Genomic DNA, 72089 nt, shown 5'->3' on the forward strand with positions numbered 1-72089 from the left:
AGCTCACAACCCTGCCCACCATCCAGAACCTTAATCGCCCACCCAGGTCTGCGCTGCCATCAGGTCACTGAAGAACAACCAAACTCCTGGACCTGACTCCATCCCTGCTGAGTTCAAAGGAGTTGTTCTGTTCATCATCTGAGATATGGAGACTAGAGAGCATCCCCCAGCATCCCCCATCAATGGAGGGATGCAATCAATGTCACCACATACAACAAGGGAGACAAATCCATCTGCGGCAACAGCAGGGGCATATCCCTCCTTGCAGTTGCTGGCAAAGTCTGCAGACTCATCGTCACCATCACTGAAGACCTGCTACCGGAGTCCTAGTGCGGCTTAAGAAAGAACAGAAGCACGGTGGACATGATCTTCAGCGCACGCCAAATGCAGAAAAAGTGCTGTGAACAGAAACAACACCTGTTCATGGCCTCTGTGGACCTCTCCAAAGCCATCAACATTGTGCACCGACATTGTGCAAGGTTATCCTGCAGTAGGTCTGCCCAGGGAAATTTGTGAACATCCTGCCTCAGTTTCACAAGGGGATGGTGCCAGAGTAACAATTGGTCGTCAGGAATCTAAACTCTTTGGAGTTGGCACTGGTGTGAGGCAAGGGTGTGAGGCAAGGGTGTGTGCTTGGTCCAGGATGGAGTCAGGTGCAGACGTTTGGTTGTGTATCTACACTCATTTTATGGATGTGAAACAGAGACAGTAAAGGTGCATTAAAGCTGGGACCAGAAGACGGAAAAACAGCTTCTGTCTACAGGCCATCAGACTGTTAAATAGTCACAACTAAGCATTTCACTGCACTTGCGATAACATCTGCAAAATATGTGTACGTGACCAATACAATTTGATTTGAACATGGACAGTCTACAGCTGACACAGTCCTTTCACATAAAATGCCTCCAGAACATTTTGAAATTGATCCGACAGGACCGTGTTCTGCACTCAGAGATCCTAAAGAGAACCAGCTGAGATGGCTTGGCCTGTCGCGAAAGATGCTGTACGGACAGCTATAACTGGGCCGTCGCTATGCAGGTGGGCAGAAAAAGCGTCTAAAGGACCAACTGAAGACATCACTAAAGAAGTTGGGGATAAACCGCGCCTCCCTCCAGACTGTTGCTGAGGACCTTCAAGGAGTGCAGTTGGCCGAGGAAAAAAAGGACTGAATGTCGCCTGGTGAAGCGACAGAGAAGAAATAGGACCATGCCTGCACCGGCCTCAACAAGACAGGCCTTTGTGTGCCCTGTCTGTGGCAGAGAATGTGCATTCTGCATCGGATTATACAGTCATCAGCGAACCCACAAGCAGTAGTGGAATTCATCATTGGATACGATGGACTACCTTAATGGTGTGTGTGTGTGTGTGTGTGTGTGTGTGTGTGTGTGTGTGTGTGTGTGTGTGTGTGTGTGTGTGTGTGTGTGTGTGTGTGTGTGTGTGTGTGTGTGTGTGTCCTCCAGATTGCGGGCCTGACAAAAACTAGGGCAAAGCAATTGGCTAGGTACTGCTCTGTTTCAGCTGTCGTGGGCAGCCTAGCTCTTTGTAGGAGGTGCTTCTGTACCCTTGAGTGCCATGCATACAGGGACCTTTGAAATGTTTGGATCCTTTTTTGTCAATTTGATTGGTGTATTCAAATAAATTATTTAAAATGTGCGTGTGTGTGTGTGTGTGTGTGATATTACCTCCCACAGTAGACGGTTTATCTCTGCAGTAATCGAGCAGTGTGCATATGACCCCAACACACACACAGACACACACACACACAGAGAGATCCACCTCACATGGACCAACAGGACAGGAGAAGCCTGTCACTCCGATCAGCCACCAGTCAGTCTCTCCTCTTGCCTGCAAAGGGGGGAACTAAAGCGAGGCAGTTTCCTGTCAAAGAACATATGCCAACCCATCTCCTTCTCCCAGCCAGACTGGTGACATGATCTACTCTCGGGCCCTATGGCCAACATGACTCTCACTGGTCCTCTGCTCGTGGCTCTGGCCATGATCTGTGTATTTTAGGCAGATGACTGACACTGTCACCACGCCTAGAGATGATGCGGTCCCATTGACAAACAGGATGTGATAGTTACACTCTACTATGGCAGTGTGTGTGTGTGTGTGTGTGTGTGTGTGTGTGTGTGTGTGTGTGTGTGTGTGTGTGTGTGTGTGTGTGTGTGTGTGTGTGTGTGTGTGTGTGTGTGTGTGTGTGTGTGTGTGTGTGTGTGTGTGTGTGTGTGTGTGTGTGTGTGTGTGTGTTCAAAGGGCATCGGACGAATGGTTTCACAGAGTGGATCCAAGAGGAAGCAACGGAACCGAACGGATGTAAAGTTTCGAGGCATGGACTGAAACCGTTGATTTAGATTTATGATGTTTTGTGCTCAGTAAACCAAAATGGTTTTACCTGATTTTTCACACCTGAGTGTGGCTGTGGGGGGCCAGTTTACCTCAGCTTAAACCCAATCTCAATCGTTTTAGGTGAAAAAGAAAAACTGATCTGTCCTTAGCTGCCCCATCTATTGCCTTTGTTTCAACGGCTGTCTATACAGAGGTTTGTTGTTTATGTCTTTTGACAATCCACAATTAACAATCTGTACTTTTATTAACATTGTTATGGCAATTATATTCCTTGTATTATGTATGTGGTGTGCGTTATCTACATTTTGTCTGTAAATGAGCCATGAATGGACAGTAATACTATTTGATGTGTTTCATCCTTTGCAGCTGCACTCTTCTCCACCCAATCCTTGGTATTGTGCGCCATCTCCTGATAGAAATTGTACTTACACTATGACTGCGTTTAGCGGTTTAGTGTTGAACTGGGAGGTGGACATGGAAGGCAGGGTTAAGGTTGAGGCTAGGGTTAGGGTTGAACTGGGAGGTGGACATGGAAGGTTGAGTTAGGGTTGAGGCTAGGGTTAGGGTTGAACTGGGAGGTGGACATGGAAGGTGGAGTTAGCGTTGAGGCTAGGGTTAGGGTTGAACTGGGAGGTGGACATGGAAGGTGGAGTTAGGGCTGAGGGTTAGGGTTGAACTGGGAGGTGGACATGGAAGGTGGAGTTAGGGTTGAGAGTAGGGTTAGGGTTGAACTGGGAGGTGGACACGGAAGGTGGAGTTAGGGTTGAGGCTAGGGTTAGGGTTGAACTGGGAGGTGGACATGGAAGGTGGAGTTAGGGTTGAGGCTAGGGTTAGGGTTGAACTGGGAGGTGGACATGGAAGGTGGAGTTAGGATTGAGTCTAGGGTTAGGGTTGAACTGGGAGGTGGACATGGAAGGTGGAGTTAGCGTTGAGTCTAGGGTTAGGGTTGAACTGGGAGGTGGACATGGAAGGTGGAGTTAGGGTTGAGGCTAGGGTTAGGGTTGAACTGGGAGGTGGACATGGAAGGTGGAGTTAGGATTGAGTCTAGGGTTAGGGTTGAACTGGGAGGTGGAGTTAGGGTTGAGGCTAGAGTTAGGGTTGAACTGGGAGGTGGACATGGGTTAACACACTACTCTCTCTTGGATAAGGTCTGACTTATTTGTGGATTTTGATTTTGGATTTTATTTGTGGTTATTGTCTTGCTGGAATATCCACTTGCAGACAGTTTCAGCCTCCTAGAATGGGAAACAAGGTTTTTGGATAAACTGTCCTAGTACTGGGTAAAGTTAATTGTGCCGCTGATCTTAAAAAGGGCCCCAGGACCAGTGGAAGCAAAATATCCCCATAACATCAAAGATCCACCACCATATTTTACAGTGGGTACAGTGCCTTGCAAAATGATTCATTCACAACCTGTAAATTAAATGGATTTTTATTTGGATTTTATGTGATGGACATTCACAAAATAGTCCAAATTGGTGAAGTGAAATGAAAAAAATAACTTGTTTAAATTTATTTTATTTTATGTAAAAACGGAAAAGTAGTGCGTGCATATGTATTCACCCCTCTTTGCTATGAAGCCCCTAAATAAGATCTGGTGCAACCAATTACCTTCAGAAGTCACATAAGTAGTTAAATAAAGTACACCTGTGTGCAATCTAATTGTCGCATGATCTATCACATTATCTCAGTATATATACACCTGTTGTGAAAGGCCCCCAGAGTCTGCAACACCACTAATCAAGGGCCACCACAAAGCAAGTGGCACCATGAAGACCAAGGAGCTCTCCAAACAGGTCAGGGACAAAGTTGTGGAGAAGTACAGATCAGGGTTGGGTTATATAAAACATACGAAACTTTGAATAACCCACGGAGCACCATTAAATCCATGATAAAAAAATGGAAAGCATAACAAAAAACCTGCCAAGAGAGGAATGGATAAACAACATTGTAGTTAGAATATTAACCTACATGACAGAGTGAAAAAAAGAAGCCTGTACAGACTAAAAATATTCCAAAACATGCATCATATTTGCAACAAGGCACTAAAGTAATACTGCAAAAAATGTGGCAAAGAAATGCATTTTTTGTCTTAAATACAAAAGCATTGTGTTTGGGGGAAATCCAACAAAACACATCACTGAATACCACTCTTAATATTTTCAAGCATGGTGGCGGCTGCATCATGTTATTTTATTCGATTGAACCTTTATTTAACTAGGCAAGTCAGTTAAAAACAAATGATTCTTTACAATGATGCCCTCCCTAACCCGGACACCGCTGAGCCAATTGTGCGCCGTCCTATGGGACTCCCGATCACGGCCAGTTGTGATACAGCCTGGGATCGAACCAGGTTCTGTAGTGACGCCTCTAGCCTGAGATGAAGTGCCTTAGACTGCTTCTCCAGTCGGGAGCCCATGTTATGGGTATGCTTGTCATCGGCAAGGACTAGAGAGTTTTTTAGGATAAAATGAAAAGGAATAGAGCTCAGCACAGGCAAAGTCCTTGAGGAAAACCTGGTTCAGTCTGCTTCCAACAGACACATTCAGCAGGACAATAACCTAAAATGTATGGCCAAATATACACTGGAGTTACTTACCAAGATACATTGAATGTTCCTGAGTGGCCAAGATACAGTTTTGACTTAAAATCGTCTTGAGAATCTATGGCAAGACTTGAAAATGGCTGTCTAGCAATGATCAACAACCAACTTGACAGAGCTTGAGGATTTTTTTTATTATAATGGTAAAATATTGTACAATCCAGGTTTGCAAAGCACTTGGAGACTTACCCAGAAAGACTCACAGCAGTAATCACTGCCAAAGGTGATTGTAACATGTATTGACTCAATACTTATCTAATCAAAACATACACATTTTATTTTCCATTCATTTATTTTTGATTTTATTTATTTTTTACTTTGACATTACAGAGAATTATGCGTAAATCATTTACATAGACTTATCAGGTGAAAGGTATGATCCCTTATTGATGTCAATTGTTATATCCACTTGAATTAGTGTAGATGAAGGGGCGGAGACAAGTTAAAGAGGGATTTTTAAGCCTTGAGACATGGATTATATGTGTGCCATTCAGAGGGTGAATGGGCAAAACAAAAGATTTAAGTGCCTTGGAACGGGGTATGGTAGTAGGTGCCAGGCGCACCGGTGTTAGTGTGTCAAGAACTGCAACACTGCTGGGTTTTTCACACTCAACAGTTTCCCGTGTGTATCAAGAATGTTCCACCACCCAAAGGACATCCAGCCAACTTGCCAACTGTGGGAAGCATTGGAGTCAACATGGGTCAGCATCCCTGTGGAACACTTTTTGACACCTTTTAGAGTCCATACCCCGACAAAATGAGGTCGTTCTGAGGGCAAAAGGGGGTGCAACTCAATTTAGGAAGGTGTTCCTAATGTTTTGTACACCTGGATTCTCCTCTCAAAAAAATGTCAAATTCCTTCCATATTGCTTGGTAACACTCACTTTTTACTTTCTAATAAAACAGCTAATTTAGAAATAATAAATGGTGTGAGGGCTTTACTAAGCACTGTTAAACAACTATTTTCATGTTACATAATCACAATCATGTGTGTTTTGTCATAAACATATCACCTCAAAGGCTGATGAAAGGGCCTCAAGGATAACAAAATGACCAAAACCATGCCCATGGAAATATATCAAGTTTTATTTGTACTAACAGGTATTATGCAATATAAATACTTTGAAAATACAACTCCATCATCTAAAGTCCTAAAAGAATATCTGAGCACTTGCCATGAGCAAACATAGCTAGTCTTCGTGAAGCATTCTGTTGAAATACATGTCCCTCTAAAGCACCAACCTTTTCTTTTTAGAAAAGTCTACCGTTTTATCATTCTGACTTCAAATCATAAATTATATATATATTTATTTTTTTACATACGACAATCGATCAAGGTGGATAACTATCATATACAATTCAATAAATAACGTAGTAATAACATCAGATTGGTACTATTTAACATGGATGGCTTTCTTTCCTTGTGGGCAGCTAAAATAACTTTAAAACACTGCAGAAGCCATTTCTAAGATAGAGATACCCAGTGATTCAGCAAAACACCAAAACAAAACACTGCATAAAGGAACTAAACACAGACAGTCCAAGACGGAACCCACAATCCTCCTCAATGAAGAGTAGTCATTTTCATGGAGTCAAACTGCACATCTACCTTCTAAGGGACATTTTCTGTTCTCAAACCTCAAAAGTGGGCTTCTGTTCAAGTTCACAACCACCGGTTGTGTCGATCCAACTATATGCATGAAGCACTGCAAATCTGTAAGTTACATAGTGCTTTTCTTTTCCATTCAGTCTGGATTCATTTTCAGTTCCAACTGGATCAGACGGCCTGGGACGTGGAATTATCTCAACAGAACACCATTTTCGGAGGTGTGAGAAACATGTTCCGCATCGTTGGTGTTCCCTAGCGATGGAATCTATTTCATTTGAACACGGAGAAGCCAGTCTTTCAACGTTGGGATATCAACTTGAGTGGACATAAAGACTTAACGCAACAGAACTAAAATAGAACATGCATACTCCATCTAGGTACTATTCAGAAGCTGTGATGTAGAGGTTAAAAAAAGGTGGTTAAACTGTGAACTCCAGTGGGCGATCGAGATAAGACGATCAACCGCCTATATAAACTATAACGTATGACATTTTTATAACTGAATTGTTTGGATTTTAATGTAGGCCTATAGGGAAGGTAGGACATGGGGAAATATTGAACGATATTTTTTGTTTTTAAATTTGTTTAATAAGATTAGTACAGATTTTCTCAGTACCCCACATAGGGCCCCGGCCCCAAGTGTGGGAAACACTGTACTAACCTCTCTCTGCTTGCGTCCCCTGTTACTGGCCCAACACTATAACCTCGAGGCTACCTGCCGAGGCTACCTGCCAACGTTTACATGCATTTACCCTCCGCTACATCGCAGGTCAGCAGAGTCTAGCATGCTTGTTGTTCATGTAAACATAGCTGGAGATGGCTGGTAAGTCACAAACAGATGCTTCATTATTGTTGCTTAAAGATGGAATAATACGTGGGGGAAACCGCGCCACTGTCCGCCCCACAGCCTTTGTTATAGTTTTAGTTTTTGGGGAAGAAGCAGAGCCTGGGGAGCATCGCACAATGATGTCCGAGGGAAACCTTCTTAGCTGTTGTAATACCACAAACGGACGTGGCTGTTTCACCATTAAGGATTCCAGCTTTAAAGGTAGGTAGTAACTTTGCTATTGTGAGCTGGCTAACCTGACCAATCCAAACCGTTTCTAAATACCACAAAAAAAAGCGTCAAAAGCTCAAATAAACAGATGACTAAAACACTAACACACATTCACAGTAAATACACATACCAATCCGATTACTTCACCATTTTTCTAACAATTCTCTGGAGGGCTATAACATGAAAGTTTCAGTCTGCTTTTTTTATCTGACATGGATTTAAAGGGTTTAAAGGTTACATAAAACATCCTGTGGGATCCTGGGTTCCTGCCCTTTAACAACTGATTTAGGATCAGTTATCTAACCCAACCTGACCTCAATCACCACGAGCTAAACAACGGCACCATCTCTAGATCAGTATACTTTCACCACAGAAACATCTAAGCCAGTGGAGGCTGCTGAGGGGAGGGCGGCTCATAATAATGACTGGAACGGAGCGAACAGAATGGCACCAAACTCATGGAAATCATGTATTTGATGCATTTGATACCATTTCACTTATACTGCTCCAGCCATTACCACGAACCAGTCCGCCCCGATTAAGGTGCCACCAACCTCCTGTGATCTAAGCCCAGTGTGTGATGTAGCAGATGGTTCAGTGCATCGCTACTACCTTCCTGAGAAGTTCTGTCGCTCTGGATGCAGAAATGCCTTAGCCTTTCTGGGTCCGACGTATTGACAGTGCTTGTTGAGTTACAGTGCAGATGGTTGTGAGTTTACACTCCAGTTGGGGAAGAATTTCCACTCTGTCACGTTCACATGTTATGGTAGCTCCTTTAGTCCGGGTGGATTAGTTAGTTAGTTGTAAACAAAGAGTGTCCCTTGAGACAATTGGGCCCCTAAAGTGAAGAGCTCCTGTAGTCATGGCTTGGTTCCTGTGAGAGACTGCAGGCCTTTCATCTTGCAACAGTGCATTTTGGGAAGTCGAGTTTTCAGGGCATGTGACATGTGGAGTTTTCATGTCCCCTTCCTGAGAGAGGCTGTTGAAGTAGCGGAACAGCCGATCACCTGCAGACAGAGACAAGGGGCAAAATGGAGTCAGACCACAGATCACACCAAGACACGTTTGTGTGTGTGCGTGTTGCTGAGTGTCAGTTGTCTTTCTATGAGTGTATTTGTGTGTGTGCAAGTATAACTCCGACTATGTGTTTCTGAATGTGCAAAAATGCCCGTTTGTGCGAGAGTGCGTGAGTTCATCTTTCGGTGTGTGTCAGTGTGTCCTCACGTCTCACGCGTGACAAAGGCAACAGAGGAAGAAGAAGAAAGTAAAGCGAACAGACAGGCAGGTAGAGAGTGTCCAGGAGGGCCTGCATGTGGTCATGATTGGCAGGATGTTGACATGCCATATGGAGACGCACGACTGTTTACCCCGAGGGGGGACGTCAAGATGTTTTTATTTTTTGTTTTCCTGTCAGCTCCTCGTACCAAGCAGAGAAAGAGCCGTCTGACACAGACGCCCAAGTATCACTGCCTCGCCTTTAGTGTTTCAAACACTGATTTCTCTTTTGGATTCTCGGAGCTGGGAGCAGAAAGGAGTGGCGAGAGATTTTTTTAAAGGTCTAAATACCTTTAGTATTTTTTTATTGACAGGATAGCGGGAGCGCAAAGAGAGAAAAACACATATAAAAGAAGCACAGACAGTAAGGAGAGAGATTCTATTTCTATGCATTGAATCCTATCCGATAACTGAAATCCAGATAGATAAATTGGGCCAGGGGGCATTTAGGGGAACATTAACACTCAACCAGACTCTGGCACAGGTGACGAATTATAAGGGGGAGAACGGTCACAGCAAAACAAAACCCAAACAAGGAAAGTACCATACTTGTTTGGAGGCCTCTGTGGAGGAATGGACTTCATTTTCAAAATGTCCGTTGTACTGCAGTATCCCTGTAGAAACAAGAGACATGGCAACACTTTAGAATCCCAAGACTTTCACAACCAAAGAACTGAACCTAATAATACAACAGTCAGTTAAGGTACTGGTTCTATATTTCTAGGGCAATATTCCGTTTGGATGTCAGGGTAATATTGACTTGGAGTGACATGCAGGGGAAAAAGTGAAGGCTGTTCTGCTTGTTCTATTTCTTAGTCTCCCATTGAATTGTGGTCAAATTATAATATACGCTATTTAGCAGACACTTTTATCCAAAGCGACTTACAGTCATGCGTGCATACATTTTACGAATGGGTGGTCCCGGGAATCAAACCCGCCATCTTAGCTTTGCAAGCACCATGTTCTACCAACTGAGCTACAGAGGATCAATGGTCATTGTGCTGGTGGCCAGGCATCTTATTAGCATGCACACACACACCAATGACATACCCATAACTGACGTCTGATTAATAATGTATAAAACATTTCACAGGTCAGTGTCACAAGCAAATGTGTTTGTTCAAAGTTGAAGGACTGCCATCCAAGGATAAAATCATATACAAGGGCAGACATGCATGCAAACACACAAAAAAACACTTCGTAAAGAACTAATGGTTTTTCATCATTAGTGTGTGTGTGCAAATCTGTACTCGCACCAGTCCATTCAGCCTATACTTGCACAAATCCAATGATGTGGAATTTGGGGGAGTGAATGAGTATAGACCAAATCAGAATGTTTATAAACAAAGCTGTCTGGTAGTTCAACACCACTCTCTTGCCTCTATTTTTCTTGGTTGATAGCTAGCTAGATAGTTTGCTTCATTTATGAAGGAAATGCTAGCTAGCTAGCTGACCTACATTGCAGCTGACCTGCTACAGTATGTTACAGTTAGCGAGCCAGCTAGCTCTAATTGCAGTGTTTGATAGGTAGCTAACCTGTTCCATTCATGAAAATAGTGACAACTATCTCACACTATTTTACCTTATCCAATCTTTACACACCGGCACTGTGCAGTGGGGATGTATTATGCAAAAACAGTAGCTGGCTAGTTAGTTCATTGTGTTTTTCTTCCAGATTGTAATTGAACAGAATTAAGTCATATCGTGATAGCGTGGAAAGAATAGGAGTCAGTGTCAAGGGGCTATGGGTCAGATTTGAATCCGCGCAGACACAGCTATACATGTGTGCTGGAAGCGGCGACGCCAACCGCTAGACCACCTCAGCCACAAAGTACAGGGCTCATTAGTACATCTGATGTGCCATTAAGATGGGGGGGTGGAGCTTCCTTCAAGGCAGTGGATGGCAACTTTCGCACCAAATCGTGGTGGTGTGCCTCCGACAGCCCTGACCCACCCCCTGGCAGCCTGGGAAGTAGCGCATAAATTACTGCAAATTAAATTGCCGGGCCTCTTTGATGTGCCCTTGGCCAGCGCTCCCGTGTCACATGTCAGGTGTACTCCTCTCGCTCTTTCTCCATGTCTGTATATCTCTCTCACTAGGTCACTCTTTCACTACCTGTTCTTCCTTCTCTTTCCTCTGTGTCTCTCTCCTTCCCTGTACTTGCTTGCTGAGCTGTCCCCCGCTGTCACTCCAATTGTGTCAGGTCTCTCTGATGTCCTGGCCATGGAATTGACTGTGTGTGTGTGGACTTGCCACCTCTATCATTCTCTCGTTCTCTCTCACACACACACACACACACACACACACACACACACACACACACACACACACACACACACACACACACACACACACACACACACACACACACACACACACACACACACACACACACACACTTATCCTTGTCACACAGCACTGGGTGCCCACTGCCCATCTGTGTCACTGTGATCCATGCATGCACATACTGACACATACACACACACACACACACACACAACCCCAGGACCTACACACAGGTCAACACTAGACAGAGACCTATTCCTTGACTGGTACTATCACCGGCAGAAACATGTCCTTCTGTCGGCCTTGGTAAACATGTTTCCCCAAGCTATTAGCATTCATGCCAAAACACTCATAGAAAAAGAGAAAAGGTGGAGGACAAATATATATATATATTTTTTTTTAAAGGTCACGTTATTAAATGTGACTCAAAGGGCTAAAGAGGACGATGATGATATCTACGACGACAAGCTGCAGGTTAGAGTTGCTACTCTCAAAATGACCTTAGTGTAAAGGACATGGTCAGTTTTGTGAATGTCTGTCTATCTTTCTCTCCCTCTCAGTGTGTCTGTGTACATGCTGAATTATGTAGTGCTGTGGTGAACATTATAAAACCATTTTCACTGCCAGTTAATGGACTACATTACCCAACACTCAATCCCTCCTTACCTTGTGGGTCAAGCCTGGGATCTACAAAGCCCCAGTGCTGGTAGAGAGCTGCCAGCTCGTGGGGGTTGTAGTTCTTCAACAGACCCAGGATGCCCATGTCCATCGGGGTGTCTCTGCTGTCCCCAGCAGTCGACTCCCTCTTCCCGTGGCCGAGGAGGGTGGTGGGTGCCTGGTACCCGCTGCTGCCCTGCGCCCCAAACATGTTTGTGACTGACCAAAGGTCTTGACCTTTCAGGGCTGCAGGTGGATCCCGTGGATGGCTGTGGGGGTGTGGATGGGGCTGGGGGTGGAGGTGAGTTCTGTCTGGGGTAAGATGGGACGCGTGGTCGGCCCTGCCATGGTTCCTGGCGAGAATAAAGCCGAGGCCCTCTTGCGGAAGCAGGCTTCCCTCGGCAGCCGCCCGATAATGTCCGGTTTTGGGGCTGCTTGTCGACTGCTGGGAGAAGCCTTGAATATTGGTTGAGACGGTGGTTGAGACGGTGGTGGTGGCGGCAGGAGCTTTGGGGTGGGCTTTCGTTTTAGATCGGACGCTCTTATTGGCCACCTCCTCCGTATGGGTTGGGCGGCTCGACTTCTTTTTTTGAGGTAGGAGTGACTTCCCACCACCAGGGGGAGACCTTGTGGAGGTACGCGACGCTGACACCATGGCCTGGCTGGTGTTGGGCTGGGAAGTAGCAGTTGTACTGCTTGTGTATGTCTTTGGCCTCTTGGTGCCTCCACCTGACGGTTGTGTGGCGGTGGAACCTGGGGCTTGTGTGCGCTGGGCCCGGGGGACTGAGAGTGCCGGGCAGTCTTTGCCCTCCAGGAAGGGCGGGGGCCCCGTGCGCCGTCCAGCAGCCTTGGGGCCCTTGAAGCCGGTGACGTAGGGGGCCCACTTGGGGGCCAGGGAGCTGCCACTATCCACCCTGTGGGCCACACGCTGGTGGATCCACAGCACCTCCAGGTAATGGGTTGTGTGGGCGCAGAACGGACACTGGTGTCTGACCAGCTTACCCTCAGACGCTGCTGCCACAGGGTTTACACCGCCATCCTCCTCCTGGCCCTCGGGCGGGGCAGACAGGTTGAGGAGGCTGGCGTAGATGATGGCATCCTGAGAGGATTGCCCTTTGACTTTTAGGCTCCTCGACTTCTCAGACTGGCAGCTCGATGCCGCCCTCTCCTGGCCAGGAGGACAGATGTAGGGATTTGTGTAGGGCTGGCTGAGCAGTGTGCTCTTCAGCCGGAGATATTCCACATAACCTGAGGCTTTGGGAGCGCCGTGGCTCGGGTCTTCCATAATAGCTCCCAGTATGTGATGATGTGCATCCCTGACGTCCTTGTGCTGCTTGTGCATGTGGGATGTGAAGGAAGAGGGGTCCCTGGTGCGGAAGTCACAGTGCTCGCAGAAGTATGGCTTGGTATCTGTGGATTGCAGAGTACAGTTAGACTAAGCTCATATTGAAAAACAGACATTTTAAGAAAATGAGCTTCAGCAAAGTATAAAGATTTAATAAGCGCTAACATGATTTAACAAACACGTGGATGAGAAAGGAGGACATTGTCATGCTACTCTCCATAAGTCATTTTTCAGTCATTTACCCTAACTACTAAACTATTTACCATATATGCTAAATTTAACTGTTTTCACATCCAACATACCTTTTAAGGTTTAAGAAAGTCATACAGAATATTCCAGAAAACACTAATAAACAAATGGCAAGCTATATGAATGGTACAGAAAGGGTTATGCCTTATTTAGCAATGTACCATATGTAAAGGCCTTTCATATTTCATTATGTAGGTTGAAGGGTGCAATGGGCAATCCATGCCACAGGATGATGCCATAACACCATTTAATTTGCAGTGGCAACCTAAAGGCAACTGCTAAACACACCCTTTACCTGTATGAGTACTGCTCCATGGCAACTGAAGACCAGCTTTTAACTGGAAAACTGAACTAAAAGTGCTACAGAATTCATAATTATATCTATCACGTTTGCTTGTCAATGTCATGAGTGCAATTTCAAACATTAAAAGCCTATTACAAACTTCTGAGTTGCTCGATATGGGCATATTTACCATGTACTTACGGTTCTTGGTTAATACTGTTATCAAGAGGACTCGGAAGGGAAACATTTATTATCCTATCAGTTTAACAGTCAAAGCAGCATCACTTTTCAGACTGTCTTGTCTCCAATAATCAGTTGATGTACATGAATACAGACATTTTAACCATAACATAAGAACAGGTCTCTGTTTGACATACTGCTCAATCTGCAGTCTACTATGCTAATAAGTATTCTACATACTTCAGCAGCTCGAGAGAGACATGTGCCCACATACACAGAGGCGTTTAGTTATGCTAAGATGTGTAAATTGATGAATCAACACATGAGGTGAGGTCTCCATTTTACCATGTGAAAATAGATTGACCATAACTCAGGACTGAGTAGCAATAGAAACCAAAACAAACATGACTGAATCACTCTGAAAACTATGATTTACATCAAAGCATATTGTATGGGAGTGGAATTTGGTATGGTAATGTCTGAACTTTGGGGGGGATATTTTCATTGTTATTGCTGTAGTAGTAAGCAAAATGTTCCCTTTTCAATCAGGATTTTAAGTGTGAATACGACCAAGATGACTTTTGTCATGTCATTTAAAGAAAATCTAATTCTTGTTGCTAATCTAGGTGTTTTTTTGTCTTACCTTCATAGGTTGTGTCCTTGATACTATTCCTCTTTATGGATGAGGAAGATAGAGAATCTTCTTGTCTTGGTGTGCTGGGCTGACTGGCAGAGTTTGATTTAGTGCCTTGCTTGCTGGACTGATGACCATCTTTCACCTTCTTTTTCTGCAATATCCCAAACGTCTCTGAGCTGAGCCCATTCAATAAGGTGCGGCTATTTCTACTGTCACGCTGCTGGAGGGAGATCCCACCGCTGCCACCATTAATGACAACATCCTGAGATCCTTTCTTCTTCTTGCTTTGGGAGGAGTCCAGCTGCCTCTTCCGCTTCTCCTGTTTCAGAGGCACATACTCGCCCTTCTCCCGGGCAAACGCCACCTCGGCATCCACCAGCCTCTCCTCCCAGCCTAGGCTTTTATCTGTCACCTCCACCACACACCCTCTGGTGACCAACTGCCAGGCATGGTAACTGCATACCGGGTCCAGCTCGGGGATCCGTCTTCCAAGACTCCCCTCCATAGCTGCCTCTCCAGCCCCGGTTGCCCTGAGGTTAAGGCATTCCAGGAAGCGCCTCTTGGCGGCAGGTGACGAAGAGCTGTTGTCGGGGTCTTGCTGCGGCGGCTTGCTTGGGGCGTGGCTCTGTTTGTGGACCCTCTCGTGCAGCCGGAGGGTCTTGCGGTCGTAGAAGAAGTTGCCGCAGCCGGCACACAGCTCGTAGAGACAGTCATCGTTCACCAGGGACGCCGGCTCCCGGGGGACCCCGTTGAGGGTGGTCTGGGACTCGCTGCTGTCGCCACTCCCACCCCGCAGCTGACTCTTGGCCCGATGAATCCGCATGTGGCTCTGGAGGAACCAGGCCTGGCGGAAGCGCCGGCCGCAGATGCGGCAACCGTGGTCCAGGAGGCCGCGGTGCTTCTTCATGTGGGCCTTGAGGAGCAGGGCCTGGGGGAAGACCTGGCTGCAAGAGCCGCAGGGAAAGGAACCCGCACCGTCCCCATTGTCCACCCAGAAGGTCCCTCCCGGAAGTGAGTCGCCCTCAAGCGTGGTTTGCGGCTCGTCCTCCTTGCCGTCATCCTGGACGACTGCTTCTTCGCCTTTCTTCTTGGAGCTTTTATTTTTCGTCTTGCCGTTGACTTTGTGCTTCTTAGCCGAGGTGCCATTGGCGAGGTTGTCAGCGGGACTATCCAGTTTCTTAGGGTCCCCCCGTGTTTGTCCTTGCTCCTCAACCCCCTCCTCACCGTCCAACTTGCCCAGGCTCCGGCTGAGCAGGCCCAGCTTGTGGCTGCGGATGTGGGCTTTCAGGCTGCCCTTCTGAGCAGCCCGGTGTTCACAGTAGGGACACTTGTAGGGCTTCTCCCCAGTGTGCCTGCGCATGTGCTGGGACAGCGAGCTCAGGAGAGGGAAGCCCCGTCCACAGAGGCCACAGGTGTGGCCAGAGGCCGTCGCATCGTCCTCCTCCTGGTCACTCTTGACAGCGTCGGCCTTGCTTTGGACCGCCTGCTCCTGCTTCGGCCACACCTCCATTTCCGGCCCCAGGGCTGTGGTAGCTCAAGTGTCTGTTGATCCCTGATGAAGAAAACTGACCCGTGCGCTCCAAAGTCATAAGGTTCTCATAGTGATTGCGATGGGGGACATGTTTGTAGATGTTGCTTTACTTCTGTTGTTGGAGGGATTGTCTTTAACTGTCATTAAGACTAGAGAGATGATCATTGAAAAAAAACTGAAAACACAACAAGAAAAAACGATTAGAAAACATTTAGAATCTAATAATAGGTTATATGATAATCACACAACCAATGCAGTAACTGACATCTGGTAGGCTATATTTTCAACCCAGAGACAGACAGAGACAGAAAGAACCCAGTTGGCACAGTCACCAGGAGGTCAAATAGAGAGGAAATGCTATCATGCCGCAGTCATCAACAACAAAGGACCTTTGTCTAAAAGACTAGCCTCTTTAGAATGATGGTTGCTAATAAATAGAAAATACACATCCCGTTCCCTGGTACGCTCAGTTAATAAAATCCTTTTTACCACACCCTAAACACAGTTTGCAATCATTTGAAAAAGCTTCTCCCACTGGGCCCCAGTGCAATGTGTTTAAGTATGAGCATTATTACTCAAAATCCTACTTTCTACATAGTCCGTATGTTTCACTGTCACAATGTAAGAGGGTGTTACGTCTGTGCATATTTCAGTTTTATAAATGTAACAGTGTGTGTAAGAAGGAGGAGAGGGAGAGCATTTGCATGACACTGATTTTGGAATGGCTATTGTCCCGAACAGGATGATTGACGGTTGTCCTTAAAGGAAGCTTATACTGAAAGTATGTGTGTGTGTGTGTGTGTGTGCGCTCGTGTCCTCTGTTCCCCATGCCTTAATTGAGTGTGTTTAGTGAAGCATGAAGAGGTGCATTCAGTCCTGACCAGTCAGGATGAGGCCTCAGGGCCAGTCCATTCCAAACCCCATCAATACGCCATTATCAACAAACTACATTTATTTCTCTCCACCTCATACACACACACACACACAGTCACACACACTCACACATGCAGACTGAGACTCACACACACATACACACGCACTCACACAATCCCAATACTGACAGTGAATGCCAAGGTCACATTGAGAGTGGTAGTAATATGAAGGGAAATGACTAAATGTGCCATCATCAACAAAGAGTAGTTAACCTCACTCCTACAAGACACCCTGAGAGAAAAGCAAAGATAAAAAATCATGAAAAGGGGCAGGTGGCGTCAGTATAATCACGAGAATATATGACAAACCTGTTTTCGTAATCAACCTCCAGCACAATAGATACCCTAAAGTAAAATAAAACAAAATGTGTTCCTATATCAAACATCTTCAGAAAAATCATTATTCATGTCTAAGATAAGTATTTATCTTTGTGAAGGGGCATCGGTTCCAAGCTGTTTTTTTATTTTTGTGGATGAAATACACACATCCATTACAGCCAAGTAATTGGCAGCAGGGAGGTGGTTTCCAGACCACAGCAGATGTTGGTTTCCTTCTCGAAAACTACAACAGTGAGAAAAGGGCTCTCTTATAGCCAACGCAGGGCAGGCAGCCAGCCGCGGGAAAGAAACATCATTGTGTCAGCTGCACCAGAACTGTCACATTTCCTCACGTCTCGCTCTCCACCTATCACCAGGGGGTCCTTGGGGTCCTACGGTGGCCATTGTTGGACAATAGGCACAGCGCCCTACACATCAGCGCCCTGCAAAAGATGTCTGGGGGTGGGAGGGCAGTGGAGTTGGGGGGGACAATGACAAAAGAGACCTATCTATTCTCAGCCGTGTGTGTCTCAGCATGTGTGTGTGTGCGCGCCACTTTGGGCTTTTCGCTGTGCGTGCTCTACCAGCGAAATAGAGAAGAAACTGGCATGGGCTCCAGAATGGGAGTTGAGTTAGACGAGTGTGGCGGCAGGTGTTAAGAGGGCAGACGCTGACGGATTAGTGCACGGGCCGAGTGGCACAGTGTCTCTGGGTGGGGGGGACAGGGAGGGGGGTGGTTAGTGGTAATTAAGAGGTTAAATTGAAGGCCGGGTGATGAGGGGTTAACACAATAGGGGGATGGTGGGATGATGTCAGAGTGAAAGGAGGCAACAGATGGTAGTGGAGGCCATCAGTCCTGTGTGTGTGTGTGTTTGTTCTTCTACCCTTGTGGCGACCTAAAATCCCCAAAAGTCCACACAAGTATAGTAAAACAAGAAGAATTCTCCCTCATCGGTACATTTCCCACATCCCCATGAGGACAAAGGCTATTTTAAGCTTAGGGTTAGGTTTACAATTAGGGTTAGAATTATGGTTAGGGTAAGGGGTTAGGTTTAAGGTTACGGGTTAGGTGTTGGAGAAAATAGGATTTTGAATGGAAATACATTTAGGTCCCCACGAGGATAAAAGAACATAACGAGTGTGTGTATGTAGTATTTCCAACTAGGCACTCTTGAGGGAATTGTTAGGTCTTGGGTCTTAAAAATCCAAATAGCAACCTTGACTAGCCTAATTGCTCCATCTTTTTTGAAACTCTCAAATTCAATTCGGCATAGTGCTCCCATCATTTTGGACCAATGAGAACAAGCTACAAAAATGTAAGACAGACATCTAGACATACTTAGAAACTAAACAACTCCACCAAACCTTCCTGAATAGAACACACACACACACTCAAACAGCCACAAACACACACACACAAAACAAAAAGAGGCTTTCTTTGAGGGGGTTAAAACACATGCTGTGTCATTTAGTGGAGCGAGAAGGCGTCTGACAGTGTGTTGTGTGTTCCGACCTCTCTGACCTCTGGCTGTTCCTTTATTAGTCACTGTTCGTATGAATCTCTGTGTTCTTCAAAAGCCCAAACTAAACAGAAATGGGCCTAATACAGAAGACCATGATCTTGAATGATCATTGATTTGTGCAATAGACAACATGCCAATAGAAACTAAGGGCAAAAAGTACAATCTGCAGTATTTACAATTCAAAACAAACGTAAGTGTGCCTCTAAAGATCTATTAACTCTATGTTGAACCTTTCAAAGAGGTAAGTTCTATTGAAGATGAGAGGGGCAGTGTTCCCTCAATTGGTCTACATGAAGGAAGGCAATATAGGCTAGGGGTTTCCAACACTGTCCCTGGAGAGCTACCATCCTGTAGGTTTTCACTCCAACCCTAATCTTGCACACCTGATTCTAATGATTAGCTGGTTGATAACCTGAATCAGGTTAGTTACAACTGGGGTTGGAGCAAAAACCTACAGCAAGGTAGTTCTCCAGGAACAGGGTTGGAGAACCCTGATATAGGCTATAGCTTAGCTAGATAACACATTCAATAAAAAAATACTGGAAATGTGATGCTTTAGACACACACACACACGCACGCACACGCACACGCACACGCACACACACACACACACGAACAGAAAACAGGATAAACCGATGGAGGATACACACACAGGCGCAGATAGCCAAACATGTTGCTCCGGGCTGAATTTGTTCTTTACAGACCCTCTCTCCCTCTCTCTTTTCTCCCCCTCTTTTCTTTGACAGATGAATAGCCATGTCCAGTCAGCTGTACTCACGTCCAAACCAGCTCAGCACAAACTCCCCATGGCCAGGGCTCTGCTGCTGAGCTAAGAGACTGTGTGTGTGTGTGTGTTTGTGTGGTGAGTGAGAGAAAGAGAGCGACAGTAAGCGAATACATGTATGTGTGTGGCTGTGTGCACGCACCAGTGCACCCATGTCTGAGTATGTGAGTACGTGATGAAGTCATCCACATATGCTCTCTCGACCAACCGCAAACTGTGCCAACACAGCCACTAGTGCTAGCATGTGACAGTTCCTATGCTAATGTTATGCTATACAGTGTGCTTCGGTCAGTGATCCAAATTAGTATTTTGCCCAATCCCAAATCAACCTCTAGCCCCCAACTCCAGGGTTTCCCAAACTCGGTCCTCGGGAACCCCACGGGGTGCACGTTCTGTTTTTTGCCCTAACACTACACAGCTGATTCAAATATCAACTAATCATCAACCTTTGATCATTTGAATCAGCTGTGTAGTGCGAGGGCAAAAACCAAAATGCATCCCTTGGGGCACTGAGGACAGAGTTTGGGAAACTCTGCCCTACTCCCTCCTAGATCTGTAAGGATTGGATAGGCGTACACAATGAGGTGAACATTCCTGTGAGTTTATCAAAGGGCAAGGTGCAGTTATTATGATATTGCTTACACCTATCTAATTGTTTCGTTTCATGGAGGGTAGGGGTCCATTGGGGATTGGGTGAATGCATCCCAGTGTTAGAATCTGTTTATTTAACCTTTATTTAACCAGGTAGGCCAGATCACCTTTATTTAACCAGGTAGGCCAGATCACCTTTATTTAACCAGGTAGGCTAGTTGAGAACGAGTTCTCATTTACAACTGCGACCTGGCCGAGATAAAGCAAAGCAGTGCGACACAAACAACACAGAGTTACACGTGGAATAAACAAAAGTATAGCCAATAACACAATAGAAAAATCTATATACAATGTGTGCAACTGGAGTAAGGAGGTAAGGCAATAAATAGGCCATAGTGGCGAAGTAATTACAATTTAGCACTGGAGTGATAGATGCACAGATGATGATGTGCAAGTAGAAAAGAGCATCAACAAAAAAGTAAATAAAAACAATATGGGGATGAGGTAGGTCGTTGAATGGGCTATGTACAGATGGGCTGTGTACAGCTGCAGCGATCGGTAAGCTGCTCAGACAGCTGATGCTTAAAGTTAGTGAGGGAGATATAAGCCTACCCCGGCCAAACCTGGACGATGCTGGGCCAATTGTGCGCCGCCCTATGGGACTCCCAATCATGGCCGGATGTGATGCAGCCTGGATTCAACCCAGGGACTGCAGTGACGCCTCTTGCACTAAGATGCAGTGTCTTAGACCGCTGCGCCACTCGGGAGCCCAAGGTTTCACCGTGATTGTTTTGTAGGTGGAAGGTATAAAATAACAAAACAGGAGACAAGACAACTTAAAATACAACAGAGAGCGATAGTAAATTAAGCAACAGAGATAGGCTGGGGGATGCCTCCACTTTGATAACAAAGGGAGCCTCTTTGGTCCCAAAGTGCCCCTATTTTGTCTACAGAAGCGACGAGGGTGACAGACGTCTGTTGCGGTTAGGTCACAGTGTAGAGGCCGTTTAAATTAGGCTTTGTTTACCAGGCCGTACTGCAGCTCGAGCGTCCGCCACACTGACTAATCCACATACCGGAGGCCCACTGTGTGAAGACGTGTCAGAAACACTGTGTTATAGATGTATACAAAACACAGACTCACTGTGTGTAGACGTGCAAGAGACACAGACTCACTGTGTGTAGACGTGCAAGAGACACAGACTCCCTGTGTGTAGACGTGCAAGAGACACAGACTCCCTGTGTGTAGACGTGCAAGAGACACAGACTCCCTGTGTGTAGACGTGCAAGAGACACAGACTCCCTGTGTGTAGACGTGCAAGAGACACAGACTCCCTGTGTGTAGACGTGCAAGAGACACAGACTCCCTGTGTGTAGACGTGCAAGAGACACAGACTCCCTGTGTGTAGACGTGCAAGAGACACAGACTCCCTGTGTGTAGACGTGCAAGAGACACAGACTCCCTGTGTGTAGACGTGCAAGAGACACAGACTCCCTGTGTGTAGACGTGCAAGAGACACAGACTCCCTGTGTGTAGACGTGCAAGAGACACAGACTCCCTGTGTGTAGACGTGCAAGAGACACAGACTCCCTGTGTGTAGACGTGCAAGAGACACAGACTCCCTGTGTGTAGACGTGCAAGAGACACAGACTCCCTGTGTGTAGACGTGCAAGAGACACAGACTCCCTGTGTGTAGACGTGCAAGAGACACAGACTCACTGTGTGTAGACGTGCAAGAGACACAGACTCACTGTGTGTAGACGTGCAAGAGACACAGACTCCCTGTGTGTAGACGTGCAAGAGACACAGACTCCCTGTGTGTAGACGTGCAAGAGACACAGACTCCCTGTGTGTAGACGTGCAAGAGACACAGACTCCCTGTGTGTAGACGTGCAAGAGACACAGACTCCCTGTGTGTAGACGTGCAAGAGACACAGACTCCCTGTGTGTAGACGTGCAAGAGACACAGACTCCCTGTGTGTAGACGTGCAAGAGACACAGACTCCCTGTGTGTAGACGTGCAAGAGACACAGACTCCCTGTGTGTAGACGTGCAAGAGACACAGACTCCCTGTGTGTAGACCTGCAAGAGACACAGACTCACTGTGTGCAAGATAATATTGTGTGGAAACATGTCAGAAATACATGTCAGAAACACATGTATGAAACACTATGTCTAGGTAAGAAACACTGTTTAAAGATGTGTCAGAACAGTGTGTAGATGTGTTACACACATTATCTAAAATCCTGCTTAATGACATGTATAAACACTGTCATGGATAGATACAGTACGTAAGAAATATTGGATATAGGTGTGGCAGAAAACACTGTAGATGTGTCTCGCTGTGTAAACGGGTAAGAAACACTTGGTACATTTGCACGAAAAACCGTGCAGTTGTGTAAGAAACGCTGTATATAGATGTGTTACGTCAATTCACTTTGTATGGATGTGTTCCACACAATGGGGGTGTTAGAAATACTGTCTATAGATGTCAATCAGCTAAACAGACATATGAGGAAGGATGTCTCGTCACCATTCCCATAACACCATAACACAAAAAAGCAAAAAGTAATTGTTAAAATAAGGGTAAGACATAGGATGAAGTCTCATGTTCATGCTTTGTTTAAGCATTCAGTTATGGCATAAGAGGTGCCAAATGTGCACTCGTGCAAACACACAGCATGTCTGGCCCTTAAGGCTTCCGGCAGCTGGTGTGGCTATGCTGCTGCCGCCGCTGTGTGTGTGTGTGTGTGTGTGTGTGTGTGTGTGTGTGTGTGTGTGTGTGTGTGTGTGTGTGTGTGTGTGTGTGTGTGTGTGTGTGTGTGTGTGTGTGTGTGTGTGTGTGTGTGTGTGTGTGTGTGTGTGTGTGTGTGTGTGCATTTTGGAGGGAAAGAAAGCAAACACACATCACACTCCCATCGCCCTCCTTGTTCAACTCTCCCTCCCTGTTACACAACAAATACACAGGGACTACCCTTGATAGACTCATGTGATGAGCTGCTCAATGAGCTGCCTTTTAACATTCCAGGCCTGCTACACCGCTGCAAAGTGCTGGAGGTAAACCAGGGAGGGATCTTGAGCACGGAAGTTGAAGGAATGAAGAAAACACATGCAAAACGCACATTTCATTTTTTACATTTAATTAGGCAAGCCAGTTAAGAACACATTCTTATTTATAATGACAACCTACCGAAAGGCAAAAGGCCTCCTGCGGGGACGGGGGCTGGGATTAAAACGTTTAATATAGGACAAAACACCCACCATGACAAGAGAGAAAGAGAGACACCACAACACTACAGAATGAGAGACCTAAGACAACAACATAGCATGGCAGCAACACATGACATCACAGCATGGTAGCAACCCCACATGACAACAACATGGTAGCAACACAACATGGCACAAACATTTTATTTATTGTACCCGGTAATTGACTGAGAACACATTCTCATTTACAGCAACGACCTGGGGAATAGTTACATGGGAGAGGGATGAATGAGCCAATTGTAAATTGGGGATGATTAGGTGACTGCGATAGTATGAGGGACAGATTGGGAATTTAGCCAGGACACCAGGGTTAACACCCCTACTCTTACAATAAGTGCCATGGGATCTTTCGTGACCACAGAGTCAGGACACCTGTTTAAAATCCCATCCAAATGACAGCACCCTACAGAGGGCAGTATCCCCAATCACTACCCTGGGGTATTGGGATATTTTTTTAGACCAGAGGAAAGGGTGCCTCCTACTGGCCCTCCAACACCACTTCCAGTAGCATCTGGGCTCCCATCCAGGACTAAACCTGCTTAGCTTCAAAAGCAAGCCAGCAGTGGAATGCAGGGTGGTATTCTGCTGGCAAGCAGCAGCAGAAAGGCAAGAAGATAGAGACAACAATACATCACGCGAAGCAGCCACGACTGTCAGTAAGAGTGTCCATCATTGAATCTTTGAATGACGAAATGGATATAAAACTGTCCAGTTTGAGTGTTTTTTGCAGCTCGTTCCAGTCGCTGGCTGCAGCCAACTGAGAAGAGGAGCGACACAGGAATGTGTGTGCTTTGGGGACCTTTAACAGAATGTGCCTGGCAGAACGGGTGTTGTATACTGGTGTTGTATGTGAAGGAAGAGGGCTGCAGTAGGTATCTATGATAGGGGGGAGTGAGGCCTAGGAGGGTTTTATAAATTAGCATCAACCAGTGGGTCTTGTGTCCGGTATAGAGAGATGACCAGTTTACAGAGGAGTACAGAGTGCAGTAAGGAGCATTGGTGACAAATCTAGCCCTCGAGAGCACCCATACCTGCCGATCTATAAATGATGTCTACGTAATCTAGCATGGGTAGGACGGTCATCTGAATCAAAGATAGTTTGGTGGCTGGGGTGAAAGAAGAGCGATTACGATAGAGGAAACCAAGTCAAGATTTAACCTTAGCCTGCAGCTTTGATATGTGTTGAGAGAATGATATTGTACTGTCTAGCCATACTCCTAAGTAATTGGCTTATAACAGTTACGATCAGCTTGATCTCTCTTCCTTTAAATAAAGGATGTACCGTGGCTGCCTTCCAAGCAATGGGAACCTCCCCAGAGAGGAGAGACAGGTTAAAAAGATCAGAGATAGGCTTGGCGATGATAGGGGCTGCAAGAAGTTTTTGGGGGTCAAGTTTAAGGAGCTTCTTTAACTCCACAGACTCAGTGACCGCCTGCAGGGAGAAACTTTGTAGCGGGGCAGGGGGAAAAGGGGCTAGTCGCATTAGAAAGCGTGGGATATGAGGACATACAGTGCATTCGGAAAGTATTCAGACTAGGGATGCACAATATATCAGTGAACATATCGGAATCGGCCGATATTAGGGAAAAATGCAAATATCAGTATCGGCCCGATGTCTAGTATAACGGTGATGTTAAAAACAGATGTCAAAGCTGCCGTGCATACCTATATACTTAGGGTTGTTGTCCTTTCCTGAGCGCTCTGGAGCAGGTTTTCATCAAGGAACTTTGCTCTGTTCATCTTTCCCTCGATCCGGGCTAGCCTCCCAGTCCCTAATGCTGAAAAAGATCCCCACAGCTTGATGCTGCCACCGCCATGCTTCACCGTATGGTTGGTGCCAGGTTTCCTCCAGCCGTGACGCTTGGCATTCAGGCCAAAGAGTTCAATCTTGGTTTCATCAGACCAAATAATCTTGTTTCTCATGGTCTGAGAGTCCTTTAGGTGCCTTTTGGCAAACTCCAAGCGGGCTGTCATGCCTTTTACTGAGGAGTGGCTTCCGTCTGGCCACTCTACCATAAAGGCCTGATTGTTGGAGTGCCGCAGAGATGGTTGTCCTTCTGGAAGGTTCTCCCATCTCCACAGACGAACTCTAGAGCTCTGTCAGAATGACCATCGGGTTCTTGGTCACCTCCCTGACCAAGGCCCTTCTCTCCCGATTGCTCAGTTTAACCGGGCGGCCAGCTCTAGGAAGAGTCTTGGTTGTTCTAAACTTCTTCCATTTAAGAATGATGGAGGCCCTGTGTTCTTGGGAACCTTCAATGCTGGAGACATTTTTTGGTACCTTTCCCAAGATCTGTGCCTCGACACAATCCTGTCTCAGAGTTCTACAGACAATTCCTTCAACCTCATGGCTTCGTTTTTGCTTTGACATGTACTGTCAACTGTGGTACCTTACATAGACAGGTGTGTGCCTTTCCAAATCAAGTCCAATCAATTGAATTTACCACAGGTGAATTACAATCAAATTGTAGAAACATCTCAACATTCCATAGCAATGGAAACATCATGCACCTGAACTCAATTTTAAGTCTCATAGCAAAGAGTCTGAATACTTATGGAAATACAGTATTTCTGTTTCTATTTTTAATACATTTGCAAAGATTTCTAAAAACCTGTTGTTTTCTCTACATTGTATTTTGTTATTTTACTAGGATCCCCATTAGCTGTTGCAAAAGCAGCAGCTACTCTTCCTAGGGTCCACATGAAACATGACATAATACAGAACATTAATAGACAAGAACAGCTCAAGAACAGAACTACATACATGTTTTAATGGGATACGGTGTGTAGATTGAATCCATTTTAGAACAAGGCTGTAACATAACAAAATGTGGAAAAACGAAAGGGGTCTGAATACTTTCCAAACGCATTGTATAGCTCCCCTACGTGAGTTTAAGGCACGATTTGGAACAATTCCAGAATGTTGTGTATATGAGGTGGCGCTTCTTCTATTTTCCTGGTGCACCTGACAGCGGAGCACAGACCTCTCTCTCTATCTCTGCAGCCTGGATTGGTTGGTGTGGGGGACACAGGAGTATAATCTGGTGGCATTAACTTGCTCTCTAAAAAAAGCACTCTCGACAGGGATTAGATTATCATGGTAAAGTCAGCTCAGACTCTCTCTCTCCATCCAACCCTCTGTCTGTTTCTCTGTCAAACGCAGTGTATAAAATAATCTGGAACGATACAAGGGTTAAATATCAAAATGAGAGCATCTAAAGAAATAGGGTCAACATGTCCAATACATATGATCCATCTCATCCAAGTCCATCTAATTTCACAGACAGCACATCTTTCACGTTTAATTAGTGGCAGCCTGGCAGGCTAATGTTTTGTAGATCAACCGATGATAGTGTCATTACACAGAGATTACAATACGTATCAATTTGCTGATTGTATACCTTTAGTAGAACAAGTGTCAATTTGCTGATTGATACAATTGTAGGTGAAATTGGTGGAACTTGATGATGAAATGATGCTAAACATGGTGATAATCCTAGTATCGTGTAGCCTGGCAATAAGCACAATATTTCCAGATGCATCTCCGTCATAGAAAGAGTAGAGTAAGGAAAGCTTATATAATTATGAAATGAAAGGCATGCAGTCTAAAGCTGGTAAAACGTATCGCCTAAGGCTGTGTAGGCTACATATGAGCTATCACTCTTATGTAACTTTATCCAGAAAGTAACTACCCACATAGACAACAGATTAACATCCAATTTTGGTGGGCATTGGATTGAGTTGTCCACAAATATGAATTCAACTTGAAATAAACCAAACCATGAAATCCTATTGTTGATATGTAGGACAGGAGTCTTTCAAATAGGATAAAAGGCCATATCTGAATTATCTTTTACAGACAAATTCCCCCTTAAAAACAATTATATCACCACCCAGTCTATCACCACCTTTCACAACAAACAGTATTTAGTCAGTAGTTAGACTGTTTTTAACAAGTAATTAGGCCTATCATTAAATCATTTGCAGTCTATCAATCACTAAATAAAACCGAGAGTTTGTAGAAAAAATAAGGAAGGGAAGCACTGCTAGGTTACACAATGGTAGGCATTTTTGTAAATAGAAGGTACTCTTTGGTCAGGGAGTACAACATACAGCTGTGTACTCCCTGACGAAGGCCAAGCTGACGAAACACGTCAGAGTTTTTAAATCTTTGTTCCATTGAACATTCCATACAAATAAAGGCATTTGAATTATATAATAGATTGTTTGTTGACAGTTTGAGCATCTAGACATCATCTGTGAGGGACCATTCTAATGAAGTGCTATCCAATATGTCCTCATTTCCTGTGTGCAACTAATGACAGCTGGCAGAATCGGGATCAGGTTCCCTGAGGTGGTGCAGCATCTCAACACCGCCTCATTGGGAGACTACAGTATAGGCTATAGGTAACCGGACACCCTGAGACCCATCTAAATCATGTCTTCTTCTCCCTGTCTCAGAGGGCTGAACAGAAGGGATCTGGGTCTGCCTTGTCTCCTCATCTCCCATCTGGACAAATTAACAATGTTTCCCCTACAGATGTGAGATCTTAATTTGAGCCAGTTTGCTATAGCAGGAAAATAATCCTGCAGCAACAGGAAAATGTAATTCTTTTTTGTGGATTATAATTAATAGACATTTTTGTCGTGGTTGATACATTTTTCATAAAGGTAAATCAAGTTAGAAATTTCAAATGGAAATTACAAACTTCAGAAGACTTTTTAAACCTAAAATACACTATAAGTTTAAAATGTCCTGCATTGTAACTAACAAATAGTTAGTTACTTTATTAATGGCACTTTAATAATGAGGTTTACATATCTTGCAATTCTCATCCCATTTGTATATACTGTATGTTATACCACCTATTGTATCTTGCCTATGCCACTCGGTCATTGCTCATCCATATATTTATTTGTACATATTCTTATTCCATCCCTTTATTTAGATTTGTGTGTATTATGTAGTTGTGTAAATTGTTAGATTACTTGTTAGATATTGCTGCACTGTCAGAACTAGAAGCATAAGCATTTAGCTACACTTGCAATAACATCTGCTAAACATGTATATGTGACCAATAAAATTTGATTTCTCCCTCAAAACCATCAGAATTAATCTAAGATTTAAAAAATGTCAATAATGTAGATTCTTTTTTGTGAGGACGTCACACCATTTTACATCTAGCTAAGGATTATTTTGCTTCAATGATTTGACTATGAGTACTAAAGCTAGCATACATTTTTAGAACATTAGCTTGCTATCTGAGCCAGTCAGTGAAATGATTCTGCTGACCAACCTACTACTAACTTAGTGCTTAACACACATTGTTGAATCTTCAAAAAAAAAGCTAGTTGGCAAGATACTGTAGTAGTGCTAATTCTTTATTATGAGTTTTCGGGAATGAGCTGTTCTGCCGCGACTCATTGCAGTAGCCACCCGAGTCAGCTGTTGTGAGATGTTGTGCTCAGCCTACCCAATGATATAAAGCAACGTTACCAATCACGGGGAAACATGCTGATCTACAGACTGATTTCTGATAACAGTCCCTCTTAAATTTGGGGCCGCAAGTCTACAACTTTAGGGTAATTTAAAAAGGCTAAGAAATGTTTATGCAGAGCTAGCTAGCTAGCCAGCTATGTCAGTAAGCAGCTGGTCAGGTAAGTCACTGGAGACCGACATCCTGGCACAGAATTTTTGCAGGAGATAGCCACCGCCTTGTTTTTATTTTCTCACAATTGCAAACTATTAAATCATGGTCACAAAGTTTAATAATTTAGCTAGTAATTCTGCCTATTTCATGAAGAGTCATGCGAGACCGCAGTGATATGTAACGAGTGCGCTGAGAGTCAGGAAGCAAGTTCACGGAGTGAGTGTTTTAAATAAAAGAAACAATGAGCACGAAACACAAACAACGCACCGACATGAAAACAGAATCAATAACACCTGAGGAAAGAACCAAGGGGAGGGACAGATATAGGGAAGATAATAAAGGAGGTGATGCAGACCAGGTGAGTGTCATGAGGCGCAGGTGCGCAAGACGATGGTGACAGGTGTGCGGGATAATCAGCAGCCTGATGACCTAGAGGCCGGAGAGGGAGTATACGTGACAGTACCCCCTTACCGAATGTGCGGCTCCGGCCGCAGGACGCCGTCAAGGGGGACAAACCCGGGGATCAGGATTGGACCGGTCACCTCTGCTGATGCACGAGAACCTGTCACGCCAGCTGAGGCACGGGAACTTGTGGAGTCAACTGGTGCGCGGGAACCTGACAGATCAGTTGAGGCAGGGGAGTCTGGCGATCCGGTTGAGGTATGAGAACCTGACAAGCCGGTGGAAGCAGGGGAGCCTGGCGATCCAGCTAAGGCATGAAAGCCCGACGAGCCGGCTGAGGCAGGGGAGCCTGGCGAACTGGCTTAGGCATGAAAGCCCGACGTGCCGGCTGAGGCAGGGGAGCCTGGCGATCCGGCTGAGGCATGAGAGCCTGACGAGCCGACTGACACAGGGAAGCCTGGTGATCTGGTTGAGGTATGAGAGCCTGTTGCAGTTCGGACCCGACGTCATTACTCTGACACAAATGTTTTAAATAAAATAAACACTTCCTGACGCTTCCTTTAGGTGAGGTGTTATTCTGTAATGAGTGCGCTGAGAGTCAGGAAGCAAGTTCAGGGAGTGAGTGTTTTAAATAAAAGACAATGAACACGAAACAACGCACCAACATGAAAACAAAATCAATAACACCTGAGGAAAGAACCAAGGGGAGGGACAGATGTAGGGAAGATAATAAAGGAGGTGATGCAGACCAGGTGAGTGTCATGAGGAGCAGGTGCGCAAGACGATTGTGACAGGTGTGCGGGATAATCAGCAGCCTGATGACCTAGAGGCTGGAGAGGGAGAATACGTGACAGGATATCACAAATTAGTAACTATGTTTTCCTTTTTGAATGGCGGATACTCTGGAATACAAACATTTTAGGATGAGTTTGAGTGATCGTGGAAAAAAATCGATACAGTTACATATCGGGATATCATTTTTGACAATATTTCATCTTGTATTGTTTTGACAATACCAATGTCTGAAATAAGACTCCAGTATTTTCTCCATTATAGCTTGTTCTCCATCTTCTTTTTAAATAGGGAGCCAATTTGTTTTCAGTGCTTTTATTTCCATGACTGATCAAAACTAATTTTCTCATGTCTCTCTTGTCCCTCTGCAGCAGACATATGGTGAGCGATATGTTTGGAACATCGAATAGCAATAAAATCCCAGTATCGAATGGCAAATTAATATAGAATTGCGAGCATCGCATATCTTATTGGCTCATAAGTATTGTGATAATATCGTATCGTAAGGTCCCTGGCAATTCCGAGCACTAATGAGTTCCACGTCCCACAAAACAGGTCGTTTGAAGTACTAGCGTCGCTTAGGAGTGACGCCACCTTTCGGAAGACAATGAATCTAAGGGGTCACTACTACAGCAAGAGTGGGAGGAGAGCGGAGAACCATGGGAGTATGAGTTTTCCCAGCAAATCAATCAGTAAAGGAAAACTCAAATTTATTTAACTTGTCAATTCTTCATATAGTCCCAAAATGTCTCCCAATGTAGTTTACTTAAATGAATAGGCCTAATTTGTAGAATAATCACATGGAAAAACACATTGGCACCTACAATACCAGTCAAAAGTTTGGACACACATTGTAGAATAATAGTGAAGACATCAAAACTATGAAATAACACTTATGGAATCATGTAGCAACCAATGTAGAAAATAGTACAAATAAAGAAGACCCCTGGAACGAATAGTTGTGTCCAACCTTTTGACTGGTACTGTATATCCATTCACTAATCAGGCAACATGTTTCCCATCTGTATAGAGTAGGAGACTTTAGTGAAAATGTTTTATTAAAGATGCCTAATATTGGCCCCTAAGTGCTGTTGTGTACTTTATATACATTTTGTTCAAACCCATTTGTTATTTGTTTAGCCTGATTGATTGCTCTTCATTTGAAGCATGGTTATGCTCAAACTATCCCCAAATTAGAAAGTCAAAAACAGGGACAGTAGGCATACTGTTTGCTGGCAAGACAGTCACATGAACAGCCTCTATGGTTAGATAGTAGATCCTCCTGTGTCGCTCTGTTTAGTACCAACATCCAAAGAGAGATGCAGATTCAGCAAAATGTCTCACTCATGCACACACACTAACCGGATACAAACAAATACACACACACACCATGCCAGAACAGAGTCCTCTGCCCACATTGCTCTCAGCTGTGGCATTGCCAACTGACCAGAGCCAAGCTCTTCACCAGACACCAGCATGTGTGTTCTAAACACAGCTACCGCAATTGAGCACTCTCCACACACACACCATTATCCACCATTAGCCTTTACACACATTATCACACAAAGAACTTTAAGCAAAAGCACACTCACATTGAGTATGAAGCATTTCAACAATATTATGCTCAACTGTCATTCTTGACTATGAATAGTGTTTTTCAGTTAGTCGTCCACAGTTGCACAGCAGCTGTGAAAACAGTGTATTTGCATACTACTGATGCCACTACAGTACCCTGCACCTGACACGTGAGGAATGTCATTCAATAAAATTGTCCCTACAGTAAAGTGCAGTACTGTCACGTTCCTGACCTATTTATGTTAGTTTGTTGTATGTGTTAGTTGGTCAGGACGTGAGTTTGGGTGGGCATTCTATGTTTTCTGTTTCTATGTTTGTTTAAGGGTTGCCTGGTATGGCTCTTAATTAGAGGCAGGTGTTTGGCGTTCCTCTAATTGAGAGTCATATTTAGGTAGGTTGTTTCACAGTGTTCGTTGTGGGTGGTTGTCTCCTGTGTCAGTGTTTGTCGCACCATACGGGACTGTTCGGTTTGTTTTTGTACATCGTCATTTTGTGTAGTCTATTTTCCCTGTTCGTGCGTTCTTCGGGTTTAATGTAAGTTCGTCGTCCAGGTCTGTCTACTCCGTTTGTTGTTTTGTTAGTTTATAGTCAAGTTCGTGTCTTTCGTCTTTTCTGTAAATAAATATGTCAACTCAAGACGCTGCATTTTGGTTTAATCCCTGCTCCTCCTCTTCGGATGAAGAGGAGGAGGAAAACCGTAACAGAACCACCCACCGATCCAGAACCAAGCAGCATGAGTTCGAGCAGCGGCCAAGAAATCAGGACTCATGGACTTGGGAGGAAGTATTGGAGGGAAAAGGTCCTTGGGCGCACATTGGGGAATATCGCCGCGCTCGTGAGGAGATGGATGGTATGAGGAGGCAGCAAAGAGACGTGGCTGGAGACCGGAGAATCAAGCCCAAAACCTGCGTTATGAGGGGACGCGTCTAGCACGGAAGCCCGAAAAGCCCATGAGTACTACCCAAAAATTTCTTGGGGGGAGGCTAAGAGGTAGTGGGCCAAGGGCAGGTAGGAGACCTGCGCCCACTTCCCAGGCTAACCGTGGAGAGCGGGAGTACGGGCAGACGTCGTGTTACGCTCCTGTACGTGTGCATAGCCCAGTGCGGGTTATTCCACCTCCCCGCACTGGTAGGGCTAGATTGGGCATTGAGCCAAATGTCATGAAGCCGGCCCTACATATCTGGCCACCAGTACGTCTCCTTGGGCCGGCTTATATGGCACCAGCCTTACGCATGGTGTCCCCGGTTCGCCTACATAGCCCGGTGCGGGTTATTCCACCTCCCCGCACTGGTCAGGCGACGGGGGGCATTCAGCCAGGTAAGGTTGGGCAGGCTCAGTGTTCAAGGGAGCCAATACGCCTGCACGGTCCGGTATTTCCGGCGCTACCTCCCCGCCCCAGCCCAGTACCACCAGTGCCTACACCACGCACCAGGCTTCCAGTGCGTTTCCAGAGCCCTGTTCCTCCTCCACGCACTCTCTCTATGGTGCGTGTCTCCAGTCCGGTGCCTCCAGTTCCGGCACCACGCACTAAGCCACCTGTGCGTCGCCAGAGCCCTGTACACACTGTTCCTTCTCCCCGTACTCGTCCTGATGTGCGTGCACTCAGCCCGGTGCCACCAGTGCCGGTACCACGCACCAGGCATATAGTACGCTTTGAGAGTCCAGTGTGCCCTGTCCCTGCTCCCCGCATTAGGCTTGAAGTGCGTGTCTCCAGTCCGGTGCCTCCAGTTCCGGCACCACGCACCAGGCCTACAGTGCGTCTCAGCCGGCCAGAGTCTGCCGTCTGCCCAACGGCGCCTGAACTGTCCGTCTGCCAAGCGCCGCATGAACTGCCCGTCTGCCATGAGCCTACAGAGCCTTCCGCCAGACAGGAGCAGCCAAAGCCATCCGTCTCCACAGCGCCATCTGAGCCATCCGTCTCCGCAGCGCCATCTGAGCCATCCGTCTCCGCAGCGCCATCTGAGCCATCCGTCTCCGCAGCGCCATCTGAGCCATCCGTCTCCGCAGCGCCATCTGAGCCATCCGTCTCCTCAGCGCCATCTGAGCCATCCGTCTCCCCAGCGCCATCTGAGCCATCCGTCTCCCCAGCGCCGTCTGAGCCATCCGTCTGTCCCGAGCCATTAGAGCCGCCCGTCTGTCCCGAGCCGTCAGAGCCGTTAGTCAGTCAGGAGCCGCTAGAGCCATTCGTCAGTCAGGATCTGCCAGAGCCGCCAACCAGACAGGATCTGCCAGAGCCGCCAACCAGACAGGATCTGCCAGGGCCGCCAACCAGACAGGATCTGCCAGAGCCGCCAACCAGACAGGATCTGCCAGAGCCGCCAACCAGACAGGATCTGCCAGAGCCGCCAACCAGACAGGATCTGCCAGAGCCGTCAGTGAGCCATGAGCTTCCAGAGCCGTCAGCCAGCCATGAGCGTCCAGAGCCGTCAGCCAGCCATGAGCGTCCAGAGCCGTCAGCCAGCCATGAGCGTCCAGAGCCGTCAGCCAGCCATGAGCGTCCAGAGCCGTCAGCCAGCCATGAGCGTCCAGAGCCGTCAGCCAGCCATGAGCGTCCAGAGCCGTCAGCCAGCCATGAGCGTCCAGAGCCGTCAGCCAGCCATGAGCGTCCAGAGCCGTCAGCCAGTCATGAGCTGTCCCTCAGCCCAGAGCGGCTATTTATCCAGAACTGCCCCTCAGTCCAGAGCTGTCTCTCTGTCCGGAGCTGCCTTTCAGTCCGGAGTTGCCCCTCTATCATGAGCTACCTCTCTATCCTGAGCTACATCTCTATCCTGAGCTATCCCTCTGTCCTGAGCTATCCCTCTGTCCTGGGCTATCCCTCTATCCCGGTGCGGCCCATTGTCTCGATGTTACCCAAAGGATTAAGTGGGTGTAATATGAGGGTGGTCAGTTGTAGGGGGAGATGTAAGCTGGGATTGACTATGGTGGGGTGGGAACCTCGCCCTGAGCCTGAGCCACCACCGTGGTCAGATGCGCACCCAGACCCTCCCCTATATTTTGTGCTGGTGCGCCCGGAGTTCGCACCTTAGGAGGGGGGTTATGTCACGTTCCTGACCTATTTCTGTTAGTTTGTTGTATGTGTTAGTTGGTCAGGACGTGAGTTTGGGTGGGCATTCTATGTTTTCTGTTTCTATTCGGATGAAGAGGAGGAGGAAAACTGTAACAAGTACATTTCCACATCTTTTTCAAAAGTAGTAAAAATGTATACTGTAGATTGGATTCTACTTCTATTTAGCATAGTAATAATGCCTTAGATGGTGGTTAACCATTCCTATCAGGCTATAGAGTATATGAGCTATTTAGCAATGGCTGTCCTGTACCATAGCAGGTTGTCCTGTACCATAGCAGGATGTCCTGTAGCATAACAGGTTGTCCTGTACCATAGCAGGTTGTCTTGTAGCATAGCAGGTTGTCCTGTACCATAGCAGGTTGTCCTGTACCATAGCAGGATGTCCTGAAGCATAACAGGTTGTCCTGTACCCTAGCAGGTTGTCCTGTACCATAGCAGGTTGTCCTGTACCATAGCAGGTTGTTCTGTACCATAGCAGGTTGTCCTGTAGCATTACAGGTTGTCCTGTACCATAGCAGGTTGTCCTGTAGCATAACAGGTTGTTCTGTAGCATAGCAGGTTGTCCTGTAGCATAGCAGGTTGTCCTGTACCATAGCAGGTTGTTCTGTACCATAGCAGGTTGTCCTGTAGCATAACAGGTTGTCCTGTAGCATAGCAGGTTGTCCTGTAGCATAACAGGTTGTCCTGTAGCATAGCAGGTTGTTCTGTACCATAGCATGTTGTCCTGTAGCATAACAGGTTGTCCTGTACCATAGCAGGTTGTCCTGTAGCATAACAGGTTGTTCTGTAGCATAGCAGGTTGTCCTGTAGCATAGCAGGTTGTCCTGTAGCATAACAGGTTGTTCTGTACCATAGCAGGTTGTCCTGTAGCATAACAGGTTGTCCTGTAGCATAGCAGGTTGTTCTGTACCATAGCAGGTTGTCCTGTAGCATAACAGGTTGTCCTGTAGCATAGCAGGTTGTTCTGTACCATAGCAGGTTGTCCTGTACCATAGCAGGTTGTCCTGTACCACAGCAGGTTGTCCAGTAGCATAACAGGTTGTCCTGTACCCTAGCAGGTTGTCCTGTAGCATAGCAGGTTGTCCTGTACCATAGCAGGTTGTCCTGTAGCATAGCAGGTTGTTCTGTACCATAGCAGGTTGTCCTGTACCACAGCAGGTTGTCCAGTAGCATAACAGGTTGTCCTGTACCATAGCAGGTTGTCCTGTAGCATAGCAGGTTGTCCTGTAGCATAGCAGGTTGTCCTGTAGCATAACAGGTTGTCCTGTAGCATAGCAGGTTGTTCTGTACCATAGCAGGTTGTCCTGTACCATAGCAGGTTGTCCTGTAGCATAGCAGGTTGTCCTGTACCATAACAGGTTGTCCTGTACCATAGCAGGTTGTCTTGTACCATAGCAGGTTGTCCTGTACCATAACAGGTTGTCCTGTACCATAGCAGGTTGTCCTGTACCATAGCAAGTTGTCCTGTACCATAGCAGGTTGTTCTGTACCATAGCAGGTTGTCCTGTACCATAACAGGTTGTCCTGTACCATAGCAGGTTGTCCTGTACCATAACAGGTTGTCCTGAGGCATAACAGGTTGTCCTGTAGCATAACAGGTTGTCCTGTACCATAGCAGGTTGTCCTGTAGCATAACAGGTTGTTCTGTACCATAACAGGTTGTCCTGTACCATAGCAGGTTGTCCTGTACCATAACAGGTTGTCCTGTACCATAGCAGGTTGTCCTGTACCATAGCAGGTTGTCCTGTAGCATAACAGGTTGTTCTGTACCATAACAGGTTGTCCTGTACCATAGCAGGTTGTCCTGTACCATAACAGGTTGTCCTGTACCATAGCAGGTTGTCCTGTACCATAGCAGGTTGTCCTGTACCATAACAGGTTGTCCTGTACCATAGCAGGTTGACCTGTACCATAACAGGTTGTCCTGTACCATAGCAGGTTGTCCTGTACCATAACAGGTTGTCCTGAGGCATAACAGGTTGTCCTGTAGCATAACAGGTTGTCCTGTACCATAGCAGGTTGTCCTGTACCATAGCAGGTTGTTCTGTACCATAACAGGTTGTTCTGTACCATAGCAGGTTGTCCTGAGGCATAACAGGTTGTCCTGTACCATAACAGGTTGTCCTGTACCATAGCAGGTTGTCCTGTACCATAGCAGGTTGTCCTGTAGCATAACAGGTTGTCCTGTACCATAACAGGTTGTCCTGTAGCATAACAGGTTGTTCTGTAACATAGCAGGTTGTCCTGTAGCATAGCAAGTTGTCCTGTACCATAGCAGGTTGTCCTGTACCATAACAGGTTGTCCTGTAGCATAACAGGTTGTCCTGTACCATAACAGGTTGTCCTGTAGCATAACAGGTTGTTCTGTACCATAGCAGGTTTTCCTGTAGCATAGCAGGTTGTCCTGTACCATAGCAGGTTGTCCTGAGGCATAACAGGTTGTCCTGTACCATAGCAGGTTGTCCTGTACCATAGCAGGTTGTCCTGAGGCATAACAGGTTGTCCTGTACCATAGCAGGTTGTCCTGTACCATAGCAGGTTGTCCTGTAGCATAACAGGTTGTCCTGTACCATAACAGGTTGTCCTGTAGCATAACAGGTTGTCCTGTACCCTAGCAGGTTGTCCTGTAGCATAGCAGGTTGTCCTGTACCATAGCAGGTTGTCCTGTAGCATAGCAGGTTGTTCTGTACCATAGCAGGTTGTCCTGTACCACAGCAGGTTGTCCAGTAGCATAACAGGTTGTCCTGTACCATAGCAGGTTGTCCTGTAGCATAGCAGGTTGTCCTGTAGCATAGCAGGTTGTCCTGTAGCATAACAGGTTGTCCTGTAGCATAGCAGGTTGTTCTGTACCATAGCAGGTTGTCCTGTACCATAGCAGGTTGTCCTGTAGCATAGCAGGTTGTCCTGTACCATAACAGGTTGTCCTGTACCATAGCAGGTTGTCTTGTACCATAGCAGGTTGTCCTGTACCATAACAGGTTGTCCTGTACCATAGCAGGTTGTCCTGTACCATAGCAAGTTGTCCTGTACCATAGCAGGTTGTTCTGTACCATAGCAGGTTGTCCTGTACCATAACAGGTTGTCCTGTACCATAGCAGGTTGTCCTGTACCATAACAGGTTGTCCTGAGGCATAACAGGTTGTCCTGTAGCATAACAGGTTGTCCTGTACCATAGCAGGTTGTCCTGTAGCATAACAGGTTGTTCTGTACCATAACAGGTTGTCCTGTACCATAGCAGGTTGTCCTGTACCATAACAGGTTGTCCTGTACCATAGCAGGTTGTCCTGTACCATAGCAGGTTGTCCTGTAGCATAACAGGTTGTTCTGTACCATAACAGGTTGTCCTGTACCATAGCAGGTTGTCCTGTACCATAACAGGTTGTCCTGTACCATAGCAGGTTGTCCTGTACCATAGCAGGTTGTCCTGTACCATAACAGGTTGTCCTGTACCATAGCAGGTTGACCTGTACCATAACAGGTTGTCCTGTACCATAGCAGGTTGTCCTGTACCATAACAGGTTGTCCTGAGGCATAACAGGTTGTCCTGTAGCATAACAGGTTGTCCTGTACCATAGCAGGTTGTCCTGTACCATAGCAGGTTGTTCTGTACCATAACAGGTTGTTCTGTACCATAGCAGGTTGTCCTGAGGCATAACAGGTTGTCCTGTACCATAACAGGTTGTCCTGTACCATAGCAGGTTGTCCTGTACCATAGCAGGTTGTCCTGTAGCATAACAGGTTGTCCTGTACCATAACAGGTTGTCCTGTAGCATAACAGGTTGTTCTGTAACATAGCAGGTTGTCCTGTAGCATAGCAAGTTGTCCTGTACCATAGCAGGTTGTCCTGTACCATAACAGGTTGTCCTGTAGCATAACAGGTTGTCCTGTACCATAACAGGTTGTCCTGTAGCATAACAGGTTGTTCTGTACCATAGCAGGTTTTCCTGTAGCATAGCAGGTTGTCCTGTACCATAGCAGGTTGTCCTGAGGCATAACAGGTTGTCCTGTACCATAGCAGGTTGTCCTGTACCATAGCAGGTTGTCCTGAGGCATAACAGGTTGTCCTGTACCATAGCAGGTTGTCCTGTACCATAGCAGGTTGTCCTGTAGCATAACAGGTTGTCCTGTACCATAACAGGTTGTCCTGTAGCATAACAGGTTGTTCTGTACCATAGCAGGTTGTCCTGTAGCATAGCAGGTTGTCCTGTAGCATAACAGGTTGTCCTGTACCATAACAGGTTGTTCTGTACCATAGCAGGTTGTCCTGTAGCATAGCAGGTTGTCCTGTAGCATAACATGTTGTCCTGTAGCATAACAGGTTGTCCTGTAGCATAACAGGTTGTTCTGTACCATAGCAGGTTGTCCTGAGGCATAACAGGTTGTCCTGTACCATAGCAGGTTGTCCTGTACCATAGCAGGTTGTTCTGTACCATAGCAGGTTGTCTTGTACCATAACATGTTGTCCTGTAGCATAACAGGTTGTCCTGTAGCATAACATGTTGTCCTGTAGCATAACAGGTTGTCCTGTACCATAGCAGGTTGTCCTGTACCATAGCAGGTTGTCCTGAGGCATAACAGGTTGTCCTGTACCATAGCAGGTTGTCCTGTACCATAACAAGTTGTCCTGTACCATAGCAGGTTGTTCTGTACCATAGCAGGTTGTCCTGTACCATAACAGGTTGTCCTGTACCATAGCAGGTTGTCCTGTACCATAACAGGTTGTCCTGAGGCATAACAGGTTGTCCTGTAGCATAACAGGTTGTCCTGTACCATAGCAGGTTGTCCTGTAGCATAACAGGTTGTTCTGTACCATAACAGGTTGTCCTGTACCATAGCAGGTTGTCCTGTACCATAACAGGTTGTCCTGTACCATAGCAGGTTGTCCTGTACCATAGCAGGTTGTCCTGTAGCATAACAGGTTGTTCTGTACCATAACAGGTTGTCCTGTACCATAGCAGGTTGTCCTGTACCATAACAGGTTGTCCTGTACCATAGCAGGTTGTCCTGTACCATAGCAGGTTGTCCTGTACCATAACAGGTTGTCCTGTACCATAGCAGGTTGACCTGTACCATAACAGGTTGTCCTGTACCATAGCAGGTTGTCCTGTACCATAACAGGTTGTCCTGAGGCATAACAGGTTGTCCTGTAGCATAACAGGTTGTCCTGTACCATAGCAGGTTGTCCTGTACCATAGCAGGTTGTTCTGTACCATAACAGGTTGTTCTGTACCATAGCAGGTTGTCCTGAGGCATAACAGGTTGTCCTGTACCATAACAGGTTGTCCTGTACCATAGCAGGTTGTCCTGTACCATAGCAGGTTGTCCTGTAGCATAACAGGTTGTCCTGTACCATAACAGGTTGTCCTGTAGCATAACAGGTTGTTCTGTAACATAGCAGGTTGTCCTGTAGCATAGCAAGTTGTCCTGTACCATAGCAGGTTGTCCTGTACCATAACAGGTTGTCCTGTAGCATAACAGGTTGTCCTGTACCATAACAGGTTGTCCTGTAGCATAACAGGTTGTTCTGTACCATAGCAGGTTTTCCTGTAGCATAGCAGGTTGTCCTGTACCATAGCAGGTTGTCCTGAGGCATAACAGGTTGTCCTGTACCATAGCAGGTTGTCCTGTACCATAGCAGGTTGTCCTGAGGCATAACAGGTTGTCCTGTACCATAGCAGGTTGTCCTGTACCATAGCAGGTTGTCCTGTAGCATAACAGGTTGTCCTGTACCATAACAGGTTGTCCTGTAGCATAACAGGTTGTTCTGTACCATAGCAGGTTGTCCTGTAGCATAGCAGGTTGTCCTGTAGCATAACAGGTTGTCCTGTACCATAACAGGTTGTTCTGTACCATAGCAGGTTGTCCTGTAGCATAGCAGGTTGTCCTGTAGCATAACATGTTGTCCTGTAGCATAACAGGTTGTCCTGTAGCATAACAGGTTGTTCTGTACCATAGCAGGTTGTCCTGAGGCATAACAGGTTGTCCTGTACCATAGCAGGTTGTCCTGTACCATAGCAGGTTGTTCTGTACCATAGCAGGTTGTCTTGTACCATAACATGTTGTCCTGTAGCATAACAGGTTGTCCTGTAGCATAACATGTTGTCCTGTAGCATAACAGGTTGTCCTGTACCATAGCAGGTTGTCCTGTACCATAGCAGGTTGTCCTGAGGCATAACAGGTTGTCCTGTACCATAGCAGGTTGTCCTGTACCATAACAAGTTGTCCTGTACCATAGCAGGTTGTTCTGTACCATAGCAAGTTGTCCTGTACCATAGCAGGTTGTTCTGTACCATAGCAAGTTGTCCTGTACCATAGCAGGTTGTCCTGTACCATAGCAGGTTGTTCTGTACCATAGCAGGTTGTCCTGTAGCATTACAGGTTGTCCTGTACCATAGCAGGTTGTCCTGTAGCATAACAGGTTGTTCTGTAGCATAGCAGGTTGTCCTGTAGCATAGCAGGTTGTCCTGTACCATAGCAGGTTGTTCTGTACCATAGCAGGTTGTCCTGTAGCATAACAGGTTGTCCTGTAGCATAGCAGGTTGTCCTGTAGCATAACAGGTTGTCCTGTAGCATAGCAGGTTGTTCTGTACCATAGCATGTTGTCCTGTAGCATAACAGGTTGTCCTGTACCATAGCAGGTTGTCCTGTAGCATAACAGGTTGTTCTGTAGCATAGCAGGTTGTCCTGTAGCATAGCAGGTTGTCCTGTAGCATAACAGGTTGTTCTGTACCATAGCAGGTTGTCCTGTAGCATAACAGGTTGTCCTGTAGCATAGCAGGTTGTTCTGTACCATAGCAGGTTGTCCTGTAGCATAACAGGTTGTCCTGTAGCATAGCAGGTTGTTCTGTACCATAGCAGGTTGTCCTGTACCATAGCAGGTTGTCCTGTACCACAGCAGGTTGTCCAGTAATAACAGGTTGTCCTGTACCATAGCAGGTTGTCCTGTAGCATAGCAGGTTGTCCTGTACCATAGCAGGTTGTCCTGTAGCATAGCAGGTTGTTCTGTACCATAGCAGGTTGTTCTGTACCATAGCAGGTTGTCCTGTACCATAGCAGGTTGTCCTGTACCATAGCAAGTTGTCCTGTACCATAGCAGGTTGTTCTGTACCATAGCAGGTTGTCCTGTACAATAACAGGTTGTCCTGTACCATAGCAGGTTGTCCTGTACCATAACAGGTTGTCCTGAGGCATAACAGGTTGTCCTGTAGCATAACAGGTTGTCCTGTACCATAGCAGGTTGTCCTGTAGCATAACAGGTTGTTCTGTACCATAACAGGTTGTCCTGTACCATAGCAGGTTGTCCTGTACCATAACAGGTTGTCCTGTACCATAGCAGGTTGTCCTGTACCATAGCAGGTTGTCCTGTAGCATAACAGGTTGTTCTGTACCATAACAGGTTGTCCTGTACCATAGCAGGTTGTCCTGTACCATAACAGGTTGTCCTGTACCATAGCAGGTTGTCCTGTACCATAGCAGGTTGTCCTGTACCATAACAGGTTGTCCTGTACCATAGCAGGTTGTCCTGTACCATAACAGGTTGTCCTGTACCATAGCAGGTTGTCCTGTACCATAACAGGTTGTCCTGAGGCATAACAGGTTGTCCTGTAGCATAACAGGTTGTCCTGTACCATAGCAGGTTGTCCTGTACCATAGCAGGTTGTTCTGTACCATAACAGGTTGTTCTGTACCATAGCAGGTTGTCCTGAGGCATAACAGGTTGTCCTGTACCATAACAGGTTGTCCTGTACCATAGCAGGTTGTCCTGTACCATAGCAGGTTGTCCTGTAGCATAACAGGTTGTCCTGTACCATAACAGGTTGTCCTGTAGCATAACAGGTTGTTCTGTACCATAGCAGGTTGTCCTGTAGCATAGCAAGTTGTCCTGTACCATAGCAGGTTGTCCTGTACCATAACAGGTTGTCCTGTAGCATAACAGGTTGTCCTGTACCATAACAGGTTGTCCTGTAGCATAACAGGTTGTTCTGTACCATAGCAGGTTTTCCTGTAGCATAGCAGGTTGTCCTGTACCATAGCAGGTTGTCCTGAGGCATAACAGGTTGTCCTGTACCATAGCAGGTTGTCCTGTACCATAGCAGGTTGTCCTGAGGCATAACAGGTTGTCCTGTACCATAGCAGGTTGTCCTGTACCATAGCAGGTTGTCCTGTAGCATAACAGGTTGTCCTGTACCATAACAGGTTGTCCTGTAGCATAACAGGTTGTTCTGTACCATAGCAGGTTGTCCTGTAGCATAGCAGGTTGTCCTGTAGCATAACAGGTTGTCCTGTACCATAACAGGTTGTTCTGTACCATAGCAGGTTGTCCTGTAGCATAGCAGGTTGTCCTGTAGCATAACATGTTGTCCTGTAGCATAACAGGTTGTCCTGTAGCATAACAGGTTGTTCTGTACCATAGCAGGTTGTCCTGAGGCATAACAGGTTGTCCTGTACCATAGCAGGTTGTCCTGTACCATAGCAGGTTGTTCTGTACCATAGCAGGTTGTCTTGTACCATAACAGGTTGTCCTGTACCATAACAGGTTGTCCTGTAGCATAACAGGTTGTTCTGTACCATAGCAGGTTGTCCTGTAGCATAGCAGGTTGTCCTGTAGCATAACAGGTTGTCCTGTACCATAACAGGTTGTTCTGTACCATAGCAGGTTGTCCTGTAGCATAGCAGGTTGTCCTGTAGCATAACATGTTGTCCTGTAGCATAACAGGTTGTCCTGTAGCATAACAGGTTGTCCTGTACCATAACAGGTTGTTCTGTACCATAGCAGGTTGTCCTGTAGCATAGCAGGTTGTCCTGTAGCATAACATGTTGTCCTGTAGCATAACAGGTTGTCCTGTAGCATAACATGTTGTCCTGTAGCATAACAGGTTGTCCTGTACCATAGCAGGTTGTCCTGTACCATAGCAGGTTGTCCTGAGGCATAACAGGTTGTCCTGTACCATAGCAGGTTGTCCTGTACCATAACAAGTTGTCCTGTACCATAGCAGGTTGTTCTGTACCATAGCAAGTTGTCCTGTACCATAGCAGGTTGTTCTGTACCATAGCAAGTTGTCCTGTACCATAGCAGGTTGTCCTGTAGCATAACAGGTTGTCTTGTACAATCGCAAGTTGTCCTGTAGCATAGCAGGTTGTCCTGTACCATAGCAGGTTGTTCTGTACCATAGCAGGTTGTCCTGTAGCATAGCAAGTTGTCCTGTAGCATAGCAGGTTGTTCTGTACCATAACAGTTTGTTCTGTACCATAGCAGGTTGTCCTGTAGCATAGTAGGTTGTACTGTACCATAGCAGGTTGTACTGTAGCATAACAGGTTGTCCTGTAGCATAACAGGTTGTCCTGTACCATAGCAAGTTGTCCTGTAGCATAGCAGGTTGTCCTGTACCATAGCAGTTGCCTGTAGCATAGCAAGTCGTCCTGTAGCATAGCAGGTTGTCCTGTACCATAGCAGGTTGTCCTGTACCATAGCAGGTTTTCCTGTAGCATAACAGGTTGTCCTGTACCATAGCAGGTTGTCCTGTAGCATAGTAAGTTGTCCTGTGCCATAGCAGGTTGTCCTGTACCATAGCAGGTTGTCCTGTAGCATAGTAAGTTGTCCTGTGCCATAGCAGGTTGTCCTGTAGCATAGCAGGTTGTCCGGTAGCATACATTGACCGCAGCACTAAACGTCATGAATACCCCCATCATGGGAATAGCACATGAATGCAATGATTTCAAGATCCTACATTCCTACATGATTTCAAGAGCCTACCTTCCTACATGATTTCAAGAGCCTACCTTCCTACACGATTAAAAAACAACTTTTTCAAGATAAACTATATAACTGAAAAATCTCAACAAACAACCTCTGTCCGCCATGTCTCCCCCCCCATGTCTCTCCCACTTAATCTGTATGATTAAATCATTTTTCCTTGGCCCTAATTTTGTCGGGGATGACGATACTCTGCCTGCCGGATAGTTGCTGAGCATACTCCCCATTGATGGCCATGCTGAGAAGATTACCCTAATAGCAGCGGATTACCTCTCCACATGTTGGCCACACACGGGGGGATGGTGTGTGTGTGTGTGTGGGTGGGTGGGTGGGTGTGTGTGTGTGTGTAGGGAGCGGTGGTAGTAGAATATCTCTCGCTAGCTATATATATCTGCCTGCATGTCTACCTACAATATTGTTCTAAATCTGTCTGTCTAAAATATCTGTGTCTTTGTCTGTCAATTCAAATAAAATGTTATTGATCGCATACACATATTTGCAGATGTTATCGCACGTGCAGCGAAATACTAACAGTGAAGTAATACCAAACAATACAAAAAAATCAAAAAAAGAATAAGAAAGTAATTAAGAAATATCATAAGGAGCAATGTCAGAGTTCAGAATATATAACCTCAGCAAAAAAAAAAACGGCCCTTTTTCAGGACCCTGTCTTTCAAAGATAATTCGTAAAAATCCAAATAACTTCCCAGACCTTCATTATAAAGGGTCTAAACACTGTTTCCCATGCTTATTCAATGAACTATGAACAATTAATGAACATGCCCCCGTGGAACAATCATGCACCTGAAGACACTAACAGCTTACAGACGGTAGGCAATTAAGGTCACAGTTATGAAAACTTAGGACACTAAAGAGGCCTTTCTACTGACTCTGAAAAGGACCAAAAGAAAGATGCCCAGGGTACTTGCTCATCTGCGTGAACGTGCCTTAGGCATGCTGCAAGGAGGCATGAGGACTGCAGATGTGGCCAGGGCAATATTTGCAATGTCCGCACTGTGAGACGCCTGAGACAGCGCTACAGGGAGACAGGACGGACAGCTGATCGTCCTCGCAGTAAAAACACCTGCACACGACGGTACATCCGAATATCACACCTGCGGGACAGGTACAGGATGGCAACAACAACTGCCCGAATTACACCAGGAATGCACAATCCCTCCATCAGTGCTCAGACTGTCCGCAATAGGCTGAGATAGGCTGAACTGAGTGCTTGTAGGCCTGTTGTAAGGCAAGTCCTCACCAGACATCACCGGCAACAACGTCGCCTATGGGCACAAACCGTCGCTGGACCAGACAGGACTGGCAAAAAGTGCTCTTCACTGACGAGTCGCGGTTTTGTCTCACCAGGGGTGATGGTCGGATTCACGTTTATCGTCAAAGGAATGAGTGTTACACCGAGGCCTGTACTCTGGAGTGGGATCGATTTGGAGGTGGAGGGTCCGTCATGGTCTAGGGCGGTGTGTCACAGCATCATCGGACTGAGCTTGTTGTCATCGCAGGCAATCTCAACGCTGTGCGTTACAGGGAAGACATCCTCCCTATGTGGTACCCTTCCTGCAGGCTCATCCTGACATGACCCTCCAGCATGACAATGCCCCCAGCCATACTGCTCGTTCTGTGCGTGATTTCCTGCAAGACAGGAATGTCAGTCTTCTGCCATGAACAGCAAAGAGCCCGGATCTCAATCCCATTGAGCACGTCTGGGACCTGTTGGATCAGAGTGTGAGGGCTAGGGCCATTCCCCCAAAAATGTCTGGGAACTTGCAGGTGCCTTGGTGGAAGAGTGGGGTAACATCTCACAGTAAGAACTGGCAAATCTGGTGCAGACCATGAGGAGGAGATACACTGCAGTACTTAATGCAGCTGGTAGCCACACTGTTACTTTTGATTTTGACCCCGACCCCCCTTGGTTCAAGAACACATTATTCAATTTCTATTAGTCACATATCTGTGGAACTTGTTCAGTTTATGTCTCAGTTGTTGAATCTTATGTTCTTACAAATATTTACACATGTTAAGTTTGCTGAAAATAAACGCAGTTGACAGTGAGAGGATGTTTCTTTTTTTGCTTTTACTGTACTGTATATGATGGTGTGTATAGACATTATGGACAGTATATGAATAGAAATAGTGTGTACAGCAGTAGTTATTAAGGATGAGCCTTGACTAGAATACAGTATATACATAAGAAGTGGGTAAAACAGTATGTAAACATCATTAAAGTGACCAGTGTTCAATGACTATGTAAGGTGCACGGTAGAGTACCGGGTGGCAGCCAGCTTGTAACAGTGACTAAGTTCAGGGCAGGGTACTGGGCGGAGGCTGGCTTGTGGTGACTATTTAACAGTCTGATGGCCGGGAGATAGTCTGTCTGTCTGTCTTTTCAACCATCCAGATTCATCTACAGATAACTCTCCGTCTATATACACATCATTACTATTACAGACCTCTAAATATAGATAAATATATATCTATATGTATATAGACTTATTTTTCACTGTATTATTGACTGTATGTTTGTTTTACTCCATGTGTAACTATGTGTTGTTGTATGTGTCGAACTGCTTTGCTTTATCTTGGCCAGGTCGCAATTGTAAATGAGAACGTGTTCTCAATTTGCCTACCTGGTTAAATAAAGGTGAAATAAATAAAAAATAAACATCAGATCCCATTCTGCCAAGCTTGATTTCGACTGCATCAAGCCTACACTGATATGCTTTCTTTCAAAGTGTAGGCCTATCCAGTAGGCAAGTCATCCAAACCATTTTTATTTGACAAGACTTAGATTTGATAGTGGGGTTTTTGTGTCCCTGGGCTACCATTCCAGAGCATGCTGTGAGGATACACATCTGCAAGACAGAAATACAACTCAGGATGGAGATGGTCGAACTGTCTATTGCCTAACTGTCCATATCTTCTCTATAGGTCTCCAACATACTGTGGTGAGAAGGTTGAACAGCAGCAACGGCTGAAGAATGACAAAGGCATACAAATGTTATTGCCACTGCTAATGTGGGTTTTTAGGCAGTCCAGATGGAGTAGACTGAGAAGCCATTGAGCGAGTGGAGAGAAAAGGAATTCTAGTAATCTGCCTCTGATCCTGTACAATAGACGCCTTGTCTCTTTTGTTAGGGCCACTCGCAAACACAAGTTTGCACTGACGATGATAGCACCAATAGTCTGCCTTAGGAATGGAAAGAGAAAGAAAGATAAGTGTGAAAAGGAATAAGATAGGTCTACAGAAAGAAACCAATGGAAAGCAATTGTGTGCCAGCAGAGTGAGCCTGTTTTCGTTATCTGAGAAGTCAAGTAAAAAATGAAATTCTATGTCTCTAATCAAGTCAAGTGTAGCCTAGAATAGACATTATAGATCTAGATATTATAGAGCCTTCTAAACCGCCTGTTGAACATTACATTCGCACTGTGAATTAATTAACCATTGAAGGACTGTTTATCCCCTCTCCTCTTCACCACAATGCACTGTCCTCCTCAAACGTTTTGGTGGCACCATTAAAAGCAATCATTAACACAATGGCAAATATTTGCATATGAACTGTCGTTTATTTTATACAGATGTATATTTATACAGTAGTAAAAGAGGTTTAAAAAAGTCCCTTACCTCAAGACCTAAACGAATTTGTTGTGTCCTCCAGTTGCCTAACAACACACTTCAGTAAAAAAAAATATATATAATAAAAAAACACGATGAAAGTAGTATGCATCTGTAGAAAGTTGTCAAATTATTTTATCGGGAACAGTCCTCCAATTACACGTTTATAGCTTACTGCTAGCTCCCCGATGAATTCCTGGCGTGATTTCTTACTGCTCTCAATGTGCCCAGGGTGCAAAGTTTCCGTCGGATCGTTTAATCATGGTCTCGATGTCCCGTTTCGACTCGCTACCCTTGAAATAGAATCGGCTTAGTACTCGACCGACTACAAGCAATAGGCTTCCAGACAAAAATGCATCATAACAAAAAAGTAGGCGCTAAAGCTCCGCCCTGTGTTTCAGACCGCAGTTTCTGGAGCCTAGATACAAAAACATGTCGTGAAAACAATAGGCTATATTTGATCTAATTTATTAATTTGAATTGGCTGTTGAAATAATCCCTGCACACTGCCTGTACACGGACATCCAAAAATAACGCTTGTAAATGTAGGTTGCCTATAAGCATTATCTTACCTACCTGTACGTTGTTAAAACCCCAAGGGCAGAATAAATTAGATGCTGTGCATCGATGGCATGCATCAAAGTGAAGATGTCTAAGTGACGCCACCTTCACCGTGGCGGATAGTTACGTTATCTCTGTTTTGAATGTGTAATAAAGTAGGCTAGCTACCCAGACTCACGTAACATAGTAACAACTCACAGCAAGCCTATACAGTGCATTCGGAAAGTATTCAGACCCCTTGACTTTTTCCACATTTTGTTACGTTAGCCTTATTCTAAATTGATTAAATAGTACCCCCCCCCCTCATTAATCTAATAACAATGACCCATAATGACAAAACGAAAACAGGCTTTTAGATTTTATTTGCGAAATATACATAAGTACATAAGTATTCAGACCCTTTACTCTGTACTTTGTTGATACACCTTTAGCAGCGATTACAGCTTCGAGTCTTCTTGGGTATGATGCTACAACCTTGGCACACCTGTATTTAGGGAGTTTCTCTCATTCTTCTCTGCAGATCCTCTCAAGCTAAGTCAGGTTGGATGGGGAGCGTCGCTGCACAGCTATTTTTAAGTCTCTCCAGAGATGTTTGATCGGGTTCAAGTCCGGGCTCTGGCTCGGCCACTCAAAGACATTCAGAGACTTGTCCCAAAGCCACTCCTGTGTTGTCTTGGCAGTGTGCTTATGGTCGTTATCCTGTTGGAAGGTGAACCTTCGCCCCAGTCTGAGGTCCTGAGAGCACTGGAGCAGGTTTTCATCAAGGATCTCTCTGTACATTGCTCCGTTCATCATTGCCTCGATACTGACTAGTCTCCCAGTCCCTGCCGCTGAAAAAAATCCCCACAGCATGATGCAGCCACCACCATGCTTCACTGTAGGGATGTTGTCAGGTTTCCTCCAGACGTGACACTTGGCATTCAGGCCAAAGAGTTCAATCTTGGTTTCATCAGACCAGAGAATCTTGTTTCTCATGGTCTGAGAGTCTTCAGATGCCTTTTGGCAAACTCCAAGCAGGCTGTCATGTGCCTTTTACTGAGGAGTGGCTCCCGTCTGGCCACTCTACCATAAAGGCCTGATTGGTGGAGTGTTGCAGAGATGGTTGTCCTTCTGGAAGGTTCTCTCATCTCCACAGAGGAACTCTAGAGCTCTGTTGGGTTCTTGGTCACCTCCCTGATCAAAGCCCTTCTACCCCGACTGCTCAGTTTGGCTGGGCTGACAGATCTAGGAAGAGCCTTGGTGGTTACAAACTTCTTCCATTTAAGAATGATGGAGGCCACTGTGTTCTTGGGGACGTTCAATGCTGCAGTTTTGCTGCAGTTTTGGTACCCTTCATAGATCGGTGCCTGGACATAATCCTGTCTCGCAGCTCTACAGACAATTCCTTCGACCTCATGGCTTGGTTTTTGCTCTGACATGCACTGTCAATTGTGGGACCTTATATATACAGGTTTGTGCCTTTCCAAATCATGTCCAATCAATTGAATTTACCACAGGTGGACTCCAATCAAGTTGTAGAAGTAACTCAAGGATGGTCAATGGAAACAGGATGCACCTGAGCTCAATTTCGAGTCTCATAGCAAAGGGTCTGAATACTTATGTAAATAAAGTATTTCTGTTTTTATGTTTAATACATTTGCAAAAATTTCAAAACATCTGTTTTCGCTTTGTCATTATGGGATAATGTGTGTAGATTGGGGAGGATTTAAAAAATATATTTTTTAGAATAAGGCTGTAAAGTAACAATATTTGGAAAAAGTCAAGGGATCTGAATACTTTCTGAAGGCGCTGTACAGTATTTAGGGGTGGCTGTTACAGAATCTCCCTAGCAAGGACGCTGTCGGACTCATTTCCAGCGTGTGTGTAGTTGTTTATGTTTGTCTAGCGCTGCGTAGTCTAGTTCTCCCCCTCATGTGAGAGATATCGTTCACCTCCAGCTCGTGGCTTCAGCCAATCCGACTATCCCCATGCACTCTGGACATAGGTGCATGATTACAAAGTAAATTGTCCCTGTTGTTAGCAGTGTAGTATGAGCTAGAGTAGCAGTATTCTATGCATTGCTCATTCCTGTTATTATGTTACTACTGATATTGTCTGCAGTGATTATACACTGTTTACTACTTCCTATATATTTAAACAGTCCTTGCGCGTGTGTGTTGCTGTGCAATAGCCTACTATTTGTATAATATACAGTCCTTGCCATTATTCTTACTGTGCTTTTGTCATGCTAGTTATTAATCCGGTGTTACTATGTAATACATGGTATTTAGGTCATCATTAGATACAGTCCTTGTTGTTCTGGCACCCCAATGGTGGAACAAACACCCTCACGACGCCAGGTCAGCGGAGTCAATCACCACCTTCCGGAGACACCTGAAACCCCACCTCTTTAAGGAATACCTAGGATAGGATAAAGTAATCCTTCTAACCCCCCCCCCCCCACCCTTAAAAGAGTTAGATGCACTATTGTAAAGTGGTTGGATATCATAAGGTGAATGCACCAATTTGTAAGTCGCTCTGGATAAGAGCGTCTGCTAAATGACTTAAATGTAATGTAAATGTAAATGTTCTGTCCCATACACTCTTAGAAAAAAAGGTGCTATCTAGAACCAAAAGGGGTTCTTTGGCTGTCCCCATAGGAGAACCCATTGAAGAACCACTTTTGGTTCCAGATAGAACCCTTTTGGTTCAAGGTAGAAGCCTTTTTGGTTCCATATAGAACCCTATCCACAGAGAGTTCTACCTGGAACCAAAAATGTTGTAACTGGAACCAAAAAGGGTTGTTCTATGGGAACAGCCGCAGAACCCTCTTGGAACCCTTTTTTCTAAGAGTGTATCCCAAATTATCGTACTCTGGATGAATAGTGGTGGTATCAGGGGCGGTCGGTGCCGTTTAAGATAAGGGAGGATGGTAATTGTTTTAATGAGCATGGCCTTATTTCAATTACAGCATATTGGATGACCGTCATTCGTATTCTATTCATCCAGCTTAATGTAACATCGATAGGTTTAGGCTACTACATGATACTGAAATGTTCCCTGTACCCATCATGAGGTTGCTACTACTGCACAGGTCGAGAGAAATTTGAGTATGACAAAGTGACAGACTCATTCAATACCGCCTTGCACAATCTTGCCTGCATCTAGCTGATCTAGGGTGTAATCATTAGTCCAACAGTTGCAAGCAAGAGTTTCAATTGGATACATTCATGTATGTTTATCCCCCATTTCGTTTGCTTCCATTTAGGATTTTTTTTCAACAGAATCCGCATAATTAATACACCCCTGGTCACATGCAAACACAGTTCACTTGGTCTCCCGAATGGCGCAGCGGTCTAAGGCATTGCATCTCAGTGCTAGAGGCGTCACTACAAACCCTGGTTTGATTCCAGGCTGTTTCACAATCGGCCGCGATTGAGTGTCCCATAGGGTGGCGCACAATTGGCCCAGTGTCGTCCGGGTTAGGGTTTGGCAGGGGTAGGCCGTCATTGTAAATAAGAATTTGTTCTTAACTGACTTGCCTAGTTAAATAAAGGATGAAAAATAAACTTTCATGGCAGCCACATACAAACAGCTTGATCCCTGGATAATTCATTCTGGCATCTACAGTCGTAAGTTTACCTTAACCTGAGTTTAAATGTTTGGCTTTCACAATTCCTGACATTTAATTTGACATTTGGTAGCATTGGTTTAACTTGTGTCAACAATTTTAGGTAGCCTTCCACAAGCTTCCCACAATAAGTTGGGTGAATTTTGGCCAATTCCTCCTGACAGAGCTGGTGTAACAGAGTCAGGTTTGTAGGCCTCCTTGCTCGCACATGCTTTTTCAGTTCTGCCCACAAATTGTCTATAGGATTGAGGTCAGGGCTTTGTGATGGCCACTCCAACACCTTGACTTTGTTGTCCTGACGCCATTTCGCCACAACTTTGGAAGTATGCTTGGGGTCATTGTCCATTTGGAAGAACCATTTGCTACCAAGCTTTAACTTCCCGACTGATGTCTTGAGATGTTGTTCAATATATCCACATAATTTTCCTCCCTCATGATGCGATCTATTTTGTGAAATGCATCAGTCCCTCCTGCAGCAAAGCAACTCAACAACATGATGCTGCCACCCCTGTCCTTCACGGTTGGGATGGTGTTCTTCGGCTTGCATGCATCCCCCCCTTTTCCTCCAAACATAACGATGGTCATTCTGGCCAAACAGTTATATTTTTGTTTCATCAGACCAAAGGACAATTCTCAAAAAAGTACCATCTTTGTCCCCATGTGCAGTTGCAAACCGTAGTCTGGCCTTTTTTATGGCGGTTTTGGAGCAGTGGCTTGCTGAGCTGCCTTTCAGGTTATGTCGATATAGGACTCGTTTTACTGTGGATATCGATACTTTTGTACCCGTTTCCTCCAGTATCTTCACAAGGTACTTTGCTGTTGTTCTGGGATTGATTTGCACTTTTCGCACCAAAGTACTTTCATCTCTAGGAGACAGAACGCGTCTCTTTCCTGATCGGTATGATGGCTGCGTGGTCCCATGGTGTTTATACTTGCGTACTATTGTTTGTACAGATGAACGTGGTACCTTCAGGCGTTTGTAAATTGCTCCCAAGGATGAACCAGACTTGTGGAGGTTTACAATTTTTTTTCTGAGGTATTTGCTGATTTCTTTTGATTTTCCTATTATGCCAAGCAAATAGGCACTTAGTTTGAAGGTAGGCCTTGAAATACATCCACAGGTACACCTCCAATTGACTCAAATTGACTCAAATGTCAATTAGCCTATCAGAACCTTCTAAAGCCATGACATCATTTTCTGGAATTTTCCAAGCTGTTTAAATGCACAGTCAACTTAGTGTTTGTAAACTTCTGACCCACTGGAATTGTGATACAGTGAAATAATCTGTCTGTAAACAATTGTTGGAAAAATTATTTGTGTCATGCCCAAAGTAGATGTCCTAACCGACTTAACAAAACTATAGTTTGTTAACAAGAAATTTGTGGAGTGGTTGAAAAACGAGTTTTAATGACTCCAACCTAAGTGCATGTAAATTTCTGACTTCAACTGTAGTATAGTTTTATCTAAAAAGGATAACTTTTTTTATGATTCACTATTTACATTTTTCTGAAATTCACTGAGGAGGATGGTCCTCCCCTTCCTCCTCTGAGGAGCCTCATCTAGCGTATTCTAGCCTGTATGTGAATATTCTTTGTTCCTTCATTCGCTGTATCTTTACAGAACCATCCCCATGTTCACCTCCATGTTCATCTCCAGTGTGTATAAAGAAAGTTCATGTGTGTGTGTCAACTCTCGGGTTGCCTTATTCCCCTCTAACCGGGGGCGGTGTCAGTGGGTCACAAACCAGCAAGCACGTAGAGCCGGGTCACTCTCTTTCAGTAATATCAACACTAAACGATTGATTGATTCATGATTGATTCATGAAAAGTGATAAACTAAGTTCAGATTTCAGAATAAGACAAGTTGGTTAGGCATGCTTGGCATACGTTGTTATTATATGCTGTTGAATACTAGCTTTTGGTTATACAGTTGGACAACTATCATATACTGTACTGTTGAAGGCCTATACAGATCTCACACCAAGTGCGGAGATGCATATCCATAACTTTTGAATGCAAAGTAGAGAAGAGATTTCTCTAATGTTTTAAGTCTTACCCCATAACTGGATGAGCCTGGACAACATTGGAATGCTCTATGTGGGTGGGGGATCGGAAAGGTCCCAAGATGTTAATTAAAATATTAAAAGTCTAAATCTGTGCTGAACAAAAATATAAACGCAACATGTGAAGTTTTGGTCCCATGTTTCATGAGCTGAAATAAAATATCCCAGAAATTTTCTGTGCATACAAAAAAGCTTATTTCTCTCCAATTCTGTGCAGAAATTAGTTTACATCCCTGTTCGTGAGCATTTCTTCTTTGCAAAGATAATCCATCCACGTGACAGGTGTGGAATATCAAGAAGCTGATTTAACAGCATGATCATTACACAGGTGCCCCTTGTGCTGGGGACAATACAAGGTCACTCTTAAAATGTGCAGCTTCGTGAAACAACACAATGTGTCTAAGCTTTGGGGGAGCGTGAAATTGGCATGCTGACTGCAGGAATGTCGAGCAGAGCTGTTGCCAGATAATTGAATGTTAATTTCTCTACCATAAGCCACCTCCGTCATTTTAGAGTGGCAGAATGTCCAACCGTCCTCAGAACCGCAGACCATGTATAACCACGCCAGCCCAAGAACTCCACATCTGGGTTCTTCACCTGTAGGATTGTCTGAGACCAGCCACCTGGACAGCTGATGAAACTGAGGAGAAGTTATGTCTGTAATAAAGCCCTTTTGTGGGGAAATACTAATTCTGATTGGCTGTGCCTGGCTCCAAGGTGGGTGGGCCTATGCCTTCCCAGGACCACCCATGGCTGCGCCCCTGCCCAGTCATGTGAAATCCACAGAGTAGGCCTAGTCAATTTATTTCAATTGACTGATTTCCTTATGAACAGTAACTCAGTAAAATCTTTGAAATTGTTGTATGTGTATAGTATTGACTACTTACAAGCAACACTCAGTTTGGTCCCTCCACCAAAAGTCCACCACAGTGATTGAGTTTGACTTACTTGCTGTACAAAGATCCTCACACACCTTTCGTATACACCTTTTCTATTAATATACTGTCCACACACACCATCATACACATATATATTTATATTCCGGACACAATATCAGGAAGGTATTCTTACGTTTTTTCCCCCTGATCTCATTACCTTGTCAGGTAAAACTCTGGGTCCTATCTGGAGGCTATGACAAAAACATTTAAAATTATAGATAGCTTCCCTTTTCATCTGTGCAATGACTATAGGGCTGGGTTTTTTCTTGTCGGATCATGTGAATTGTAAACACTCCTGGCCTAAGGTGAATCAAACCTTTTCAAACTACCACAAATCTTTTTATTATTCATTCTGAATCTGATATCAAAAAGGGCCTGAGACACATGAGGCAACAACAACTTAAATTACTTAACCTTTATTTTATCAGGGAGTCACACTGAGACCAAGGTTTATTTTTACAGATGAGCCCTGAATTACAGAAATTACACAAACGCATTCATCTGTCATGCCCTGATCTGTTTCACCTGTCTTTGTGATTGTCTCCACCCTCCTCCAGGTGTCTCCCATTTTCCCCATTATCCCCTGTGTTCTGTCTGTCTATTACCAGTTTGTATTGTTTGTCAAGCTTACCAGCGTTTGTCCTCTCAGCTCCTATTTTTTCCTAGTCTCTTTTTCTTTCCCTCCTGGTATTGACCCTCACCTGTCCCGTCTCTGTACCAGCCTGCCTGACCACTCTGCCTGCCCCCGACCCTGAGCCTGCCTGCTGACCTGTACCCTTGCCCCGTCTATGGATTATTGACCCCTGCCTGCCTTGACCTGTCTCTTGCCCGCCCCTTGGACTATTAACCCATTGTTTATTCAACGTGTCTGCATCTGGGTCTTACCTTGATTCCTCATATTCATCAGTAATAAGGTCCTCAATCAGCTTTCTGAATGGCCCTAGAGGCACATCAAATACAAGAACCTTTTGTTCCACAAATAAGATGCAAGAAAACTAAAAGCTTTAATGTACCCAACTCAGTAGAGAACAAACTCATTTCAAGACTTATCCATCCCAGAGACAGGGTGTGGCAACTCATATGTCTAAAGTTTAGTAATGATGTTAGGTACAGTGGGACTTTTTGTAAAAGGGCTTTATACATGAAAACATAGCAATGTATTAACCTATGTGACATCAAAGAGGGCATTCCAACTTTCTGGTGGAGAATGCAGTGATGAGTACTAAAAATGTCACCTGTAATAAAGAGCAGCACACGATGATAAACTGCATCTAATGGCTTTAATAAAGTGGCAGCTGCATTCATATCGATGATGTCGTCATTGTCTAGGACCGATAGGAACATCGACTGAATAATCTACTTTCTAGTATTTAGTGAGAGGCAGAACCTATTTCTATAGCAGAAGCCCCTTTCTATTCTCGGCTTCTTAACTAACTCATCAATATGCTTTTTAAAAAGACAGCTTTTCATTTATCCAGATGCCCAGATATTTGCAAGCAGGGACACGATCAATATGGATACTGTCCAAAGTACATATGCTTTTTTTTAAATGTGCTCTAGAGAACCACATATAAACTCAGCAAAAAAAGAAACGTCCTTTCACTGTCAACTGAGTTTATTTTCAGCAAACTTAATATGGGTAAATATTTGTATGAAAATAACAATATTCAACAACTGAGACATAAACTGAACAAGTTCCGCAGACATGTGACTAACAGAAATTGAATAATGTGTCCCTGAACAAAAGGAGGGGTCAAAATTAAAACAGTCAGTATCTGGTGTGGCCACCAGCTGCATTAAGTACTGCAGTGCATCTCCTCTTCATGGACTGCACCAGATTTGGCAGTTCTTGCTGTGAGATGTTACCCCACTCTCCACCAAGGCACCTGCAAGTTTCCAGACATTTCTGGGGGGAATGGCCCTAGCCCTCACCCTCCGATCCAACAGGTCCCAGACTTGCTCAATGGGATTGAGATCCGGGCTCTTCGCTGGCCATGGCAGAACACTGACATGCCTGTCTTGCAGGAAATCACACACAGAACGAGCAGTATGGCTGGTGGCATTGTCATGCTGGAGGGTCATGTCAGGATGAGCCTGCAGGAAGGGTACCACATGGGGAGGAGGATGTCTTCCCTGTAACGCACAGCAATGAGATTACCTGCAATGACAACAAGCTCAGACCGATGATGCTGTGACACACCGCCCTAGACCGTGACGAATCCTCCACCTCCAAATCGATCCCACTCCAGAGTACAGGCCTCGGTGTAACGCTCATTCCTTCAACGATAAACACGAATCCATCACCCCTGGTGAGGCAAAACCGCGACTCGTCAGTGAAGAGCACTTTTTTGTCCTATCTGGTCCAGCGACGGTGGGTTTGTGCCCATAGGCGACGTTGTTGCCGGTGATGTCTGGTGAGGACCTGCCTTACAACAGGCCTACAAGCCTTCAGTCCAGTATCTCTCAGCCTATTGCGGACAGTCTGAGCACTGATGGAGGGATTGTGCGTTCCTGGTGTAACTCGGGCAGTTGTTGCTATCCTTTACCTGTCCCGCAGGTGTGATGTTAAGATGTACCCATCCTGTGCAGGTGTTGTTACAAGTGGTCTGCCACTGCGAGGACGATCAGCTGTCCGTCCTATCTCCCTGTAGCGCTGTCTCAGGCGTCTCACAGTACGGACATTGCAATTTATTGCCCTGACCACATCTGCAGTCGTCATGCCTCCTTGCAGCATGTCTAAGGCACGTTCACGCAGATGAGCAGGGACCCTGGGCATCTTTCTTTTGGTGTTCTTCAGAGTCAGTAGAAAGGCCTCTTTAGTGTCCTAAGTTTTCATAACTGTGACCTTAATTGCCTACTGTCTGTAAGCGTCTTATCGACCGTTCCACAGGTGCATGTTCATTAATTGTTTATGGTTCATTGAACAAGCATGGTAAACAGTGTTTAAACCCTTTACAATAAAGATCTGTGAAGTTTTGGACTTTTACGAGTTACCTTTGAAAGAGGGTCCTGAAAAAAGGATGTTTCTTTTTTTGCTGAGTTTACTAAGATTTACCTGCATTCAATACTAATTTCAGGTCAATAAAGTTTTTCTGTAATACAATGAAGGCAGACTGTAGTTCAGATAGAGCCTGGTCAACCTTTGCATACTCAACAGTATTATCCGCATACAAGTGCAGGTTAAAATGTTTTACAGACAAGTTGATATTGTTAATGTAAACAGTAAAAAGTACAGGACCCAGAATCGACCCCTGCGGGACACCTTTCGTAATATCCAGGAAACCTTATTAAACACCATCAGTAGATACATATTGAGTTATCTGTCAAGTAATTTTTAAACCAGTTACATGCAGCCTGGTCTAGGCCAATTAAGGAAAGCCTCTGAATTAGCAGCGAGTGATCAACAGTATCTCAAGCCTTTGACAGGTCAATGAAGAGGGCAGCACAATGTTGCTTTTATCCATACAGTTAACCGCATCATTTATAACTAGGGATGCAGCAGAGATGATGCTATGACCTGGTCTAAAACCCAACTGATGTACATTTACAATATATATCAAAGATTTAAAACATATCTAAGCTGAGAATTAATCAAGGATTCTAATATTTTAGCTAGGCAAGAAAGTTTTGAAATATTGCGATAATTATTTAGGTCACACCCTTTGTGAAGGGGGAGTACATGGGCCACCTTCCAAACCTTGGGGATAGTACCAGATATAATCGTCAGGTAAAGAATATGGGTTAATGATTCTGCATTTAGGGGGGCAGAGAGCTGCAGCAAAAAATGGATCAAGCCCTTTAAGCCCCAGTGAATTTTGTTTTACCTCAATCTTAAGGCATCTAGCACATCACAGATAGTAAATTGTTAAAATGAAAACAAAGATTTACTAGAAGTTGACAGGTTAACCGTCGAGTCCGCTACAGTCTGGCAGAGGAAAGAGCAGTCGAATGACTGACCAGGGTCAATTAAACCAACATTTCTCTCAAATAAAAAAACCTACTGAGATAAAATGATGATTACAAGCATCACTTAACCCGTTCTTCTCAGTTATGATGCCAGAGTCAGACAGAACTTGCTTAGGCGGGGAAGAAGATTAATTTATACGCTTCAGTGCATTTGCTGTTTTCCAACATTTTGAAGGATCACCAGCAGTATCAGAGATGGAGCTTAAAAAGTAGCTTGATTTAGCTTCCTTAATCGAGATTGCTAGTCTGCTACAGAGTCCATTTTCTTTGCTTTGGCCCAGGCCTGAATTGGAGAGCATAGTTTAGTAAACTACTATAGTTGGACTGAGCGTTATGCAAAGAATGGCTACAATGTCTTTAAATATGAATTTCACTCTAAACACACACAATGTTAAACAGCAGTCTATTCTAACCAAACCTGGCTTACTGAATTTCAAACAAAAACTGTACTATTCAGATCCCTACACAGGCTCAGGAACCTGGGAGGGGGGAACCTCTTCATTCAGTGCTCCCTGTAACATTCCGGCTGTAAAGTCCTGGAGATACAGAAATCTATTTGCCGCCTTCACAATGTCTAGCGTCTTCAATTTTTTTATTCGTTTGACTAGTGCATTTTAGAATTTGCGCTATAAACGGAACAAATTCTTATTAGTATGTTGGGATCCTTCTCCTTTATGTAATTCACTGCAGACTGTGGGATATACACTACCATCTCCTCTCTACTCACTCCTACAGCTATTTTCACTGCCTCCACATAGGAGACCTGCTGGATAGTCCTGATCCTAGCTACTGTGACATCCATCTGTACAGGGCATTCCGGAAACGTGATTGTCATCACAGTTAAAACAACATGCTTCAACTGACTCTTCAACTACTACATATTTATTACTTCGACAAACACTTGCCACGTGACCAAGCTTTTTACAATTTGTGACCGTACACTGCAACAGTGTACATACGGTCTCTCACCGCATATACCACACACCCAAGTTTTACACAAGTTGGGAGAACCACTTCATCAAATGACAGTAATATTGATAGACGGAAGGAAGGAACCCTATCATTCGATTCAATCGACGTGTGTCTACCACCCCTGGAATGCTATCCCTAAACCACACAGCCTCTATGTCCAACGAACACCAGAGATGACACAACCAGTGCCCTACTCTGGAAATCCTAGCTTTCCACATCATATGTCGACATCTTGTTGAGCCACAGCGCTTTCTCCTTTTGCGCTGTTGACACACACAAAATCAGAATCATACCGATAAAGAGTTACTTGTATAACAGAACACAGAGGGTGTTCTTTAATGGAAGCCTCCCAAACATAATCCAGGTAGAATCAGGAATTCCCCAGGGTAGCTGTATGTCCCTTGCTTTTTTCATTTTTTACTAAACGACATATCACTGACTTTGAGTAAAGCCAGAGTGTCTATGTTTTCGGATGACTCAACATGTCAGCTACAGTGGGGCAAAAAAGTATTTAGTCAGCCACCAATTGTGCAAGTTCCCCCACTTAAAAAGATGAGAGAGGCCTGTAATTTTCATCATAGGTACACTTCAACTATGACAGACAAAATGAGGAAAAGAAATCCAGAAAATCACATTGTAGGATTTTTCATGAATTTATTTACAAATTATGGTGGAAAATAAGTATTTGGTCAATAACAAAAGTTTCTCAATACTTTGTTATATACCCTTTGTTGGCAATGACAGAGGTCAAACGTTTTCTGTAAGTCTTCACAAGGTTTTCACACACTGTTGCTGGTATTTTGGCCCATTCCTCCATGCAGATCTCCTCTAAAGCAGTGATGTTTGGGGGCTGTTGCTGAGCAACACGGACTTTCAACTCCCTCCAAAGATTTTCTATGGGGTTGAGATCTGGAGACTGGCTAGGCCACTCCAGGACCTTGAAATGCTTCTTACGAAGCCACTCCTTCGTTGCCCGGGCGGTGTGTTTGGGATCATTGTCATGCTGAAAGACCCAGCCACGTTTCATCTTCAATGCCCTTGCTGATGGGAAGAGGTTTTCACTCAAAATCTCACGATACATGGCCCCATTTATTCTTTCCTTTACACGGATCAGTCGTCCTGGTCCCTTTGCAGAAAAACAGCCCCAAAGCATGTTTCCACCCCCATGCTTCACAGTAGGTATGGTGTTCTTTGGATGCAACTCAGCATTCTTTGTCCTCCAAACACAACGAGTTGAGTTTTTACCAAAAAGTTCTATTTTGGTTTCATCTGACCATATGACATTCTCCCAATCTTCTTCTGGATCATCCAAATGCTCTCTAGCAAACTTCAGACGGGCCTGGACATGTACTGGCTTAAGCAGGGGGACACGTCTGGCACTGCAGGATTTGAGTCCCTGGCGGCGTAGTGTGTTGCTGATGGTAGGCTTTGTTACTTTGGTCCCAGCTCTCTGCAGGTCATTCACTAGGTCCCCCTGTGTAGTTCTGGGATTTTTGCTCACCGTTCTTGTGATCATTTTGACCCCACGGGGTGAGATCTTGCGTGGAGCCCCAGATCGAGGGAGATTATCAGTGGTCTTGTATGTCTTCCATTTCCTAATAATTGCTCCCACAGTTGATTTCTTCAAACCAAGCTGCTTACCTATTGCAGATTCAGTCTTCCCAGCCTGGTGCAGGTCTACAATTTTGTTTCTGGTGTCCTTTGACAGCTCTTTGGTCTTGGCCATAGTGGAGTTTGGAGTGTGACTGTTTGAGGTTGTGGACAGGTGTCTTTTATACTGATAACAAGTTCAAACAGGTGCCATTAATACAGGTAACGAGTGGAGGACAGAGGAGCCTCTTAAAGAAGAAGTTACAGGTCTGTGAGAGCCAGAAATCTTGCTTGTTTGTAGGTGACCAAATACTTATTTTCCACCATAATTTGTAAATAAATTCATGAAAAATTCTACAATGTTATTTTCTGGATTTTTTTTCCTCATTTTGTCTGTCATAGTTGAAGTGTACCTATGATGAAAATTACAGGCTTCTCTCATCTTTTTAAGTGGGAGAACTTGCACAATTGGTGGCTGACAATACTTTTTTGCCCCACTGTACTACAATGACTGAAATTACTGCAACACTCAACAAAGAGCTGCAGTTAGTTTCAGAGTGAGTGGCAAGGAATAATTTAGTCCTAAATATTTCTAAAACTAAAAGCATTGTATTTGGGACAAAACATTCACTAAACCTCAACTAAATCTTGTAATAAATAATGTGGAAATTGAGAAAGTTAAGATGACTAAACTGCTTGGAGTAAACTGTCATGGTCAAAAAATATTGATACAGTAGTAGGGAAGATGGGGAGAAGTCTGTCCATAATAAAGCGATGCTTGTCTTCCTGACAACACTATCAACAAAGCAGGTCCTACAGGCCCTAGTTTTGTCGCACCTTGACTACTGTTCAGTCGTGTGGTCAGGTGCCACAGAAAAGGACTTAGGTCAATTGCAATTGGCTCAGAACAGGGCAGCATGGCTGGCCCTTGGATGTACACAGAGAGCTAATATTAATAATATGCATGTCAATCCACACGACTGAACATGTTGCAAGCAGACCACCATAGTCCCTGTGCCCAACACTAAGGTAACCTAACTAAATGACTACCAACCCGTAGCACTCACGTCTGTAGCCATGAAATGCTTTGAAAGGCTGGTCATGGCACACATCAACACCATTATCCCAGAAACACTAGACCCACTCCAATTTGCATACAGCACCAACAGATGACGCAATTGAGACCGCACTACCTCACTGCCCTTTCCCACCAGGACAAAATGAACACCTATGTGAGAATGTTATTCATTGACTACAGCTCAGCGTTCAAAACCATAGTGCCCTTAAAGCTCGACCCTGGGACTAAAGACCTCCCTCTGCAACTCGATCCTGGATTTCCTGACGGGCCACCCCCAGGTGGTAAGGGTAGGTAACAACACATCCGCCACGCTGATCCTCAACACGGGGGCTCCTCAGGGGGTGCGTGCTCAGCCCCCTCCTGTACTCCCTGTTCACTCATGACTGCATGGCCAGGCACGACTCCAACACCATCAAGTTTGCTGATTACACAACAGTGGTAGGCCTGATCACCGACAACGATGAGACAGCCTATACGGAGGTCAAAGACTTGACCGTGCGTTGCAAGGACAACAACCTCTCCCTCAACGTGATCAAGACAAAGGAGATGATTGTGGACTACAGGAAAAGGAGGACCGAGCACACCCCCATTCTCATTGACGGGGCTGTAGTGGAGCATGTTGAGAGCTTCAAGTTCCTTTGTGTCCACATTACCAACAAACGAACATGGTCCAAGCACACCAAGACAGTCTCTTCACGACAAAACATATTCCCCCTCAGGAGACTGAAAAGATTTGGCATGGGTCCTCAGATTATCAAAAGGATTTAGTACTGTAGATGTGGTAGGGGTGGAGTATGGGCCTGAGGGCACACAGTATGTTGTGAAATCTGTGAATGTATTGTAATGTTTTTAAAATGGTATAAACTGCCTTAATTTTGCTGGACCCCAGGAAGAGTAGCTTCTGCCTGGTCAAATACCGCTCCTGGTCAATCGAACCGATTCCCCTTTACCCAATTCATCCTTCTCCATCTTTGAGACCGCAAACAGGTCACCCAAAAAAAACATACTTGTGAATCACACTCCAACCATAAACTGCTGTTAATTTCCAACTTTAGCCCTTTTCACTCCACTGTTCACCATCATCCACTCATTCTCACCAACTGTACTTGAGCCAAGAGAATCGCACAATACTTCCACCATTGCTCCTCCAGTCTCCCTCGCTCTTTGATATGAAAGATGCGAGAGTTTGTGTTCTCGAAGTAGCACCCATATTGTTAGCATTCCAGCTCAGCAGTTGCTACACCAACATTTTCTCAATTTTAATATAGTCAACTGGATGGGACTTCCAACTTCCTTGGTTGATCCCTCCTTGGGATCCAGTTTGATTCATGTCCAAACATCAGGACGGATAAGCCAATTGTACTTCAAAATGGAGAGCGCCTCAAATGCGCCGCCCATGCTGTCACATTATATGTCACAGATACAAAGATGCGTCCTCTATCTCTATGGTGCAACCAGAAATAGTTGAGGCTCTGTAGGCCAGTGTTTCCCAACCCTGGTCCTTGAATAGCCCCAACAGTACACCGTTTTGTTGTAGTCCTTGTCAAACACACCTCATTCAACTCATTGAGGGCTTGATGATTAGCTGACAAGTTGAATCAGGTGTGCTTGTCCAGGGTTAAAAAAAGTGTACTGTTGGGGTACTCGAGGACCTGGGTTGGGAAACACTGCTGTAGGCTGTAGCTAGGAGACCACTGACTGACAAGTGAATCCACCTGTTACAGAGAGCGTGGGGGGTTACGTGAAATCCCAGGCACAGGATTGTATTCACTAGACAGTGTTGGAGATCATGTTAAATGATTAACGGAGTAAAGTAACACTTTACCCAATTTTAAAAAGTAATTGTTACTGTGCCAATTAAAAGCGTGTTTGCATGATCCGATCTCCACATTTAGTTCTCCAGCCAGTGGAGAAAGGCTGGTTGGATAAATGTTGACAGATGATTGCTTCTGTGATAGGAAAGCCCTCAATGAGCTATCTCGTGGCAAGTGTGCCCTCTATACATCCCTATAGGTCTGGGTAGCCTATGTGCGGTCTTTAACCAGAATAGGCTGCTTGAGAGATTTAGAATGAAAAGACAGGAAATCTGTACAGATGTTTGCATGGCTAATTAGTATGGCTAATTAACCAGCCCATATTAGTGTGCAGGACTTGTAGACTAGCACAGGCAGCGCCACAGATGAAAGGCGAAACTAGTGATCAAACCCGAGTTAGTAAGTAGCCTCTCTTTGGTAGAGCATGCTCGGCTTGCTCCCACCGACAGTCAGTGGTATTAAGATTTCTCATGAAAGTAACATAACAATTTTGCAATGTCCCCAGGTGCTATTCAATTTCTATGAGAAGTATAACCCATTAAATAAAGTATTCAAAATCATTATTTTTACAATCCTACTTAAAATATCTCGGCAGTGCAGGCGAATATGTTGATAAGTCACCTTGTTATCACATTTCAGGTAAGACTCAAATGCAGCCTGTGTTGAAGTAACAATGTTTATTACAGCAACAGGGGCAGGCAAACAGGTCAAGGCAGTCAGGGGTACAGGTCAAGGCAGTCAGGGGTACAGGTCAAGTCAGTCAGGGGTCAATAATCCAGAGTAGCGGCAAAGGCACCGGACGGCAGGCAGGTGGGCTCAGAGTCAGGACAGGCAAAGGTCAAAACCGGGAGAGTAAGGAAAAAGCAAGACTTTGGAAAAGCAGGAGCTGAGACAAACAACTGGTTGACTTGACAAACTGGCACAGACAGACAGAAAACACATGTATAAATACCCAAGGGATAAGTGGGGAAGATGGGTGACACCTGGAGGGGGTGGAGACAAGCACAAGGACAGGTGAAACAGATCAGGGTGTGACACTTGTGCTAGAGAGATTTAAACGGTTATCAAAATATCACGCTAGGGTAAGCCTACACAAAACACAGCCCTTATTTTAAGTGTTCCTAAAATCACCTTTGGGAAAAATGAATGGTGGAAGAACGATTGGAAACATTTTGTTCTTTGAAGGCTTATGGCTCATATTATGGTATTCTATAGAGAGCAGATGTTGCTTCTCAAGGTATCTCTACCTGAACATACATGATCTAACTGATTGATAGTTGGTATTAAGCAGTCATAAAAGTATGCCTTATTTACATTGAAGAACTATATTATTTTGTCAGACAGAATAGGCAGCAGCTCTATCGAGATGAGATGATGACTTGGAATGAAATAATAAAGTCAGCAAATAAAAAAGATTATACTCTACAAGTTAAATATTTTAGTAAAGTAAAATAATGTGAATAAATGATGGTTACGAGGTGATAAGCAGTAATGGTCAGTCACTATCATCATGGGACTTGTATTAATTGTTTTATTCTGTGTTACAGCATTCAACCCAAAGAATCTTAACCCGAAAAATAAAACCGTGATTCTTTTTTAATAATCAAAATTAAACCGAACCAACCTCAAAAAGCACTAATCACTCAGCACTAGTCCCGAACATAAATGTGTCATGGTCCATTTGTGAACAATCCACCTATTATTATTAGGATTTAAGTGCCCGAGCTTGACCAACATGTTTTTCTGTCCACGCATGTATGACCCAGCAGTCTAAATACTGCTTTGTAACTGATGCACCCTGCTGGTATATTATAGAACTTCAGCATGTTGGACACGTTCAAGTTCCCCAGTATGAAAACAGTTGTGAACTATGTTTATACAGTAACAATCAAAAGTTTGGACACACCTACTCATTCAAGGGTTTTCTTTATTTTTACTATTTTCTACATGGTACAGTAATAGTGAAGACATCAAAATTATGAAATAACACATATGGAATCATGTAGTAACCAAAAAAGTGTTAAACACATTTCTATTATTTTTTATCTTGGATTCTTCAAAGTAGCCACCCTTTGCCTTGATGACAGCTTTGCACGCTCTTGGCATTCTCTCAACCAGCTTCACATGGAATGCTTTTCCAACAGACTTGAAGTAGTTCCCACATATGCTGAGCACTAGTTGGCTGCTTTTCCTTCACTCTGTGGTTCAACTCATCCCAAACCATCTCAATTGGGTTGAGGTCAGGTGATTGTGGAGGCCAGGTCATCTGATGCAGCACTTCATCACTCTCCTTCTTGGTCAAATAGCCCTTACCTAGCTTGGAGGTGTGTTGGGTCATTGTCCTGTTGAAAAAAAAATGACGGTCCCACTAAACGCAAACCAGATGGGATGGCGTAGTGCTGCAGAAATCTGTGGTAGCCATGCTGGTTAAGTGTGCCTTGAATTCTAAATAAATCACCAGCAAAGCACCCCCACACCATCACACTTCCTCCTCCATGATTCACGGTGGGAACCACACATGCAGAGATAATCTGTTCACCCACTCTGCATCTCACAAAGACAAGGCAGCTGGAACCAAAAATCTCAAATTTGAACTCATCAGAACAAAGGACAGCTTTCCACCGGTCTAATGTCTATTGCTCATGTTTCTTGGCCCAAGCAAGTCTCTTCTTATTATTGGTGTCCTTTAGTAGTGGTTTCTTTGCAGCAATTCGACCATGAAGGCCTGATTCACTCAGTCTCCACTGAACAGTTGATGTTGAGATGTGTCTGTTACTTAAGAAGATAATTGCTTTGTGAGACGCAGACAAGGTTCACCTACACTGCGTCTCACAAAGACACGGCGGTTCTGAGATTAGTAGTGGTTTCTTTGCAGAAATTCGACCATGAAGGCCTGATTCACGCAGTCTCCTCTGAACAGTTGATGTTGAGATGTGTCTGTTACTTGAACTCTGAAGTATTTATTGGTTCTGAAATTTCTGAGGCTGGTAACTCTAATTAACTTTCCTCTGCAGCAGAGGTAACTCTGGGTCTTCCTTTCCCGTGGTGGTCCTCATGAGAGCCAGTTTCATCATAGCGCTTGATGGTTTTTGCGACTGCACTTGAAGAAACTTCAAAGTTCTTGACATTTTCCGTATTGACTGACCTTCATATCTTAAAGTAATGATGGACTGTCATTTGTCTTTGCTTATTTGAGCTGTTCTTGCAATAATATGGACTTGGTCTTTTACCAAATAGGGCTATCTTCTGTATACCACCCCTACCTTGTCACAACACAACTGATTGGCTCATGAGTAGATGTGTCCAAACGTTTGATACTGTATGGCTCCTCATTTTGCATTATATAATATTACTACATTTTATTATGGGACCATATCAAATATATGATTTGATGCAGCCACACAGAATGGCCCTCACTAAAACATTATTCTGTTGGGCACGGTGAACTTTAGGATTTCTTAAAGGGGCAGGCCACAATGTCGCTCAAACCTTACCCTTGTGATGGCACAGTGTTCTAGATCTCTGCAATAAATACACACCCTGAGCCATGTATATAGAATCTAAAGACATGGCTATGCACACACCAAAGATACCTGGTCATGAAAGGGTTACCTGTCCTCAATGAAAACTACTCAAATGGTTTCCTTGTTGTGTCTTTTCTTTTGCAATCTGGTGACATTTCAACCTTCCCTGATAGTTAGTTCCTGATTTCTGTCCCTAGTTTAGATAGCTCAGTTGATAGGAGAATGATGCGGGACACGTAACATCAGGAAAAAGGAATAAGGACATGGAATTTATTTTTTGATAGCACTGGGGCATAAAGTGACTGTGAATCAAGCCATAAAGTGGTTAAGACACAGTGGTGGACTTGAAGATTGGAGTTGGAACTTGGAGACAAGCCATGACAATTTAGAACACACACACACCTCAACCTGTATTGTTAGGGTGCAAAGTTCAGTGCAGGACTCGGCAGAAGGATTTGACATTAACACTGATATTCTAAACTGGTATTCATACAGGCGTTTTGTGATGAGATGAACTTAAAATGGCTTCCATAGTATCTCTCCCAGAGGGGAATCTCTCCTGCTCTGTGTGCCGTGACATCTTCAGGGACCCCGTCATCCTGTCATGTAGACACAGCTTCTGTAAAGTCTGCTTGTTGGAACTGTGGAAACATAAAGAGGTGCTGGAATGTCCTCTCTGTAGAAGAAGATCATCGCTGGCGCTTCCAATTGATCTGAATCTGAAGAGGCAGTGTGAGGCTGTCTTACAGGAGAGGAGTCGGGAAGATACGACTGAAGCTTCTGAGGTGCTCTGCAATCTGCACAATGAGAAGCTTAAGCTCTTCTGTCTGGAGGATCAACAGCTACTCTGTTTAAAGTGTAAAGCCTTAAAAAAAAAAAACAACGACGGCCTTTGTCAGATCGATAAAGCTGCTAAGAATTATAAGGTATGAAAACTTGGATGGTTTAAGCTGGTCACTGGCGGTTAATTGTGTTTTGTGGGAAATTGCATTGATAGAAATGTTTCTTTGAAGGTGTACAATTTTATATTTTCAAGTTTATATTTGAGGTCAGAAAGTTCAACGGTCCATTTCATGAAAATGTGTGAAGCAAGTTGTCCGTGTTTTATGTGGCTATTTCAATAATAGCTCACTACAACTACTACCCATTTTAGGAGGAACTCCAGACTGCACTAAAACCCTTACAGGGAAACCTGAAGGCCTTTCACAAAGTTATACAATCCTGTCATCAAGCAGCAGAAAATATTACGGTAAGAATGCTAAGTAATATAACAATGTTAAACTACAGTAACCTACCCCTTCACATAGTGGTCTATCAAATACCCCTCTTACTGTCTCCAGAGCCAGGCTCAGCACACAGAGAAGCAGATTAAGAAGCAGTTTGAAAAGCTTCATCAGTTTCTAAGAGATGAAGAGGCAGAGAGTATAGCTGCACTGCGCGAGGAAGAGGAGCAGAAGAATAAGACGGCGAAGGAGAAGATTGAAGAGATGTGCAGAGAGATGTCATCACTGTCTGAAACAATCAGTGCCATAGAAGAGGACCTGAGAGCTGAAAACATCTCATTCTTGCAGGTAAGGACTAATATCTATGTATACATTATTTGTGATACTTGATTAACTAAATTGATCTCATTGACTTTAGTGATTAGATTGATTGGTAATTTGCTCATTTTTTTCCTACAGAACTACAAGGTCACAGTGAAAAGGCAAGTTGGTCGTGTCCTTTCTCTATCTTCTCTGTGGTTCTGAACCCAATCGCACAGTATCAATTACTCTTGAATGTTTTGCAGAACCCAGTACACAATGCCGGACCTAGAGAGTGTTTCAGGTCCACTGATCAATGTGGCAAAGCACCTGGGCAACCTGCAGTTCAAAGTCTGGGAGAAGATGCAGGAGATTGTTCAATATAGTAAGTAATTAAACAATAAAATGTTGGCCCAATGAACACAACTTCTATAAGACTTTGGCCAGGATTCAAATCAAAGACCATAACAAATAAACCAAAAATCTCTCTCTGTGAATCCTGATGCATTACTATATTTGTATGGGGCAACGTTTCCAGTTATTTGACAAGCTAGATGGCGCTGTTGTGTTATTTAAAATGTTTTAAAAACCATTGAAAGCGGGAAACCCAGCCCGTGTCAATTTGAATCTCTAGTTGTAATCTAATCTCTATGTTCAGCTCCTGTGACGTTGGATCCCAATACTGCCCATCCGCGTCTCCGCCTGTCTGAAGATCTGACCAGTGTGAGAGACAGTGATGCTATACAGTGGCTTCCTGTCAACCCAGAGAGGTTTGATCACCTTCAGTTTGCCCTGGCCTCTGAGGGCTTTAACTCAGGGACACACAGCTGGCTTGTTGAGGTTGGGGAGAGTGAAAACTGGACCATAGGTGTGATCACAGACTCTGTCCAGAGGTCTGGATTGATAAAGAGTGGATACTGGAGTGTCGGATATTATGAAGGTAAATACTGGGCATTATTCCCACCTGGTCCACCCACTGATATCACATTGAGACAGAACCCTAAGCAGATCAGAGTGCATCTGGACTGTGACAGAGGAAAGCTGTCATTCTCTGACCCTGATAATAACACACGTCTACACACGTTCACACAACATTTCACAGAGAGAGTCTCTCCATTTATTGGTAATTACTGTGAACTCCACTCTCTAAAGATCTTACCACTGAAGGTCTCTGTAACAGTGGTTTAGCAGAGTTAGATGGTACTGCATCCGTCTAAATCAGTGATCAAATTCACTACAGGTAATCAATCTCATTATTATAGAGAAATAATGTTTTTAATGGAATGGACCATTTCACTTTTCCACTATTGAGAATCAATACTGATGTTTTTGTCTCATTAACTATTTGCATCTTTGCCACCATTCATTTCTAATAAACTAACTGAATTCGCTCTCATGTGCATTCTTCAGAACTGTTGTCAATGATTCAAGCAAACATTTGTAACAGCTTAGTCAGTCATAACATAATATATTTGATCAGGAGTTTAGGAGCTTCTCCAGACATCTGATGGTACCAGGCCAGGTAATTCCCGTGAGCCAGAGTACTGAGTAACTTCACTACTGGCGCTACAGTCAATAGAGACAGTTAGACCCGGCTGGACTGATTGAGCTGCAGACTGAGTCAGTACATACTGGCCCCAAGACCCTGCAGAGAGAAAATATCACATATAGGAAGGTCAAATATTTGGAAGATTATAACCGTAATTCCTCATTTACAACATGATGCTTGCATTCTGAAAATGTTCAAAATGTCTCTCACCTTGTGCGTAACAGACCAGAGTCCAGATGAAGATGGTGATGAAAGTCATGGTTGCCGTGGGTTCTGTTTAAATGAAATACAGCTCTCACATGAAGTGTTCAACTCACAGGGCTATAAACACTCCCAGAGCACTGAAGCATGTGATGCCAATACAAAGTGTCTCTCTATGGAAATGTTCCTCCTGGCAAATCACTGCACTGTCATTGAGAAAAGTTCTGAAATCCTCCTCCATGTGTTGTCTGAAAGTCATTACACAAACGTATTTATACTGACACATTCCATCATTGCTGTATCAAGCTCTTTTCATGATTACTTGTTACAATATGATTAAATATTATCAAC

At 44.7% G+C, this 72089-nt stretch overlaps 2 protein-coding genes across 3 annotated transcripts; one reads left to right on the forward strand and one right to left on the reverse strand.

Moving 5' to 3' along the window:
- Positions 1-6019: 6019 nt before the first annotated feature.
- LOC129831134 (zinc finger protein 516-like) lies at positions 6020-49041 on the reverse strand. Of its 2 annotated transcripts, none has more exons than XM_055894207.1 (5): positions 48926-49041; positions 14537-16236; positions 11846-13246; positions 9442-9506; positions 6020-8624 (listed from the first exon to the last, which is right to left on the reverse strand). In XM_055894207.1, exons 2-5 carry the CDS (start codon positions 16038-16040, stop codon positions 8574-8576), a joined length of 3021 nt encoding a protein of 1006 aa, XP_055750182.1. In that variant the 5' UTR covers positions 16041-16236; positions 48926-49041; the 3' UTR covers positions 6020-8573. The 2 variants fall into 2 exon arrangements, with proteins under 2 accessions (XP_055750182.1, XP_055750181.1); XM_055894206.1 differs by lacking the exon at positions 48926-49041 and adding an exon at positions 48359-48913.
- A 19753-nt stretch (positions 49042-68794) lies between these two features.
- On the forward strand, positions 68795-71363 carry LOC129831135 (zinc-binding protein A33-like). The gene is made up of 6 exons (XM_055894208.1): positions 68795-69391; positions 69619-69714; positions 69806-70036; positions 70148-70170; positions 70255-70373; positions 70647-71363. Exons 1-6 carry the CDS (start codon positions 68987-68989, stop codon positions 71174-71176), a joined length of 1404 nt encoding a protein of 467 aa, XP_055750183.1. The 5' UTR covers positions 68795-68986; the 3' UTR covers positions 71177-71363.
- The last annotated feature ends 726 nt before the right edge of the window (positions 71364-72089 follow it).

This window comes from Salvelinus fontinalis, chromosome 32, assembly GCF_029448725.1.
Source record: "Salvelinus fontinalis isolate EN_2023a chromosome 32, ASM2944872v1, whole genome shotgun sequence".
Taxonomy (NCBI): domain Eukaryota; kingdom Metazoa; phylum Chordata; class Actinopteri; order Salmoniformes; family Salmonidae; genus Salvelinus; species Salvelinus fontinalis.

What these genes read in the sequence shown, in the direction of transcription:
- LOC129831135 (XM_055894208.1), top strand. Translation starts at nt 68,987, where the DNA reads ATGGCTTCCATAGTATCTCTCCCAGAGGGGAATCTCTCCTGCTCTGTG. An exon ending in AAAACATCTCATTCTTGCAG is followed by an intron (nt 70,037 to 70,147) that starts GTAAGGACTAAT and finishes TTTTTCCTACAG; the next exon opens with AACTACAAGGTCACAGTGAA. An exon ending in TACAAGGTCACAGTGAAAAG is followed by an intron (nt 70,171 to 70,254) that starts GCAAGTTGGTCG and finishes AATGTTTTGCAG; the next exon opens with AACCCAGTACACAATGCCGG.
- LOC129831134 (XM_055894207.1), bottom strand. Translation starts at nt 16,040, where the DNA reads ATGGAGGTGTGGCCGAAGCAGGAGCAGGCGGTCCAAAGCAAGGCCGAC. An exon ending in TCCCAGGCTTGACCCACAAG is followed by an intron (nt 9,507 to 11,845) that starts GTAAGGAGGGAT and finishes TTGTTTCTACAG; the next exon opens with GGATACTGCAGTACAACGGA. An exon ending in CCACAGAGGCCTCCAAACAA is followed by an intron (nt 8,625 to 9,441) that starts GTATGGTACTTT and finishes CTCTGTCTGCAG; the next exon opens with GTGATCGGCTGTTCCGCTAC.